The sequence below is a fragment of the Eutrigla gurnardus genome (assembly GCF_963514095.1).
Source record: "Eutrigla gurnardus genome assembly, chromosome: 7".
Taxonomy (NCBI): Eukaryota; Metazoa; Chordata; class Actinopteri; order Perciformes; family Triglidae; genus Eutrigla; species Eutrigla gurnardus.
This window is the reverse complement of record NC_139921.1, coordinates 29,012,511-29,073,458: the sequence shown is the minus strand read 5'-3', so window position 1 is coordinate 29,073,458 and position 60,948 is coordinate 29,012,511. Positions and strand designations below refer to the sequence as shown.

Genomic DNA, 60,948 nt, shown 5'->3' with positions numbered 1-60,948 from the left:
CATCAATCTTTAATCGACTATTTTCTCGATTAATATTTCATTATACATGCAGGTGAAATATGTCAAAGTAATCTTTTTTAATACTGCAAATGTATGCTATATTTAATTTAATCACAAATGATTAATCTGTGGCTATTTTTTTTCACATTTATGAATGAAATGCACAAAGTGTTCCGTCTTGATGGCGATGGTTGTTGTCGAAACGTTTGATGTGCGTTATTTCCGACAGCAAGTGAACGCAGCGCCGGTGAGTCCAGCTGAACGGGTGGAGGAAGTGAGGAAACCGGCTGACCTCGGTCCCATTGGAGCAGCGAGCACCGAGCCGCGTCATCATCCCGGAAGGGACGTCTCTGCGGGGATTTGTGGAGCTTCAAAGGGACAAGAGTTGAGCACGAGCCCAGATATTAAAGGGAGTAAAGAAAGTAGAAGACAACAAAACCTTCCTTTCAGTGACATTTTGAATAAAACGTTTTAAAATTGGGACTTTTATAAGTGCTTGTTTAGGTGTAAAGTGTCCTTGAGTGTTTAGAAAGCAGCCTGTAAATAAAATGCATCATTTATTTTTCCTGATAAAATTATATTCACCATTTTGATATCAAATATAAATGTCTTTGCAGCAAAAAGAAGAAGTGTGAAATCACCTTTAAAACTAGTTATATGTAGTGGATAAAAACTTTGAGGCGGTTTGCACTAAAGGTCAATGTTCTTGGATGAATCGGATATTTAATTTCACACTACGTTATGCAAGAATATCACAGATTGGCCTTGTGTAGCCTGTTAAAGTGGGGGGATATAATACGGATTTAAATAATCCTTCAATTCCTACATTTTTGAAACACAGCAATAGCAGCTTGTGTATATTCTCTTTAAAGATTAATCTTGAAGTTAACAAGCCCTCAGACTTAAATATTTAAGTCCACAAATATTCAGTGTAGTATTAGAGGAGAAATGAAACCTTATATTCACACTTCAGACGCTGGAGGTGAAGAATTTTGCTTTTAAACACCTAACTCGACCATCACAGCTGCTCCCGTGCATGCCTGTAGATCCTGACCTGCAGGTTCCTCATCCAGAAGTCTCCACGGTGAAACCTGCTCGTCTCTATGGCAACGCAAAGTAGTCAGTAGAGTCCTTTGTGACCAACGGTGACCCATCACACAGGCAACAAAGTGTGGTGGATAGCAAAACATTCATTCTTTATTTATTGACTGGAAAAATACAGGGACCAAAAAAAAAAAATGAGAAGAAAAATGTGCAGTCAAATGATCCCCGAACACCCATGATTAAAATCCCCCAAAGCGACTTCATTTCATCAAATGAAAACATCTCAAAATCACAGAGTTAATGTGCAGCGAGTAAAGCGCTATGTTAAGTCATGCCACGAAGCAGAGGAGGGTTGTGGGGGGGCGGGGCGGGAGGTGGATGGGGGGTAAGTAAAGGAGGGAGAGGCCATTTAGATGGTTCGGGGCATCGGGAGGCAAAGCCACAGCAAGAAAAGCATCATCAGATCGCATCAATGTCAATGTCGTCCTCTTCTTTTTCAGGCTTGTCCGGTTTCACAGTCTCGACTTTGAGCTCGCGGGCGGAGGGAGAGTACACCACCTGAACACAGAGAGCCAGCAGCTTTAACACCAACTACACAACAAATGGTACATTTACTTCAATTTAAACAAAAATCTAGAATGTTTTTTTAGGCATAAACGCCTTTATTAGCAGTGGACAGATAGGAAACATAGGAGAGAGAGGGGGGGGGGGGTGACATGCAGGAAAGGACGTGTCAAACCGCTCCATCGAAGGAACATTTAGAAAATGCATGAGTCAGAGGAGATGAGAGAACTTTGAGGCTCATTTTTATAATAAAATAATTCTGTTTTAGTCTAAAGGGTGCAGAACTCTGAAAGGGAGTGGTTTCAGAGAGAGGTTTCATATTTGCATATAGACAATATTTACCAAGAAAACACATGACACAAGTTGAGCAGCTACGGACATTATTTGTTTTAAAGTGCTGTACGTACAAGTTAGATTTAATGTGTGATAAAAACACCGTTACCTCCACGTTCTCGTCATCTTCCTCCACCTCTTCCTCGCTGCCCTCGCTCTCCTCCTCCGCCTCCTTCAGCCATTTCACAAACGGAGCAGCCTTGGCGTGGATCTCTTTGGCGAGCTCCTTAGAGACGTACTTCTTAGAAACCTGGGGGGAGATATAAACACACAGTCAATCACTTTGGTAACGGCAACGGCATTTAATTCATTAATATAAATAATCCCAACACGCCCCCGCTGCTGCTGCTGCTGCTGCTGCCGCCGCGTGGGACTCATTTAATCCACATTATTAGAGGTGATGATGACGCAACGTGTTTTCATCTCCTGCCTTCCATCAACAGCTTTACTACTTAATTACAGGCAACGCCCCAAGCTAAATTATATAATCATATGACAATAAGCAAGTTATTACGGGGCAATTTAATTATATCAGATGAAATCTAGTTGAGGTGAGTAATGCCGACATGATGAATATTTCAACAATATTTTATTAATTCTAGGATGTTTTCTTGAAAGACAATATTTGATATTTTCCCATGTGGGTCATCGCTGCTACAACTATAAACTACGTTTTTAATGATTTTCTGGCCCAAATAATATCCATCTTCAGCAATTCATCAGTTATTTGTTTCCTACCGACCGTTGTGTCCCTTTAACACTTCATAAAAAGATCAACGTGTGACTTCCACACCCACCTTCTCTGCCCAGGCGAATATGACGTCCTCCTCCAGCAGGTCTGCGTCGTAAAGGTCTTTGAGGATGATGGGGACTCGAGCCAGCAGCTGACTCTGATGCAGCTTCACGACGCACTCGAAACCTCCCATCAGATACTTCTGGGCCTTCTTGTTGTTGTGGCAGAACTGAGGGGAAAGTTTACAACCAGAAAATATAAGTCTCGAGCCAAAACACCCGACAAGGTCACATCTGATGGTAAACGCGCACGGCGTTGGACTTACTCGCAGGAAGTGGCGTTTGTACTTCTTAATCTGGTCACGGATGTTTTCGTTGAAGAGCAGCTCGCTGAGGATGAGGGGGCCCATGGCCTTGACGTCCAGGCGCTCCGCCTCCGCCAGGATCTCCTTATCAGCTCCGTCGATGGATCCACTCTCCTTCTGATGCTGCGAATGGAAACCAGTGAGGTTAAAGGACGGGTGGAGACAAGTCACGATTTAAAGTGTTTCTGTGAACAACGCATATTAGTCTTATAAATAAAGTTATTCCGACTTATTTACCTTTTAAACTTACTCCCATTTCAGCTCATAAATGTAACACTACTTTCTCTTTGACTACACGTTGGCCTCCAGAGGAAATGTGTCAACGACATTAACAACCCGGTTCAATCGCTACAGCTACATTCATAGACTTGGAGAGGAAGCGTTTGTTGTGAATACATTAAGAGTCGAATTACTTTCACAAAGTTGTAGAACAGGTTGACCCGCTCCTCCAGCGGTTTCTCCAGGTCCTCGCTGAGCGTCAGGTTCTTGGCGTGGTCGCTGATCTCCTCCATTCGCCTCCTCTGCGCCTCCTGAGTCGTCTCCTCCGCCCAGTCCTCATCGTCGTCGTCCCCGTCCTGACGACAAAAGGGAGGCGGACAAAATGAGCCAGTTTTTAAACTGAAGGATCCGTGTTTCGACACCTGGCTCCACGGACTAAAATTAATCCTAATGGTTAAAAGGCTTTGGACGGTTTCAGCAGCTCAGATGTTGAGATGTTTAAACACAAGCAGCCGTATGAGAACTTTGCCTAGATTTTATTTTAAATAATATGATTGATCAAAAGAATAAAATAATTTTCTCAATATGACACTCCTTTTCACCTCGTAGACGATAAACAAACCCACTGGCATGAGTTTCAGTGTTTATTTAAACCATATTAACCTCGTGAAACGCAGCCCGCCAGTGTTTTTTAATGAGGTGGAAATATTTGTACACTTTTAACAGCAGATGTGTCCGCTGTCATCACCAGTCATATCTACACAAGCAATGTGTTTATTATTAAAACGTGATTAAGCAGTGTTTCCACAGATCTCACCTAAAAAAAACACATGCACAATAAAATAAATAAAAAAACATGACTCTCGACTTTGAAGTGGACCGATGGATGATCCGACTCGTCGACTTTGAGAGTGCAGCCCTAAAAAGGTACAGGGCCAACGTTGGTGAAATCTCACAAGTACTCAAGTCTTTAAAAAGCCACTCTAGATGTGTTTTAAGTTTCTTAAAATAACGATCTCAGAAAGCTGACCTCTGGATGGAGCCGTAAACAGCCGATTGTCTCACAACTGCAAACATCTGTTGTCCACCTTGGACTTCGAGCTTTATTGAAACTGAATCCGCACACTAAAGTCTAAACGGGAACTTTTTGACTTTGTTGATCTTTGTTTGGGCAACGAGGACAGCGTCGGCTGCTCATGGGGGCGTTGAACTCGGTGAGCACTGACAGTTAACATTTTCTTAAAGTTCCAGCGCTGAGCAAACAACACAGCGTCCGACCGGTACTGTGTGTTTGCTGTTGAGAAACTGGCCACACAGCGGTCAGACTCTGAGCTCGTAGAGAGACTCATTAGACTAGAAACCCACCACAGCCTGAGGAGCGTCAAAGTTTTCTTGGCTAGCCTCTCCGCTGCCAGAGCCGTTCTCCTTGTCCTTCTTGCGGTTCTTCTTCTCCTTCTCTTTCTTGACAGATCCACCCTCAGTGCTCTCTGTTATCGGACAAGCAAAATGGTTACAATCAAAATCTGCACTAATTTAAGTTCCTATTATGTTCAACTCGAAAGCGAGCTGGAAAAAAAGAAGAGGCAAATCTGACCTGGTGGGTTTTTGAGGATGAACGTGCAGAGTTTGTGTCTGGTGTCTAGCATGCCGCGGTATCCACAGGCCTTACAGGAATTGCCAATGGTTTGTTTCTTGGGATTGACATGCTGTAAGAAAGACAAATTAAATTGTATTATTTTAAATATATATTTTTAAATGCGCTTAAAACTGAATGTACGTTACAGATGCGGTGGAATATTTACCAGATCAGTTTCAGGGTTGTCACACTCGGGACACAGCACAAATTTTCTGATGAACCCATCAAGCATGTCCTGCAACTTGTTCGCCTCATGGGATCCGTTGACGATGTAACGGTCATTTTTGCTATCAAACTGGGTCTGAGCACCGAGTTCACAACCAAAAAACTTGGTTGGGTCTGCGGAGAGGAGACAATTAAAAAAAATACATTAAAAATAAAATATGACTGGTTAGCCTGTTCTTGTTCTAACACTGGATTTATGTAAATTATATATATTTTTTATACCCCCAGAAAAAGATTTTATTCATTAATGAATAAAAAAAATATCATGGTAAAGCAGTTTAAATGCAATGTTTGTATGTTGATTTTATTCCATTATTTTAATATTTATTTTGGGCTTTTGGCCGCTCCCCAAATCCTGTTCCCCATTCCTTAAACACTTTGAAAGTAGAGTAGAGCTAGCTGAGTCAATACCATTTCATCAAACTCAAGATAACACGCAGCTAAATTTCACATTTCGTAACACGAACATCCTGCCTCAGACAAGAGACAAACTATATTTTGTGGACAGACCAGTAAGAGAAACTTCGTTCTGTAGCTTGTAATCCCTGAACATTGTGGATGTTAGCAGTTTAAGGGCTAAACTAGATGATCTGGCATTTGGTTGATCTTAAGGTACAAATGGACTTTTCCTTGGGGTTAAAACGAGCCAGATAGAGGGGAAAAAACAGGAGGAGACCGTCGCGTGTTACGTACATGTTGGAGGCCTGTTCAGTGCCTTTGCAACATCAACCATGTTGACAATGACCGTCTTGATTCCATTCCCTTTGCCTTCAACCTGGATGAGACAATAAGACACAAATGTTCCTTCTGGTGTTCTCTCCACTAATCCCAACGTCAAATATTTACAATTCAAACAAATGCAACCTTAATAATAAATAAATAAATGTATCAGTTACCTTGGCAATCAGACGGGGCATCTTGTAGCGATAGAACTGGTCTGACACGCTGCGGTTGACGTTGACAGACATTTTGGCTGGATGTTAGCACTATCAGTAAGATAAAAGGATCTTGGTTGGGGATTTTTCGGGATCTTCTGTCTGGAAAAGAGGGGATGACATAAACGACTGCAAGCGCGCTCTGTCTCTGACATGAAAAACGCTGTGCCGCTGTGGCCGCAAGCTCCTTGCTTGAAGGCGAGATTTCCACCACACAGGTTCCAACGGCTGCGCAACAGCTCTGAAAAGAGGAGAGCAACAAACATCAATGTCTGTTTAATTAAAAATTAATAAATGATAACAGTGACTTCGCTCGAGTGTTCAAACCAACTAGACTGAAAAGAGAATATTAGAACTAAACTGTATTGTTTCGTCAGAGTTAGATAAATGTTAAATGATTCTTTGCCAGTTCAACGTTGTAAATTTGTTTAAAAAAAAAAGGTGCTGAATTCATTATTATTTGTATAATAAATGTTTAGTGATTGTTTTCTGTAATTTTACTCCTATTAAATGTAAGTACCATATGCAATGGTGTTGCATACAACACTGTATTTAAGAAAAAGGCACATTTGCAAGATGGCAAACTAAATATTTGTGGTTTTAACCTATTATAACCCTGATCATATGTTTTTTTCCCCCAATCAAAGTGGGTATGCACTCTTGATAGCTCACAATCCACACAGTAAAGCCTGATTCCTGTGGTGCATGACGAGCCCTGAGTGACAGCCACTGTTCAGCCAGAGCAGGCCGAGTTACGACACAGGCATGTCAGTGCAGAAGGACGGGCAACAGAGTCCAGAGTCTCTCCAGACAGCTGGTTTATTACAAATATTATCTTATACGAGTTTTGACCATTCATACCTGCAGATCAACGCGATCATTTACATCCAGCACATTTCCATGTGATCCAACAGCTAGCAAATACAGATTAATCTAAAGAAAAATAAAAACCCAGGCAGTAAACTGGATGCTTTTGTGGACATATACACATTGTTTTGTGAAAGCCCTTTGTCTCACATGAGGGCCTCTGGCTTTAGTCACATAAGGCCTTCTCTTGTTATTAGGTCAAAAAACAGGAGGCCTAGCAGCTTTGCCAAACAACTCTCCCCCTGCTGATGGTTTCTAACCAGCTGCTAGTCTGCGGCTTCCCTCGGCCGCGTCAGGGGGAACCGACATTAAATGACTCACTACCGGGTTTTGACAGTGACACGCCGGGGTCCGGGAGCAGAGGTTACGAGGGCAGAGGTCGAGGCTATTTCAGAAGGAGGCTAGGTTAGCTTAGCTTAGCTGTCTTGCTTGGTGCATAGTGCGTCATACAGCCACTGCACACGAGTGAGGGGACTGGGAGACGCCATTTTGATACAGTGGCACAGAAAAACGTCATAACACATTAATAACGCTACGACATATACATACGCGTATAAACCACATGTCACACAACACGCCAGACATTTCAAACGGGGCACAAATAATTCCAGCAACTCACCGTTTTCGCAAAACAAAGACATAAACACAACGCTGATCGTCCAAGAGCCGCAGTGAACGGTGGTCGATGGCTGGCGCTGGTGTTGTGTCGACTGCAGCAGCGGGTTTTTCGTTAATGGTTTCCCTCGAAGATGCACAGTTTAACACCCGAGAGCGTCCAAACAGTGCAGGCGCCAGGCTCAGAATGGGGTTTTATCCGGAATGTCCTCGGGGCTTTTAGGGGACCTTTTTTGGGGGAGGGAGGGAGGGAGGGGGAGAAGAGGCGTATTGTTATCCACACACACATACATACACTCACTGCGGAATAAAAAACGCTAACGTTAGCATCATCAGGTGTTGCGGGGTGGGTAGCTCAGTCGTCACGAACAGCGCAGCTATTCCAGGAACTAAACACATTCTCAATAATGGCTCTGTAACGTCGAGTAGGAACGCGACGTTTTGCTCGAGCTTTAGCTAGCTGGCTAAAAGTTTTACATTACACATCACACACATTAAATTAACACAAATATTACGTTAAAAATATATACATAATCACACTCGAGATCATAATTATAGATTTCTACGTTTAAACGCAGCGTCACCGTCAGTCCGTTATTATACAAAACAGGCGCTCACGTCAACTCCAGGAAATAGCCAGAGCCCCCCATGCTAAAGCGAAGCCAACTGACGTCCAACGGCTAACTGGCGCTGGGCGTTCGGGTGAAGATAATACACGGTCGACTCTTTTTTTTCTTACAGTTAACGTCGGTGTTAAGATAGCTAAAATGTCCTCCGCGGAATCACAATCGTCAGGTGAAATCCACGTCACGATAACTCAGAAGAGAAATGTGACGGGGCAAAAAAAAAAATCGCACCTTACCTCTCGAATGTTCTGCGAAACACTACTACTCGCGTCGCTTTTACTGACGGACGTCAAGCTAACAGACGCGGCAGTTGGCTACATCCGGTTGTAGCATTGCTTTTCAAATGTCCGTACTTAAGGCGTACGTGTTTCTTCTGGGCATGTAACTATCTATCTACTATACAATTTGTTAGCTACTTGTGTTTTACTCGTGTATTGATATTGTGTGATATTTTATACTTCTACTCTACATTTTGAAAACAATATTGTACTTTTTGTGCACTGCATTTATTTTACAACATTAGTTACATAAGTTACTATTTTTCAGAACAGATTAAAAATAATTCACGAATTCATCTTTTTATCCTGTGACCTTTACATTAAATTTCCCCAAGTTTATTCTGAAAGGATAAAGCGGAAGTATTGTATCTAGCGTGACGCACATTCTGGCATACTCTTCTCTGATTGGCTGACGGCTTGACGCTGTACGTGCGTAGGCGCTTCCTCAACTTGACTAGCCGAACCAAGCAAAATAGAAGATGGTGAGTATGAAATGGCGAAAAGGCCACAATTTCCCACATTTGCTGCTCTTTTTTTCCTCGCGCGATGTTTTCCCAGACCAGTCGTCGACACAAGGAGGACGGACACGATGGTTTGAAGCGCGTACACACAGTCTCAAATTCATTTTTTTAAGGGAAGCTTCATTCCGAGATGGATCAACGATCACATGACAGCTGAGCAGTTTAGTCAACCCCCCAAAAAATGTCACTACAACAAGCTGCAGGCGCCCTTAAAGTCACTCTTTTCATGTGCATGGTGGTCTTCCAGCTTGCCACGTTTGTTCACCAGCCATTCTTGTGGCCTGTTTGATTGTTATGACGGCCTTTTTTTACTCTCCCCCCTTGTATGCTAGCTGAGCTAACAGGCTAACAGCTACTTTATCATTTGGGGACTTTCCTTTGCGGCAGTAATGACGTTCATAACTCCGTTATTAACTCGAACTGTAATTAATTTCTGACGTATGCCTGTTTTTACATAATTACAACCATACGTCACGCATTCTGTAATTAATTTATTCTTTCCGTCTATTTGTCCTACGGTTGTACAATAGTTTGGATGAAGAAACCGATTTAAACATCAACTTTAGGTGCAGTTTACACCTGTTTAGTTGGTTTATTATAACAAGAGGATAGGTTTGTGGAGTAAAAAAAGTAAAGTATTTAGCGGAGTAGACGGAAAATACAAATACTCTGGTAAAGTACAAGCACCTCTAGTTCATGTACATTATATCATACTGATTATATATTATTTTAATGATTTGTACTCACTCCACATGTACTTGATCATCGCCACTAACCATCTACCATTAACAGTCGATTCAACCACGTTTTTCTTTTCATATTTGTTTTTTTAATGATTAATATCTGTCTACTTAATCCATTCACTTTTTAATTTCTAATTTCAGTTTTCCCCCTCTTTTCTCTGTCTCTTTTTTCTTCTTTATATTTTGCACCTTTTGATCACGCCTCATGTCGTTCTCTCCACGCACCCCCCCGCCTTTCTCCCTATCTCACCCCCTGTCCTCCTCCCCCCACCCCTCATTGCCTGTCTCCAATCAACCAGGCTGGTCACCGGGTAAGTGTCACCCTTCGCTTCGTGTGGGCTTTCCCCCAGTTTGCTGCTCGTTCTTCTGCCCGCCACACTAACATGGGGTTTGGGCTTACACAGCTGTGAAGGTCTGCTGTTTCTACCCCGGCAGGCTATGATGCTTTTATTACGCCCACTCTCTGCTGTTCACCTGAACAATAATCACTTCTACGCCCCCAAAGTAGTCGAGAAATAAGTAAGAAATCAAGCTCCTGAATTAAGTTTCGTGGAAAGCCAGTGTGACGCAGATGGGCTTTAAGGTCATGTTGCTGACGCTGTTTAACAACTTAAAATTACTACTTACTAGTGTGACTCATCTATTTCCAGACAGGAAAGGTCTCCAACACTGGAAGTGTTTTATGAATTATTTGGTGAGGGAAAACCAACCAGTACCAAAACAGAGTTCACTGTTTTGGTTTAAGAGGGAAAGAGTGTGGTTATTTATGTGTTTCATGTTAAGTATGGACTTGTTGACTCCTTGTGCTTTGTGAAAACATAATTAGCTCACTCTCATGTCTGTTATTGGGTGTCTGAAATCCAGCTGTGCTGATTCAATCTGCATTTTTTTTCCCATCATGGGCTTTTTCTTTTAGATCATAGAAAAATTCCAGTTTGAATTCAGACACTTAATACCTCAGCTTGTTACTCACGTTCATCGCTTATTTACAAGTTTGAGCTTTATGAATTCAGCATGTTTATCCATCGTACTGAATCAATCTGAAGCAGCGTGTTGTTTGGATTCAATAACATAAAAAAACTGGACATTATTTTGCTGGTTTCAAACAAGATACAACTTGATAACTAACCGAAGAGTGCGGTGGTTTCCGGTGGATCCCGACCTGTGGCATCCTGCAGAGCTCTGTCCTCAGCCCACTTCCTTTTATTTCTAATGTTCAGATGTTACATCTCACACAGCATGACCTAACCTGTCTGTCTGCGTGTGTGTGTGATGTCATCAGTTGGTCCTGGTTTTAGGTGACCTGCACATTCCCCACCGGTGCAACACCCTGCCAGCCAAGTTCAAGAAGCTGTTGGTCCCGGGGAAGATCCAGCACATCCTCTGCACAGGGAACCTCTGCACCAAGGAGAGCTATGACTACCTGAAGACGCTCGCCGGGGACGTCCACATAGTCCGAGGGGACTTCGACGAGGTCAGTGTTCGTTTGTTGGAAACAACGAAAGAAAACGCAGCCATGTTCCTCACACCTCAAAATACTAGATGGAACCAGTTTCTTTCACCGTTTTCAGTTTCTCAAATATGGAAGTTTCCTGCGTTTCTCGGTTTTATATCATTGAGCTCAATATCTTTGCAGTAACCTTTTGAGAAACCTTATATTCTGACATCGTATAGACCAAACTATGAATCGATTTACGTAGAAAACAATCGGCAGATTAATCGATTATAAAAAATAATCATTAATTGCAGCCCTAGAAATAAATCAGTATGATGCAAATTTGAGATTTCAGCTTCTTGTTAAGCGGACTGGCCTACGTGTTGTTAACAATGTGAGTCGGGGGGCATGACGTTGTTCTTCAAAGTCCAGCAGAATTTTTTATTTTAGCAAATTTTGCAAATTAGTTTTAAACTCAGGATACAGATCGGTAAAAATACATTATTTATGTGGCTGATTAATTGCAAGAGGGAAGTTAAATTAATCTCTTGCTAGTTATAAAGACTATAATAAATTGCATGTCAGGAAATTGTAATTGCTCCCTTCTCATAAATTAAGTTTTACTTTGAAATCACCAGAGCTGATTTCACTGTTGAACCTGAATACATCACAGTTTTCAGGGTAGATCACTAAGAACAAGTATTTTTTTTCTCAGAATCTAAACTACCCGGAGCAGAAGGTGGTGACGGTGGGCCAGTTTAAAATCGGCCTCATCCACGGCCACCAGGTGATCCCCTGGGGCGACATGGCCAGCCTGGCGCTGCTCCAGAGGCAGCTGGATGTCGACATCCTCATCTCCGGGCACACGCACAAGTTTGAGGCGTTCGAGAACGAAAATAAGTTCTACATCAACCCGGGTTCGGCCACGGGAGCCTACAGCGCACTGGAAAGGTAGAGGAGCCGTTCGCCCTCCAATCTTCATTTTGCACTGATTATAAAAGAGCAGATTTCAGAATACTTCTACACGGTTTTACTTGAGTAAAAGATCTGAATACAGTCGTAGCGTTTAACAAGTTCGACAGCAACATTTTCTAGCCTTTAAACCCGTCTGTCTTCTCTCCTTTACAGCAACATCATCCCCTCTTTTGTATTAATGGACATCCAGGCGTCTACGGTGGTGACGTACGTTTATCAGCTGATCGGCGACGACGTCAAGGTGGAGAGAATTGAGTACAAGAAATCTTAAAAGGAGGGGCGAGGAAGATGATGGAGGAGGGAGAGTTGAGTTAGCGTGGCTCAGTGTGTCGTTTCATTCCTTCCCACCGGGGGGCAGCAGCTCCCCCTGCGGTCACCACAATGCTAATGCTGTAACAAACTGTTCAGTAACTTAACTCTAAAAAGAAATATGTATTATATTGTTTATAAGTCATCAGCATTTGCTTGTGTCCAAGCTGTCATCTGGTAACCGTAGAGAATGCAATAATGTCACATGTGTTTGTTATCAAAAGAAATATCTGGTGCCATTTTTTTCCTTATTCTTTTTCTTTTTTTTGTTGTTCGCCCTCGTCATTTCCTGTAACCAACAGGCCTTTAGCTTCATGTAGTCGGCCTTTTTTTCATTTCATTTTTCTCCCCCACACAATAAAGATCTAGTTTCACTCCATCGGTTGTTTGGTCTTTAATGTATTCTGATAGATAATGTGGTGGATGAAGAAGAGGAGTGTATATGAACTATTATCTGTCCTCGTGGTTCAATTTAGAGATTAAAATGTGTTTCTGGAGGTCTCTGAATGTTCTCCCAGCTCATCGTTAATAAATATGTGAACACCCCCTCACCATCTCTTTCCAAAACCATGAGTTTAAATCTGCTTCTGTAACGGCCTCCTCCCCCTTTCTACCATCGTAACCACAGAGGAAATGTCTGACGAGACGAGCTCATTCTCAGTGTTTAGAGATGAGGCCGATTCTGAGTCACGATGGTTTGTTATTTTTTTTAAAGTTGGCTCCCAGAAGATAAAAGCTTTGGGTAAAGTAACGCTGGTATACATGTGATGTGATGTCATCGCTCATATTTCATCAGAACTGAACACGTGATTTCCTGGAAAATTAAGCCTCCATGAAAGTTTCCTCCCGCTGCCACTGGGAGACGACAAACGGTTTGAGATTCCAGACTTCAAGTGTTCGTCGTTCATCCTCCTCCTCCTCCTGCTCCTCTTCCTCCGGCAGCCTGATCCTGTCTCCTAGCAACAAAGACATTCAGCCAACTAAACATTGTATAAAACATCTGTTTGATGAGACAAAACGCTGAAATATCTAGTACAATAAGATAAATATACTAAAATATGATAAACCTGTCAATGAAATGACTCTACAATTTGAAAAAAGAACATTTAATTTATTTGAAGCATTGATGTGTTGTCATTACTGAGGGGGGGGAAATGCTGAGTCACTCCTTGGACTTTTTCTCCTCATCTTTGGAGATTTTGTCTGTTTTGATGCCGATGTGTTGGGAAGCCTGCGACGTCAGTGGAAGCAGAGAAGTGTTACACAAAGATTTCCATGTTTCTTTAAGAAAAAAAAGGTGCGATATCTGAATTATTAATGTCAGAAAATTAAAATATGTTAAAGTGTAAACATAAGCCGTTTTAGAGTAGTGACGTATGTGTAATCTCCTTTAAAATCTTGTTTTTTTGCGTAGGAATGTGTGTCCCCTACCTGGGTTGTCTATTTGGGATCTTTGGAAGAAAGGATTTCCCAGGATTCCTTGCACCGGCGCTCATCTTCTCCATGCGTTTCACCCGGGAAGAAAGTTCTGTTTGACCCTCATCCGAGGTAACGGAGGTCACGGCAAGGTCGTCTCTTTCACGGCTGAAACCTAAACATCAAAAAAAAAAAAAAAAAAAATGTGTTTTGTTTTGCAAAATGCAGACAAACGGTACAGCAGAACCTAGATTCTAATAAAAGCAGAAGAAGAAATATAAATTAATTCTTCATCAGTTAATAAAAATAAGAACAGTGAGTGCAGAGAAAGATGAAAACAAGCATCTCTGTTGGTTTAAGTTCTACGTTGTCGGACGGAGAGAACAAGGAGGTTCTGGGTGGAGACTTTTGAGTGAATTCTGGGAGACAGATAAGGAACCAGAACCACAGATACCGAGCTGCTGTGTGTGTTAGCTAAGATAAGAGAGGGAATACAGGCTACTTCATAGTTCAGGGGTTAAAATAAAGACGTCATTAATACCCCTCCCTCACCTGCTCGTGTACACCCGTGCAGCACGTTCATGTAGTGGCGTGTGATGAGGTCATGGACATGCGCAGCGCTGTAGGATGCTGCGACGCCGTACAGATACTCCTTCTGAGCTGGTGTGAGTGCTGCATGCTGAGAGAGAGAGAGAGAGAGAGAGAGTATCTGCAGTGTTAACCTCAGTAGAGCTGTGTTAACTAGAGCTCAGCCTCCCTGTTTTAACCTCCGTTCATGTTGAAACGTTGTTTATGTGACTCCACCTTGTGAAAATCACCACGTTGTTTATTTGATCTAAAATGACTGTATCACTCTCATCAAATCCATTAGAATCCCATTGGCCAAACGTGCTCTGGCTCTGATTGGACCGTAACCAGGAAGCTTGTATGAGATACGATCCACAATTAAATGTAGAGACTTCCCAACACTCCCAGTATGTAGAATTTTGAACTGGAATTTGAGCTTGAAGGAGGATTTTAACAACGACTAAACAAACAATCTCACAATATTTCAAAAAATATAGCGATTTTGGTAAACATGGTAGAGGTTTATGTAAACTAGGTGGCCGATGTAACACTGGTGTACGGTCCTTTCACTGGAGAAAATAGAGCTTTACCTTCAGGAACGTGGTCGTGGTTTTGGGGACTCGTGTGCTCGTCAGATGTTGGAGTTCGGATCCGTCGACGTTCACACCGCCATCTTTTAAACAGCAGACATGGTGACAGGTGTTTGAGAGTGTTTGCTGAGTGCAACAATGAATGAATCCTATCAGATTGTCTCACAGTATCTGATGCTTTTCCCAAATATACAATTAGATGTTTAAGTTTAGAGTCGTTGCTGGTGAAGTTATCAGCGTTTTTTGTGTATTTTAGTCCACGTGAGCTGAAGGCTTGTATGTGGGTTGAGTTTCAGACTCAGCTTGTAATTAGGAAACCGCTCAGGTGTGACTCAGGTTCAGATTTCCCCTGAACTGATCCTCCTCACGTGTCCCCGTTCAGAAAACCTGATTCTCCTGTTTCAAAGTGGATACTTGAGATTACATCTCTGTTTGTTTAACGAGGAGATCTGACCCGAGGGGACGACCGGGAAACAGACACAAGACGGAGGATCTAACCGGCTGAATAAAAAGCTGAGGCGTTATTAGAGGTTTTTTTAGGATTTAAACTTACCCATAATGGATTCATGCATCGCAGCACTCCTGCAACAGACACAGTAACACACTCAAACACAGAATAAAAAAGAGAATATGTTGTCCTAACCCTAACCCATGCACTGAAATTAAAACGGCTACTTTACTTTGGCAGAGCCTCGTCCCGATGGATCCGGTGCACCGTCTGGCTTTCTGCAAACGTCACTTGTTTTTTCATGTCAGGAGGACACACAAAGACACAACCAGTTAAAGAGGATCTGCTGAGGTCGGTCCGCATAGTTAAAGTAAAGAGGTCGTCTGATCTCACTCTGGACTTTAAAGGCCAGTGGGTGTGTCCTTTCCCATAAAGCTCCTGTTTATTTGTCACACCAAAACAGAGAAAATAAACTATTGCAGTAAAATGTCCTGAACTAACCATAAAAAATACTTTTATATAGAGTCTGCCTTTGCATTTGCAGGTTGTTTTTTCTTTTTTTGCATGCAGTGACACACGTGCAAATCAGGTTTTTATTTTTATTTACTTATCTGCTTTATTCTGTGTTTCGCTCAAATGTGGATTTGGTTTCCGGAAATTCAAATTTCGGTTTGTTGGGATTTAAGGGAACATCCAGCTCTCAGATAATGTCACAGATGATAGACATCCACTCTGTTTCATGTCGGAGAGAAGGGGGATTTCCCAGATAAATTGTGGCGTTCTCTCTCCCAGAAAGCTTTGTGTTCTCTGAAGGGGGGGGGGGACATACCCACACACGTTCAAGGATGAACTTATTCTAATTTGATGGTCTGATGATCTATCTATCTATCTATCTATCTATCTATCTATCTATCTATCTATCTATCTATCTATCTATCTATCTATCTATCTATCTATCTATCTATCTAATGAATAGGATTCTGGTCTGATGAAGTCATGGATAAGGATTCATGTTTAATACATTATGAAACTGGAAATGTTCCAGTTTCACATTTGAACATTTGCTGTATTTCGTTTTCCAATAATCTTCCAGTGAGAGAACGTGCACACACAGTGAAGTGAAGTGAAGGTTTTTCCGATTACAAACACCTCATGACTCAGCAGAATGGCTCGCTCGTTTGATATCTAACAGAATAACTTCAGGCGCAGGTAAACAATGCCTCCCACTCACTTGCTATTACCTCATTCCAGGTCAAGTAAGTCATGTACATCATACGTGTATAACTATACAAAATCTAAGTTAAAACAACAACAAATATGTGTAGAAGAAGAATAAGTAGTGGTGGTGGTATCAGCTGCAGCACTGACTGATTGTGTTCTCCTCCTCTCCACTGATGGGCAGGAACCATTCAGTTAAAACTGAAAACGAAAGTATGGTGTTGATGAAGGGAAACCCCTTTCATCTCCCTCCACGGAGCTGCATATAAAAGCAGCAGCAGGCAGCAACAGCCATCACTTCACAACGTGAAACAGCTCAAACATGAAGAAGAATTCAGGACTAGCAGGAAAGAAGAATCCTTGGTTCAGCAATCGGAAAAAACTTTTACTGGAGGAGAACAACAATGACACACAAGGCGGTGAGACTCATTTATGATTCATCGCTTTTGCTTTGATTGCATAGTCAGAGGTGTGAAAAGTACAGAGGTGTTGTACTCAAGTAGAAGTACACACACTTGTGTTCAAAAAGTACTGAGGAAATTTCTACTGGCTGTTTTTTTGTTGCAAGGTCATAAAATAATAATCGATAATTCACCTTAATGCATTACAACTAAAGTAACGGAGTAGAAAGTACAGATATTTGTTTTAAAATGTAGGGAGGAAAAGTAAAAATAAACATTCATGTAAAGTACAAGATACCTGATAATAAGTACTTAAGTATCGGCTTCTTTTTATTTAGACTTTAACTATTATCTTCCATATCTAAGATCATGTGTCTTGTTATTTGAAATGAGGCCAAGTTGAATATATTGTAAATACTGTTGCTTATACGTGTGAGTGTGTGTGTGTGTGTGTGTGTGTGTGTGTGTGTGTGCGTGTGTGTGTGTGTGTGTGTGTGTGTGTGTGTGTGTGTGTGTGTGTGTGCGTGTGTGCGTGTGTGTGTGTGTGTGTGTGTGTGTGTGTGTGTGTGTGTGTGTGTGTGTGTGTGTGAAATATTGCCTTTTTTACATCATGGCCAGGGGACTACAGATGAAAACTAGCCTTCTGGCTAACTCTGGCTTTTTTAACCATGTGTAACCATGTGTTTTATGAAATTGCACTGTCCCCTTTCCAATAAACTAATTCTAATTCTAATATGTAAAAATAAGTCTATTAAAGCACGATTTAAAAAAAAAAAGACAAAACATTTATATTATATAAAATCTGTAAACAAAAAAGTCCTGAATTGGAGCAGTAGATACTGCAGTTGAAATCAAGCTTAGCATGTCGGGGGATTCCCATCAGCGTTGAGGCGTGTCGAGCTCGGAGCTACACACTGCAGGTGTGCGTTGCGTCACTCGTTCATGCAGACTTGTAATTGTTCTCTATTTTATTGAATCTCTTCCTCATCAGACTGAGAGCCAAAAAAAAGTGGAGCAGCCAACAACTCGATCGATGAACTACAGCTAAACAACACAAAACTGCAATTCTTTTTTAAAATTATGACAAAAACATTTGACAAAAGGGAAATATATTGCGCCATTGTTTTGATGCTGTTTTGATTTGCTTATTCCAAAAACAAAAAAAAATGTTTTTGTGTCAACAAAACGGCCAAAATGTAAAAATCCTTTGCATATAATTTTGAAAAGGTTGCTTGGCTACGCTTTTGTGCAGTTAAAATGTGCAAAAAATCAGCTCTTCATGTGTTTTTAACAATCTTGTAAATGAACTAAAGCGGTTAAAATGAATTGTAATGAAGTCAAAAGTGCAATACTGCCCTCTAGTGGCGTGGAAGTCAAACGCAAACTCCCCCAGTGCGTTAAAGGAGTCATCACCTGGTTTTATACGTATCCAGCCCCCCTTGGATCGCTTTGGATCAATTCGTAAAACTTATTAGAAAAAAAAAAAAAAAATTTAATCAAACATTGAGCTTGTTCTGACCCTTTTTCCTACCGCGATTTTATCACGCGAGATTACGCGCGAGGTTTTGACTGGTCCGGATGTGCATTGTATAATATGTAATGAGGCGCGCGTTGATTCGCCGCAGGAAGGACAGAGCCGGGGGGGGCTTGCCTGCATGCAGACTCCAAAACATAATGGCGGCGCTTCGGCGATTTCAGGTAGCGGACGGGGCGGGGTTGGGTGGTGAAAGAGGGGTGGGCTTATGCAAGTAGCCGCCACGGTGACGTCACCGAAGGCGCAGAATCAAAATCTCGTGCTTTAGGAATGCACACCCTTGTGTGCTATTCCTGTTCGGAAAAAGAGCAGAAGCGAAAAAACGGCGCCACTTTCAAATTCCAGCCTTTCAGGCAAGTTTCAACTGAGGTCAAACACAGATATGCATGTTTTAACAAGAGAAATTGCGATTTCCAGGTGATGACTCCTTTAAACACTCATAAAGCAGCGAGCGTCAGCAGAATTGTGACACATGTGCATAATATTACTTTTCATTTTAAGGTGAGCTTTACGGTGATTTAACCTAAAGAGGTGACATTGACTTGTTTCGTAGGGTACGACCTGGCCAGTACCAGGTGTGACGACGACCTTTCTGCTCAGAACACGGTGAACACCGATGAGGAACGACGCCTGCGGAGCATCGGACCATTCTCTCACCAGGAACTGGCTGAACTTCTGGGCGTGGCCCCCGATGCCGACACTGCCGAGGACGGATCTAGTTGCTCACCGAAGCAGCGAGATGCTCGCCTCATGCAAAGACATGTGACTCAGATCTTCCCCGAGCCGCCGGTCGACATGGACCAGGAGCTCCATCGCCACCTGATCAACGTGCAGGAAACAGTGTGCAAGGAGCTCGTGAGGCTCAGTCCCCTGCTGCAACCAATGGGGTTGATCGAATTGTACCACCGTCAGATGTTTGATCACCTCGATGGTCTACTGAGGAACATCAACTCCTCCAAGAGTTCCTTCATGCTGATAGATTGGGTCCTAAATACATATCTGAGGTATCTATCTCCACTTTTCACCTACTGTGTCTTTTATCTGCAGAGCGTACCGGCCCTTTAATTGAAGCAGTCGAATGCCCCTTGCTGATTGGCTCTTGGTGTAAAATAACGCCAAACACTTTTGTGGTCTCAAAAGTTGTATTGTGCAGGTTATATGAGGACATTATCTTATAATTAGCATTAATGGATGTCAAATTGCTTGCTAGAAGCTGGCTAGCTTTGTTAAGATCGGGTTGGTACAAAATACCTATGCTAATGTCACACCACAATTAGTTAGCTCCGTTAGCTTCGTTTCATCAAAGTCATAAATTACGTTAAAATAAGAATGATGAATTTAAGTTAATCGGAATTAAACCCAAATGCAAAGATGCAGATTTGACTGATACAAACAGGATAAAAAAGGTATCAGACCCCGTTACTGCATTAGGTTAGGGTTACCCTTCCTGTGTCTCTTTCAAATTAAAAGTCCTTAAATCAAGTTTTTTAACAATCCAATTCGAACTGGACTCACTTTCTGAATAATAGAATATGAGAAACTGACTTGAAACTGTATCTCATATTCTCTGACGCTGGCGTTTGCGTTACTTTTCCCAGTCACGACTTCCTCGCTCATCCCGACCTTCAAGAAATGGATCCCTTAAAGAAAGTCGACCTCCTGCTGTACACGGAGTGGGTCGAGAAAGCAGCGGTCAAACTGCTCGAACATGTGCGGGTAAGAATGCTAACCTCAATCGCTAACAAATCCACATTGTTTTCTTTTTCAGACATTGGGCCGTGCGTTAATCCAGAATTCTATTTATTTTGACGTTGACACTTTTTGATGTATTTCTGTCTCTTTGATCCACAGAAGGAGGTCAGAGGCTTTCTGGAGAAAATCCTGCAGATTGAGAAAGATGATGAACTATATGTAGACACTCTTCAGGTAATTGTCTTGATGTCTTAATGTCTTAAAATGTCTGCCTGTTAATTTCTTGTATAATAATATTGTTTTTTATTGCTGTTTCTCTTTAAGTGCATTGATGCCATGCACGACGTAGCGCAAAAAATCAGCCCCAGACTGTCTGAGCGCGTGCGGGAGGTTTGTTTCCAAGAGTTGCTGTGGTTTCTGAGGAGGTGAGAATACATTATTTTGATTTACGCACAGACTTCATGAACATATGCTTATAATAGATAAATGACCTCCGTACGTTGTTGTTGAGATAGCATTGGTTCTTTGGTTTGCAGGTACTCCGATAAGCAGACTCAACTGCTTCAGAAAAAAGTGGACACGCAAGAAACGACGCATTTCTTCAAGACCTTGAACAACTGCAAACACCTCAAGTGAGTTTTATTAACTCAGTTGGATTCAAACTCGTTATTGTTCGTTATCATTCAAAAAAACATTGAGTGGGCGACTTTGATGTTTATGATATTTCCTCTCAGGCAGTACGTCCAGAATGAAGCTGAAGACGTGAAAAAATACCATCTCAAGGAAGTCCTGAAGGATGCCGAGGTAACACTTGAAAACATGGAGGCTTTTACTCTGAAACTTCTGATGGAAATCGTAGCTGACGTCACAGAGGTAGCTGTTCAACACGATCGCAGATATTCTTTTCTTTCTTACATTTCAAATAGTGGAAACTAATATTACTGTTTTCTTAAATCACAGAAACACCTGAAGGAATACTTTAAATCGGACAACAAGGAATTCTTCCTCTTGATCGATGAAGTGAAGCATCATTTCTCCGAGCTGTCATGCTATCAGGATATACAAACGGTACGTTAAAAATCTGAATTTTAACCATCTTGAACCCTTTTTTCCCATTTAAATCTTTATTGGTAAAAGATTTGCAGCATGAAACAGTGATAGTGACAGTGAAAGTCAAAAAATGTATTTCTCCAATTTATATGGAAATTAGTTTGGTATGATGACCATTTTTTAAAAATGTTCCTATAATTTTTGCTTCTCTTACACTTAATATGTGCTGGTTTTTAATTAAGAAGATTTTTTCAATTATTATTTGCCATTGGTCTTCTACCAAACAAGACCAATTGCTAATGATGACAAACAATTCCTTGTAATATCTTTCGTTCTTTTTTTGTAAAGATTTGTTTAACTTTAAGATGCAGAATTTGCAGTGTAAATGCATATTTTCATAAAATTTCCATTTGTATACCTAAAATTCACAGTATTTAACCAATTATCTTCCCACACTTCCTTCAGAACATGCAGAAAAGTTAATGTATATGGTTTCTGAGTAAATAAAAAAAAATGCAGCATTTTTCCAGTGTCTCAACACGTTTGCGTGGCTTTGCTCTTGTCCTTCTTCTTGATTAAAACTAAACATTGTCGGTGTTTTGTTGTCTTTGTATCCATCAGAGGGTGATGGATGAGGCCTACAAGCTCATAGCTCACATTTACTTCAAACGTCTGATCCAAAGGAAGCAGAGCAAACTGAGGAGCCACTGGACATCCATCGAGGAAATGGTCACCGGAGATGCCGAGCTGCTTCATGCAACCATCTCAGACCTGGTGAGATCGGCGGTCTGCTTGTTCTCTCTTCTCGTTGATGCAGTTGATTCGTTAGCGGCCTGCTTTGAATCTAAACCCCCAACCCGTGTGTTTTGTGTTGTGTGTTGTGTGTTGTGTCAGGCTCCCGGCGTCGGGCAGTGGAACCTCATGCTGCTGAAAGTCGTAGAGCTGCTGGAGTGCGAATCCACCGATACAATGAAGATGACCGTCGGAAGCATGCAGCAGGAATGTTACGGTTGGAGGTAAATCATTCAGATGTTCATGACACACATCCGTGAACAATATTTCCAGTAATGTTGCTTTGGCTGAGTATGTTTAGAAGAACCGACCGATAATCGGAAACCCAAAGACTTCAAATCTGTTCTTTTAAATCCGTAAATAATTAAAAGCAGTGGGATTGTACTGTAGCAATTTGTCTATACGATGGAACCAGAATTAAAATCCATTATTGTATTGTTGGAATCCCCTCTGATAATGCCAACAAGCATGTGATAATGTGCAAACACACCATCTAGTGGCCAGTAAGGGAACTGCACCTCAGTAACTTCCTGATATTCTGTCTTCAGCGAGGACCTGGAGCTCCTGCCTGCACTGCTGCGATGGAAGGGTCTCTCCGGAAGGGAGGTTACGGAGGTGCTGAGTGTCCTGGAGGACCTCCCCGGCTATCAACGCAGACCCAGATCCGGATCTTGGCACTGTTGTCTGTGTCTGGGGTCATTTCTCGAATCTAAAGATAGAGACGAAGATGAAGCGAAGCTGACGTCTTACAGAAGGTTTCCTGTGTCAGTGTGAAAAACAGGAAAGTCAACAAATGCTGTATTTCAATGCAAGAAGAACACTAATATGCTATCTTATAACTGATAAAGATGCACTGTCGCTCCGTTATTAGGTTCGTATTTTTATACAATTTCTTAAATTATTTATTTATTTGTATGTGTCGATATTTAACTAAACTTCCCATTTTTCACTGCAATCAATCCCACGATATCAAACTTTACTGTAAACGGCAAACAGTCTTCTGATTAGTTACTTCACTGTGTTGGTTTACGGGTTTTAATTTCCTTTTTATTCGCCGTACAAAGTCATTTGTTTTGCTTCACTGTATCAGCTTATAGATCTGGTTTTAAAAACAACAAAACCATTTTCATTCTTCTGTCAAACAAAAGTGATGAATAAAATGATTCAATAAAAATGTGTTTTTCTAAATCTAATGTTGGTTGTGTTGTTCTTCATACCATGCAGACTAACATCAACGTACCAAAAATGGGACTTGGTGGGGAAAATGTTGCCATCAACACAGACACCACTGAACAAAAAAACAGATCCCAGACCAGTGGTTCTTAATCTGGTTATTGGGACCTCTTATCTCTTATAATCTTTTTATCACTTTTCTCTTTGGATACAGTATTCCCGTCAAACCTTCCTTAAACCGATCAAAACTCATGTCCCCATGGCCTTATTCAAATTGGGACCTTGTATTTACTTATCTGGTTTATTCTGTGTTTCAAATTCATGTTTGTAGCTTGCAATCATTCAAATTTGGATTTGGTTTCCTGAAATTCAAATTCAAGTTTAATTATGGTTATGATGAGTCAGCAGTTTGATGAAGAGTAATTACTTTGGTGTTATCTTAACTTTTTACTTTTACTTTGTCTTTCAAACTAATACTAATCGCCTAAAATTAATACTTATGATCAAATGACAATCCCACCGGCCACAGCTGTATGTTATTATTAGGGTGCTAACACAATAAAATAACAGTAATTGTATCATGTATTTATATAGCCAATACAATGTATACAATCTGAACAGCATATGACACCTTCTATCAACGTTACCATTGTGAGCATGCTAACATTAGCATTAAGCTCAAAGACCCACTGTTCCTAAGCACAGCCTCACAGAGAAGCTAGCATGGCTGTAGACTCTTCATCTTATTATATTTGAGCTAAGATTAGCATTTAGCTAAAGAACACAGCCTCACAGGGAAGCTAGCATGGCTGTAGACTCTTCATCTTATTATATTTGAGCTAAGATTAGCATTTAGCTAAAGAACACAGCCTCACAGAGAAGCTAGCATGGCTGTAGACTCTTCATCTTATTATATTTGAGCTAAGATTAGCATTTAGCTAAAGAACACAGCCTCACAGGGAAGCTAGCATCGCTGTAGACTCTTCATCTTATTATATTTGAGCTAAGATTAGCATTTAGCTAAGGAACACAGCCTCACAGGGAAGCTAGCATCGCTGTAGACTCTTCATCTTATTACATTTTAACATCACAATTTGCTATATCTATCTACTACAGTATTTTGATTTTTGCAGTATAATATTTACATATAGCCTATAGATATGTGAGCATGCTAATGCTAGCATTTAGCTCAACTGTTCCTAAGCACAGCCTCACAGAGAAGCTAGCATGGCTGTAGACTCTTCATCTTATTATATTTGAGCTAAGATTAGCATTTAGCTAAAGAACACAGCCTCACAGAGAAGCTAGCATGGCTGTAGACTCTTCATCTTATTATATTTGAGCTAAGATTAGCATTTAGCTAAAGAACACAGCCTCACAGAGAAGCTAGCATGGCTGTAGACTCTTCATCTTATTATATTTGAGCTAAGATTAGCATTTAGCTAAAGAACACAGCCTCACAGGGAAGCTAGCATCGCTGTAGACTCTTCATCTTATTATATTTGAGCTAAGATTAGCATTTAGCTAAGGAACACAGCCTCACAGGGAAGCTAGCATCGCTGTAGACTCTTCATCTTATTACATTTTAACATCACAATTTGCTATATCTATCTACTACAGTATTTTGATTTTTGCAGTATAATATTTACATATAGCCTATAGATATGTGAGCATGCTAATGCTAGCATTTAGCTCAACTGTTCCTAAGCACAGCCTCACAGAGAAGCTAGCATGACTGTAGACTCTTCATCTTGTTACATTTTAGCTGACGTTAACATTTACTGAGTCATGGAGAAGGACTTGATATTGTGAAACTGGAAATGTCCCAGTTTCACATTTGAATTTGCTCCGGATGTCTTTCGTTTTCCAATAATCTACCAGTGAGAGAAAGTACACACACACACACACACACACACACACACACACACACACACACACACACACACACACACACACACACACACACACACACACACACACACACACACATGTTGCAAGTGAAGGTGCATAGAAGAATACACGGAGTCGGGCTGTGTCTCATAGTCATCTGTATTGAACGAGTTAGCGCATAACAGGACTGACGCGTGACGACTGCCCGAGTCCATACACACACAAGCCCACTAGAGGGAGCTATCTATCTATCTATCTATCTATCTATCTATCTATCTATCTATCTATCTATCTATCTATCTATCTATCTATCTATCTATCTATCTATCTATCTATCTATCTATCTATCTATCTATCTATCTATCTAATGAATAGGATTCTGGTCTGATGAAGTCATGGATAAGGATTCATGTTTAATACATTATGAAACTGGAAATGTTCCAGTTTCACATTTGAACATTTGCTGTATTTCGTTTTCCAATAATCTTCCAGTGAGAGAACGTGCACACACAGTGAAGTGAAGTGAAGGTTTTTCCGATTACAAACACCTCATGACTCAGCAGAATGGCTCGCTCGTTTGATATCTAACAGAATAACTTCAGGCGCAGGTAAACAATGCCTCCCACTCACTTGCTATTACCTCATTCCAGGTCAAGTAAGTCATGTACGTCATACGTGTATAACTATACAAAATCTAAGTTAAAACAACAACAAATATGTGTAGAAGAAGAATAAGTAGTGGTGGTGGTATCAGCTGCAGCACTGACTGATTGTGTTCTCCTCCTCTCCACTGATGGGCAGGAACCATTCAGTTAAAACTGAAAACGAAAGTATGGTGTTGATGAAGGGAAACCCCTTTCATCTCCCTCCACGGAGCTGCATATAAAAGCAGCAGCAGGCAGCAACAGCTATCACTTCACAACGTGAAACAGCTCAAACATGAAGAAGAATTCAGGACTAGCAGGAAAGAAGAATCCTTGGTTCAGCAATCGGAAAAAACTTTTACTGGAGGAGAACAACAATGACACACAAGGCGGTGAGACTCATTTATGATTCATCGCTTTTGCTTTGATTGCATAGTCAGAGGTGTGAAAAGTACAGAGGTGTTGTACTCAAGTAGAAGTACACACACTTGTGTTCAAAAAGTACTGAGGAAATTTCTACTGGCTGTTTTTTTTTGTTGCAAGGTCATAAAATAATAATCGATAATTCACCTTAATGCATTACAACTAAAGTAACGGAGTAGAAAGTACAGATATTTGTTTTAAAATGTAGGGAGGAAAAGTAAAAATAAACATTCATGTAAAGTACAAGATGCCTGATAATAAGTACTTAAGTATCGGCTTCTTTTTATGTAGACTTTAACTATTATCTTCCATATCTAAGATCATGTGTCTTGTTATTTGAAATGAGGCCAAGTTGAATATATTGTAAATACTGTTGCTTATACGTGTGTGTGTGTGTGTGTGTGTGTGTGTGTGTGTGTGTGTGTGTGTGTGTGTGTGTGTGTGTGTGCGTGCGTGTGTGTGTGTGTGTGTGTGTGTGTGTGTGTGTGTGTGTGTGTGAAATATTGCCTTTTTTACATCATGGCCAGGGGACTACAGATGAAAACTAGCCTTCTGGCTAACTCTGGCTTTTTTAACCATGTGTAACCATGTGTTTTATGAAATTGCACTGTCCCCTTTTCAATAAACTAATTCTAATTCTAATATGTAAAAATAAGTTTATTAAAGCACGATTTAAAAAAAAAAGGACAAAACAATTATATTATATAAAATCTGTAAACAACAAAGTCATGAATTGGAGCAGTAGATACTGCAGTTGAAATCAAGCTTAGCATGTCGGGGGATTCCCATCAGCGTTAAACAAACAGAGCTGAATAACCTTGAGGCGTGTCGAGCTCGGAGCTACACACTGCAGGTGTGCGTTGCGTCACTCGTTCATGCAGACTTGTAATTGTTCTCTATTTTATTTAATCTCTTCCTCATCAGACTGAGAGCCAAAAAAAAGTGGAGCAGCCAACAACTCGATCGATGAACTATAGCTAAACAACCATAACTGCAATTCTTTTTTAAAATTATGACAAAAACATTTGACAAAAGGGAAATATATTGCGCCATTGTTTTGATGCTGTTTTGATTTGCTTATTCCAAAAACAAAAAAAAATGTTTTTGTGTCAACAAAACGGCCAAAATGTAAAAATCCTTTGCATATAATTTTGAAAAGGTTGCTTGGCTACGCTTTTGTGCAGTTAAAATGTGCAAAAAATCAGCTCTTCATGTGTTTTTAACAATCTTGTAAATGAACTAAAGCGGTTAAAATGAATTGTAATGAAGTCAAAAGTGCAATACTGCCCTCTAGTGGCGTGGAAGTCAAACGCAAACTCCCCCACTGCGTTAAACACTCATAAAGCAGCGAGCGTCAGCAGAATTGTGACACATGTGCATAATATTACTTTTCATTTTAAGGTGAGCTTTACGGTGATTTAACCTAAAGAGGTGACATTGACTTGTTTCGTAGGGTACGACCTGGCCAGTACCAGGTGTGACGACGACCTTTCTGCTCAGAACACGGTGAACACCGATGAGGAACGACGCCTGCGGAGCATCGGACCGTTCTCTCACCAGGAACTGGCTGAACTTCTGGGCGTGGCCCCCGATGCCGACACTGCCGAGGACGGATCTCGTAGCTCACCGAAGCAGCGAGATGCTCGCCTCATGCAAAGACATGTGACTCAGATCTTCCCCGAGCCGCCGACCGACATGGACCAGGAGCTCCATCGCCACCTGTTCAACGTGCAGGAAACAGTGTGCAAGGAGCTCGTGAGGCTTGGTCCCCTGCTGCAACCAATGGGGTTGATCGAATTGTACCACCGTCAGATGTTTGATCACCTCGATGGTCTACTGAGGAACATCAACTCCTCCAAGAGTTCCTTCATGCTGATAGATTGGGTCCTAAATACATATCTGAGGTATCTATCTCCACTTTTCACCTACTGTGTCTTTTATCTGCAGAGTGTACCGGCCCTTTAATTGAAGCAGTCGAATGCCCCTTGCTGATTGGCTCTTGGTGTAAAATAACGCCAAACACTTTTGTGGTCTCAAAAGTTGTATTGTGCAGGTTATATGAGGACATTATCTTATAATTAGCATTAATGGATGTCAAATTGCTTGCTAGAAGCTGGCTAGCTTTGTTAAGATCGGGTTGGTACAAAATATCTATGCTAATGTCACACCACAATTAGTTAGCTTCGTTAGCTTCGTTTCATCAAAGTAATAAATTACGTTAAAATAAGAATGATGAATTGAAGTTAATCGGAATTAAACCCAAATGCAAAGATGCAGATTTGACTGATACAAACAGGATAAAAAAGGTATCAGACCCCGTTACTGCATTAGGTTAGGGTTACCCTTCCTGTATCTCTTTCAAATTAAAAGTCCTTAAATCAAGTTTTTTAACAATCCAATTTGAACTGGAGTAATAGAATATGAGAAACTGACTTGAAACTGTATCTCATATTCTCTGACGCTGGCGTTTGCGTTACTTTTCCCAGTCACGACTTCCTCACTCATCCCACCCTTCAAGAAATGGATCCTTTAAAGAAAGTCGACCTCCTGCTGTACACAGAGTGGGTCGAGAAAGCAGCGGTCAAACTGCTCGAACATGTGCGGGTAAGAATGCTAACCTCAACCGCTAACAAATCCACATTGTTTTCTTTTTCAGACATTTGGCCGTGCGTTAATCCAGAATTCTATTTATTTTGACGTTGACACTTTTTGATGTATTTCTGTCTCTTTGATCCACAGAAGGAGGTCGGAGGCTTTCTGGACAAAATCCTGCAGATTGAGAAAGACGATGAACTATATGTAGACACTCTTCAGGTAATTGTCATGATGTCTTAATGTCTTAAAATGTCTGCCTGTTAATTTCTTGTATAATAATACTGTTTTTTATTGCTGTTTCTCTTTAAGTGCATTGATGCCATGCACAAAGTAGCGCAACAAATCAGCCCCAAACTGTCTGAGCGCGTGCGGGAGGTTTGTTTCCGAGAGTTGCTGTGGTTTCTGAGGAGGTGAGAAGAATACATTATTTTGATTTACGCACAGACTTCATGAACATATGCTTATAATAGATAAATGACCTCCGTACGTTGTTGTTGAGATATCATTGGTTCTTTGGTTTGCAGGTACTCTGATGAGCAGACTCAACTGCTTCAGAAAAAAGTGGACACGCAAGAAACGATGCCTTTCTTCAAGACCTTGAACAACTGCAAACACCTCAAGTGAGTTTTATTAACTCAGTTGGATTCAAACTCGTTATTGTTCGTTATCATTCAAAAAAACATTGAGTGGGCGACTTTGATGTTTATGATATTTCCTCTCAGGCAGTACGTCCAGAATGAAGCTGAAGACGTGAAAAAATACCATCTCAAGGAAGTCCTGAAGGATGCCGAGGCAACACTTGAAAACATGGAGGCTTTTACTCTGAAACTCCTGATGAAAATCGTAGCTGACGTCACAGAGGTAGCTGTTCAACACGATCGCAGATATTCTTTTCTTTCTTAGATTTTAAATAGTGGGAACTAATATTACTGTTTTCTTAAATCACAGAAACACCTGAAGGAATACTTTAAATCGGACAACAAGGAATTCTTCCTCTTGATCAACGAAGTGAAGCATAATTTCTCCGAGCTGTCATGCTATCAGGATATACAAACGGTACGTTAAAAATCTGAATTTTAACCATCTTGAACCTTTTTTTCCCATTTAAATCTTTATTGGTAAAAGATTTGCAGCATGAAACAGTGATAGTGACAGTGACAGTCAAAAAATGTATTACTCCGATTTATTTACATTTTCCAATAAATGTTGCTTCTCTTACTCTTAATATGTGAATATATCATATATCTATATATCTTAATATATAGAAGATTTTTTTCAATTATTATTTGCCATTGGTCTTTTATCAAATGAGACCAATGGCTAATGATGACAAACAATTCGTTGTAATAGCTTTCGTCCTTTCTATTAACCATATTTTTTTTGTAAAGATTTGTTTAACTTTAAGATGCAGAATTTGCAGTGTAAATGCATATTTTCATAAAATTTCCATTTGTATACCTAAAATTCACAGTATTTAACCAATTATCTTCCCACACTTCCTTCAGAACATGCAGAAAAGTTAATGTATATGGTTTCTGAGTAAATAAAAAAAAATGCAGCATTTTTCCAGTGTCTCAATACGTTTGCGTGGCTTTGCTCTTGTTCTTCTTCTTGATTAAAACTAAACATTGTCGGTGTTTTGTCGTCTTTGTGTCCATCAGAGCGTGATGGATGAGGCCTACAAGCTCATCGCTCACATTTACTTCAAACGTCTGATCCAAAGGAAGCAGAGCAAACTGAGGAGACACTGGACATCCATCGAGGAAATGGTCACCGGAGATGCCGAGCTGCTTCATGAAACCATCTCAGACCTGGTGAGATCGGCGGTCTGCTTGTTCTCGCTTCTCTTTGATGCCGTTGATTCGTTAGCGGCCTGCTTTGAATCTAAACCCCCAACCCGTGTGTTTTGTGTTGTGTGTTGTGTGTTGTGTCAGGCTCCCGGCGTCGGGCAGTGGAACCTCATGCTGCTGAAAGTCGTAGAGCTGCTGGAGTGCGAATCCACCGATACGATGAAGATGACCGTCGGAAGCATGCAGCAGGAATGTTACGGTTGGAGGTAAATCATTCAGATGTTCATGACGCACATCCGTGAACAATATTTCCAGTAATGTTGCTTTGGCTGAGTATGTTTAGAAGAACCGACCGATAATCGGAAACCCAAAGACTTCAAATCTGTTCTTTTAAATCCGTAAATAATTAAAAGCAGTGGGATTGTACTGTAGCAATTTGTCTATACGATGGAACCAGAATTAAAATCCATTGTTGTATTGTTGGAATCCCCTCTGATAATGCCAACAAGCATGTGGTAATGTGCAAACACACCATCTAGTGGCCCGTAAGGGAACTGCACCTCAGTAACTTCCTGATATTCTGTCTTCAGCGAGGACCTGGAGCTCCTGCCTGCACTGCTGCGATGGAAGGGTCTCTCCGGAAGGGAGGTTACGGAGGTGCTGAGTGTCCTGGAGGACCTCCCCGGCTATCAACGCAGACCCAGATCCGGATCTTGGCACTGTTGTCTGTGTCTGGGGTCATTTCTCAAATCTAAAGATAGAGACGAAGATGAAGCGAAGCTGACGTCTTACAGAAGGTTTCCTGTGTCAGTGTGAAAAACAGGAAAGTCAACAAATGCTGTATTTCAATGCAAGAAGAACACTAATATGCTATCTTATAACTGATAAAGATGCACTGTCGCTCCGTTATTAGGTTCGTATTTTTATACAATTTCTTAAATTATTTATTTATTTGTACGTGTCGATATTTAACGAAACTTCCCATTTTTCACTGCAATCAATCCCACGATATCAAACTTTACTGTAAACGGCAAACAGTCTTCTGATTAGTTACTTCACTGTGTTGGTTTACGGGTTTTAATTTCCTTTTTATTCGCCGTACAAAGTCATTTGTTTTGCTTCACTGTATCAGCTTATAGATCTGGTTTTAAAAACAACAAAACCATTTTCATTCTTCTGTCAAACAAAAGTGATGAATAAAATGATTCAATAAAAATGTGTTTTTCTAAATCTAATGTTGGTTGTGTTGTTCTTCATACCATGGAGACTAACATCAACGTACCAAAAATGGGACTTGGTGGGGAAAATGTTGCCATCAACACAGACACCACTGAACAAAATAACAGATCCCAGACCAGTGGTTCTTAATCTGGTTATTGGGACCTCTTATCTCTTATAATCTTTTTATCACTTTTCTCTTTGGATACAGTATTCCCGTCAAACCTTCCTTAAACCGATCAAAACTCATGTCCCCATGGCCTTATTCAAATTGGGACCTTGTATTTACTTATCTGGTTTATTCTGTGTTTCAAATTCATGTTTGTAGCTTGCAATCATTCAAATTTGGATTTGGTTTCCTGAAATTCAAATAGTTTTTTTTTACGTAACATAAATGCTTCCATGTTCATTAAAGTCAATTTCTGATGTTGGACTAAGTTTATTATGGTTATGATGAGTCAGCAGTTTGATGAAGAGTAATTACTTTGGTGTTATCTTAACTTTTTACTTTTACTTTGTCTTTCAAACTAATACTAATCGCCTAAAATTAATACTTACGACCAAATGACAATCCCACCGGCCACAGCTGTATGTTATTATTAGGGTGCTAACACAATAAAATAACAGTAATTGTATGTATTTATATAGCCAATACAATGTATACAATCTGTACAGCATATGACACCTTCTATCAACGTTACCATTGTGAGCATGCTAACATTAGCATTAAGCTCAAAGACCCACTGTCCCTAAGCACAGCCTCACAGAGAAGCTAGCATGACTGTTGCCTCTTCATCTTATTACATTTGAGCTAACATTAGCGTTTAGCTAAGGAACACAGCCTCACAGGGAAGCTAGCACCGTTGTAGACTCTTCATCTTATTACATTTTAACATCACAATTTGCTATATCTATCTATACAGTATTTTGATTTTTGCAGTATAATATTTACATATAGCCTATAGATATGTGAGCATGCTAATGCTAGCATTTAGCTCAACTGTTCCTAAGCACAGCCTCACAGAGAAGCTAGCATGACTGTAGACTCTTCATCTTGTTACATTTTAGCTGACGTTAATATTTACTGAGTCATGGAGAAGGACTTGATATTGTGAAACTGGAAATGTCCCAGTTTCACATTTGAATTTGCTCCGGATGTCTTTCGTTTTCCAATAATCTACCAGTGAGAGAAAGTACACACACACACACACACACACACACACACACACACACACACACACACACACACACACACACACATGTTGCAAGTGAAGGTGCATAGAAGAATACACGGAGTCGGGCTGTGTCTCATAGTCATCTGTATTGAACGAGTTAGCGCATAACAGGACTGACGCGTGACGACTGCCCGAGTCCATACACACACAAGCCCGCTAGAGGGAGCTGTCGGCTACCCTACAACATCTCCCTTCCTTTAGTATAACACAATACCAAACAATAACATGGATAGTATCAGTCTTTAGAACATTAGTGCTCATATCCACATATCAAAATACTGCAATAGAAATAGTGTATCAAGACGAGACAGTAAGTCAATAGGAACCAGGACCTTTGCAGAACTATAACCACAAAATAGCAGTATCAAAGCATGCACAAAACAACCGCATAAGAACATTCGAAGTGACCATCTTTTTTTTTTTTTTTTTTTGAAACAATAATCCACTGTCCCGCATGTGTGTGTGTGTGTGTGTGTGTGTGTGTGCGTGTGCCTGCGTGTGTGTGTGCGAGCGCGTGTCAGTCTCAGCTCAGTGTATGACCTAAAGGTCAAGTCTGTCCGGAGGCTTAATATGCCTCCCGCTCCGGGAGAAGGCCCGGCCCTGTAACGCACGGCATGGTGTGGACACAGCCCGTGAAGGAGATGGCGGTGACCTCGGGGCTGATAACCTTGGAGACGTCGCAGGGCTGCTGACGACTTCCTCTGCATTGCCCCCGCCTGCATGGCCCCCGTCAGCTGCCCCCGCGTCCACAGGCTGCTCAGGTGGCCGTTCTTCGTGAGCTGCTGGCTGTGGAGGGGAAACCTCTGCTGGTCGGAGATCGATCCTGTTGCGACGATACGCGGTTCCCTCCACGTTGACGAGATAGGACCGCGGTCCCACCTGCTGCAAGCATACACCTGTCCTCCATCGGCCCGTCCTGTCGCCCGGGAGTGGTTTCATCCTGATGGGCTGGCCGACGTTCAGCTCCGGCAGATCCCTCGCAGATCTGTCGTAAGTCAGCTTCGCTGCCTGACGCTTCACTCTCAGCTTGTCTGTAACCCCAGTGGTGACCTGAGGCTCTAGCAGCTGGTCGGCCACAGGGAGAAGAGTTCTCAGCCTCCGTGACATCAGTCGCTGTGCTGGGCTGCAGTGCATGCCCTCAGTGGGCGTGTTCCTCCAGTGCAGAAAAGCGTTCCAGGGGTCCTCGTCGGCACGGTCTGCTTTTCTGCATAAGCTCTTCGCAATCTTCACTGCAGACTCTGCCTTGCCATTAGCCTTTGGGTGTCTCGGGGAGGACATGACATGTTCGAAGCCCCACTCCCTCGCAAACGCCCGAAACTCTCCACAGTCAAACTGACCTCCACAGTCTGAAATGACCCGGTCAGGGATGCCGTACCTTGCAAACTGCGCCTTGCACCTTCTGATGGCCGTACCAGCTGACAGGTCTGGAAGTAGATCAATCTCCCAGAAGTCAGAATAATGATCCACCATGAGCAGGAAATCCTGCCTTGCGTAGCTGAAAAGGTCCATGCTCACCAGCTGCCAGGGACGTGTGGGGAGCGGGTGTGACATCATAGTCTCCTTCTGTTGCTCGTGTGCATACTCATTACACACTGAACACTGTTGTACATAGTCTTTGATTTCACCCTGCATGTTTGGCCAGTAGAGAGTATCGCGGGCCTGTCTGAAACAAGCCTCACCCCCCACGTGGTTGTAGTGGATCCGTCTCAGCATCTCGAGGCGCATAGATTTCGGAATGATGACTCGCTGGCTCCGAAAAAGCACACCGTCCTGTGAGCTTATTTCATCTCTGATGGCCCAGTAATCTCTGATGGCCATGGGGCTCTCCTCTTTGTGTTCTGGCCATCCGCCCAGCACGACCGACTTGAGTGTTTGAAGACACACATCCTCCTCTGTGTGTTTCCGTATCTGTGCGAGGCGTTGGCAAGTGACGTTGAGGTAGTCTGCTTGCTGAATGGCTGCTGCGTCACACTGCTCCTGCTGCATGCTGCAGACCATTTCACGTCTGTACTGAATGTCCATTCTCTGTGGCGGGGTGGGGGCCCTGCTGAGCGCGTCACTTATGTACATTTCAGGGCCTGGCTTGTACACCACTGTGAGGCAGTAGTTCTGCAGTGTAAGGAGCATGCTCTGCAGGCGCTTTGGTGCACTGAGAAGGGGCTTAGAGAAGATTGACACTAGCGGGCGGTGGTCGGTCTCTGCAGTCACATCGCCCCTCCCATATAGGTAGTAGTGGTAGCGTTGACAAGCGAATACGATGCTCAGGCACTCCTTCTCGATCTGTGCATAGTTTTGCTCCGTCTGGTTTAGCGCTCGGGAGGCGAACGCAACCGGCTGCCCCCCCTGAAGCAGGCAGCAGCCCAACCCGGTCTGACTGGAGTCACTCTGTATGGTGACTGGCTTGCTGACATCATAATAACGTAGTACTGGCACCGCAGTGACCAGCGTCTTGATCTCCTTCATAGCAGCATCATGTTTGGGCAACCAGTGCCACGGCACCTCTTTGTCCAGCAGCCTTCTCAGCGGTTCACACACCTCTGACAAGCGGGGCATGAACCTTGATAAGTAGTTAACGAAGCCGACACACCGCTGAACGCCTTTTGCATCCGTGGGGTTTGGCATGTCGAGGACCGCCCTGACCTTCTCGGGGTCAGCTTTGAGGCCCTCCGCCGACAGTACGTGGCCGTGGAAACGGACCTCCCTCACACGAAACTGCAGCTTCTTTATGCTCAGCCTCAGCTTCACTTCCCTGCATCTGTCCATGAGAGCAATGAGGTTTGCGTCGTGGTCTTGTACAGCCTCCTCCTCTGTGTCCCCACAGCCGACCACAAGGATGTCATCCGCTATAGGCTCAATCCCTTTCAAAACCGGCCAGCAGCTCATGTTGTTTCCTCTGGTATAGCTCCGGTGCGACTGACACACCGAAAGGGAGCTTCAGCCATCGCTTTCTACCCCACGGCGTCCAGAACGTTGTCATCAGGCTGCTCTCCTCATCCAGGCGACACTGCAGGAATGCGTCGCGCGCATCCACCAGGGTGAAGACGCGTGCCTTTGGCAGCTTGTATAGCACGTCATCTAAAGTGGGCATGAGGTAATGGGACCTCTTCAGGGCTCGGTTAAGGGGCTTAGGGTCGATGCAAAGCCTCAATTTGTCTGGCTTCTTCACTATGACTAGATTGCTTATCCAGTCCGTGGGCTGAGTGACTGTGGTTAAGTGTCCATCCTTTTCATACTGGTCCAGCTGCGCCTTAACAGCCGCCTTGAGGGCCACCGGGACATTCCTTGGTGCGCACTGTACGGGCACAACAGTGCTGTCCAACACAAAGTGAATATCACCCGGCAGTGACTCGACTGGGCTGGTGAACACGTCATTGTAAGCTTTAATAAGACAGTCTCTGGTCAGCTCACCTGCCTTGCAGTGCTCCACTTTGTTCAGCTCTTCGGGAATGGTGAAACGCATCAGGCCAAGTCTCTCGCATGTCTCCCCTGAAAGCAAGGGCTTCTGGCTGGTGCACACGACCTCAAAATCCAGTCTGTGTGTCTTGTCCCTGATGACACACCGTGTGCTGTACACGCCCATTGAGCTCATCCACTCACTGTTGTAAAGCCTCAGTCTGGTGAGACTTTTCTGAAGAGGAGCTCTAGGTGCCAGTCTCATCTTGTCTTTCATGCTCATCACATTGCAGGTGGCTCCAGAGTCAAGCTGGCACCTCTGGACCCCTCTGTGGAGTGGCAGGTTTACAAACCACTTTTTCCTTTGAGTGTTCACAGCCCCCAAGCTCTCCGCCGTGTACACATCTCTCTCATCGCGGTCGCGGTCTTCCGGGTCCCCCAGCGGCGGGTCATCCACAGCGTTCAACTGACGTCCTTGCTGGCCTCCTTTCATGCATACTTTGGCAAAGTGATTAGCAGTGCCGCACAAGCGACATGTCTTTCCGAATGCGGGGCACAGGTCTCGCCCCCGTCTGTGTGGTGTGCCACAGTACTTGCATCCACCTGTGCCTCTCTGTGGCTGTGCAGATGTGCTGGCGGACTCGGATGGCCTGCCGGTAGGCCTCCGTCCTGGTCGCTGTCCATATGCTACATTGATGCTCTCCCCAGGCACAGAGCTGCTAAGTGACATGGATTTTAACTTATTGTCCAACACCTCCACTGCACGGCCAATGTCAATAGCCCCCTCCAACTTAAGGTCCTTTTCTCTTAGCATGCGTCGTCTGGCGCCCTCATCAGTTATTCCCAGAACAAGCCTGTCCCTTATGAGCTCATCTCTTAAAGCTCCATATTCACATGTGGCAGCTTTCTCTCTCAGTCTTGTGACAAAAGCATCCACTGACTCTCCATCCTCTTGTTTAAGGTTTCCAAAAACATACCTCTCAAAGATCACATTCTTGCTGGGTGTGAAGTATTGCGCCAGTTTGTCGAGTATCGCACCCGCGTCTTTCTGCTCTTCCTCTGTGAGTCCCAGGTTGTGCTTGTAAACATGGTGGCAATCCTTCCCCATTAGCCTCCTGAGCGTTTCTGCCTGCACCGGCTTCTCTGCCTTGTCGATCCCGGTCGCAAGCAGATAATCCTCAAACTCTGAACGAAAGCTATCCCAGTGGCAGTGAAGATCCCCAGTCATCTTCATGGGCTCCGGTGGCCATCTTCTTGTTTGAAGCCATCTTCCCGCTAACAGGCTAACTGAAACTTCTAACTATGTCTAGCAAAACAAATAAACGCACGCTGTTCCATTGACAGGCAACGTAGCACGCACTCTGGGTTCCAAAACCACTTCTGACACCATGTTGCAAGTGAAGGTGCATAGAAGAATACACGGAGTCGGGCTGTGTCTCATAGTAATATGTATTGAACGAGTTAGCGGGAACAGGACTGACGCTTGACGACTGCCCGAGTCCATACACACACAAGCCCACTAGAGGGAGCTGTCGGCTACCCTACAACAACAACACACACACACACACACACACACACACACACACACACACACACACACACACACACGCACACACACACACACACACACACACAGTGAATGGTTTTCTGATTGCAAACACCACATGACTCAGCAGAATGGCACGCCCGTTCGATATCTAACAGAATTACTGCAGGCACAGCTAAACAATGACTCACTCATGTGCTATTACCTCATTCCAGGTCAACAGCAAGAAGGCAAGTCATGTACATCATACATGTATAACTATAAAAAAATCTAAGTTTAAACAACAACAAATAAGCCTTAATGCTGTGGTGTACAAGATAAGATGCTGTTGTCCTTTTTTGACATCTTTATTCAAACGTGTGTTTATTCAGACACTGTGTGTCTCCTCATGACAAAGAAAGAAATATTATTATTATTATTATTATTATTATTATTATTATTATTATTATTATTATTATTTCTATGTGGTGGTGGTGTCGGCTGCAGCACTAACTGTTATTGTGCTCTCCTCTTCTCCACACCGATGGGCGTGATCCATCCATCAAAATGATAAAACGAAAGTAACCACAGCCGTCTCCCTCTGCGGAGGGAATCAGAGCTGCAGATAAAAGCAGCGCCGAGCAGCAACGCCATCACTTCGCGAGTCGCAGCGTGAGATCGGTCAAAGATGAAGAAGGATAAGGGATTAGCAGGAAAGAAAAAACCTTGGATCCACCTCCCCAGAAGACCTTTAATGGGGGGAAACAGCAATGATGGTGAGATAATTCACCTGAAATGCATTAAAACTAAAGTATCGAGTCTGTTTATGAAAATGTGAGGAGTAGAAAGTATAGATATTTGTTTTAAAATGTAGGGAGGAAAAGAGTAAAAAAATAAATACTCCTGAAAATATACCTGAAAATACTAGTATTTGTTTCTGCATCAGCCTCTTTTTATTTATACTTTCATTATTATCTTCTATATCTAATATTGTCTGTCTTGTAATTGGAGCTTGAAATGAGGTAAATTGAATATATTGTAAATTTTGAAAATATTCTGAAAAATAGTGAGAAATCAAAATGACAGAAAGTTGAGTTCAACCAACAAACAAAAGGAAAAGCAACAAATTTGTTTTCTTCTTTTTTTTTCTTTTTTTTTTTACAAAAAACAACTAACTAAAAAACTGGTAAACCCCAATAACGGTCCATCCTGCACATGAATGCTTTGTTATCTCAGCGTACATCATGGTGAGCATTCGATCAAAAAAATACGAATTTTGTTTGGATGGGTTAGCTCGGTAATAAATAAACGTACTTCCACCAATGGGTTTAACACTCGTACAGGAGCGAGCGTCAGCAGACATACGTTCGTAATATAGTTTTTTATTTTAAGGTGAGATTTACTGCGCTTTAACCTAAAAAGGTGACCTTTGACTTGTTTCGTAGGAAAGAACCGGGCCGGTACCACGGATGAGGTTGACCTCTCTGCTCAGAACACTGTGAACACCGGTGAGGAACGACGCCTTCGCAGTGAGGAACCGATCTCTCACCAGGGTCCGATCTCTCGCCAGGGTCCGATCTCTCGCCAGGGTCCGATCTTTCGCCAGGGTCCGATGTCTCACCAGGAACTGGCTGAACTTCTGGGCGTGGCCCCCGATGCCGACACTGCCGAGGACGGATCTAGTTGCTCACCGAAGCAGCGAGATGTTCGCCTCATGCAAAGACACGTGACTCAGAGCTTCCCCGAGCCGCCGACCGACATGGACCAGGAGCTCCATCACCACCTGATCAACGTGCAGGAAACAGTGTGCAAGGAGCTCGTGAGGCTCGGTCCCCGGGTGCAACCAATGAGGTTGATCGAATTATACCACCGTCAGATGTTTGATCACCTCGATGGTCTACTGAAGAACATCAACTCCTCCAAGAGTTCCTTCATGCTGATGGATTGGGTCCTAAATACATATCTGAGGTATCTATCTCCACTTTTCACCTACTGTGTCTTTATCTGCAGAGCGTACCGGCCCTTTAATTGAAGCATGCTTCGTGTTGACTCAAACGGCCCCTGCTGATTGGCTTGTGGTTTTAAAATAACGCCCACTTTTCTACTCCTCTAGTTCTCAATGAACAACTGGTTCTGGTTCTGGCTGTTAGTAATCATCGTGTCACTTTTGTGGTATCAGTAGTTATCTTGTGCAGGTTATGTGAGGACATTATCTTATAATTAGCATTAATGGATGTCAAATTGCTTGCTAGAAGCTGGCTAGCTTTGTTAAGATTGGGTTGGTACAAAATACCTAATGCTAATGCCAAACCACAATTAGTTAGCTTCGTTAGCTTCGTTTCATCAAAGTCATCAATAACGCTAAAATAACTGAAGAAAAAAGATATTTGACTGATACAAACAGGATAAAAAAGCTATCAGACCCTTTTACTGCATTAGGTTAGGGTTACCCTTCCTGTATCTCTTTCAAATTAAAAGTCCTGAAGTTAACAATCCAATTTGAACTGGACTCACTTTCTGAATAATAGAATATGAGAAACTGACTTGAAACTGTATCTCATATTCTCTGACGCTGGCGTTTGCGTTACTTTTCCCAGTCACGGCTTCCTCGCTCATCCCGACCTTCAAGAAATGGATCCCTTAAAGGAAGTCGACCTCCTGCTGTACACAGAGTGGGTCGAGAAAGCAACGGTCAAACTGCTCAAACACGTGCAGGTAAGAATGCTAACCTCAATCGCTAACAAATCCACATTGTTTTCTTTTTTAGACATTGGGCCGTGCGTTAATCCAGAATTCTATTTATTTTGACGTTGACACTTTTTTTAATGTATTTCTGTCTCTTTGATCCACAGAAGGAGGTCCGAGGCTTTCTGAAGGAAATCCTGCAGATTGAGAAAGACGATGAACTATATGTAGACACTCTTCAGGTAATTGTCTTGATGTCGTAATGTCTTAAAATGTCTGCCTGTTAATTTCTTGTATAATAATATTGTTTTTTATTGCTGTTTCTCTTTAAGTGCATTAATGCCATGCACAAAGTAGCGCAACAAATCAGCCCCAAACTGTCTGAGCGCGTGCGGGAGGTTTGTTTCCGAGAGTTGCTGTGGTTTCTGAGGAGGTGAGAAGAATACATTATTTTGATTTACACACAGACTTCATGAACATATGCTTATAATAGATAAATGACCTCCGTACGTTGTTGTTGAGATAGCATTGGTTCTTTGGTTTGCAGCTACTCCGATAAGCAGACTCAACTGCTTCAGAAAAAAGTGGACACGCAAGAAACGATGCCTTTCTTCAAGACCTTGAACAACTGCAAACACCTCAAGTGAGTTTTATTAACTCAGTTGCATTCAAACTTGTTATTGTTCGTTATCATTCAAAAAAACTTTGGGTGGGCGACTTTGATGTTTATGATATTTCCTCTCAGGCAGTACGTCCAGAATGAAGCTGAAGACGTGAAAAAATACCATCTCAAGGAAGTCATGAAGGATGCCGAGCTAACACTTGAAAACATGGAGGCTTCTACTCTGAAACTCCTGATGAAAATTGTAGCTGACGTCACAGAGGTAGCTGTTCAACACGATCGCAGATATTCTTTTCTTTCTTAGATTTTAAATAGGGGGAACTAATATTACCGTTTTGTTAAATCACAGAAACACCTGAAGGAATACTTTAAATCGGACAACAAGGAATTCTTCCTCTTGATCGATGAAGTGAAGCGCCATTTCTCCGAGCTGTCATGCTATCAGGATATACAAACGGTACGTTAAAAATCTGAATTTTAACCATCTTGAACCCTTTTTTCCATTTAAATCTTTATTGGTAAAAGATAGTGACAGTGAAAGTCAAAAAATGTATTCCTCCAATTTATTTGGAAATTAGTTTGGTATGATGACCATTTATTAAAAATGTTCCTATAATTTTTGCTTCTCTTACCCTTAATATGTGCTGGTTTTTAATTAAGAAGATTTTTTCAATTATTATTTGCCATTGGTCTTTTACCAAACAAGACCAATTGCTAATGATGACAAACAATTCCTTGTAATATCTTTCGTCCTTTTTTTGTAAAGATTTGTTTAACTTTAAGATGCAGAATTTGCAGTGTAAATGCATATTTTCATAAAATTTCCATTTGTATACCTAAAATTCACAGTATTTAACCAATTATCTTCCCACACTTCCTTCAGAATAATTCCAGTGATAAAGCACCAAACATCTCTTGTCATAGGATTTGTTTTTAGCACTATATAAGTATAGCTATGACAATACTACATGCAGAAAAGTTAATGTATATGGTTTCTGAGTAAATAAAAAAAATGCATTTTTTGCAGCATTTTTCCAGTGTCTCAATACGTTTGCGTGGCTTTGCTCTTGTTCTTCTTCTTTATTAAAGCTAAACAGTGTCTGCGTTTTGTCGTCTTTGTGTCCATCAGAGCGTGATGGATGAGGCCTACAAGCTCATCGCTCACATTTACTACAAACGTCTGATTCAAAGCAGCCACAGAAAACTGAGGAGTCACTGGATATCCAACATCGAGGAAACGGTCGCCGGAGATGCCGAGCTGCTTCATGCAACCATCTCAGACCTGGTGAGATCGGCGGTCTGCTTGTTCTCGCTTCTCGTTGATGCCGTTGATTCGTTAGCGGCCTGCTTTGAATCTAAACCCCCGACCCGTGTGTTGTGTGTTGTGTGTTGTGTGTTGCGTGTTGTGTGTTGTGTGTTGTGTGTTGTGTGTTGCGTGTTGTGTCAGGCTCCCGGCGTCGTGCAGTGGAACCTCATGCTGCTGAAAGTCGTAGAGCTGCTGGAGTGCGAATCCACCGATACGATGAAGATGACCGTCGGAAGCATGCAGCAGGAATGTTACGGTTGGAGGTAAATCCACTGTTGTATTGTTGGAATCCCCTCTGATAATGCCAACAAGCATTTGAGATCATGTGCAAACACACCATCTAGTGGCCAGTAAGGGAACTGCTCCCAGTAACCCTTCCTGATATTCTGTCTTCAGCGAGGACCTGGAGCTCCTGCCTGCACTGCTGAGATGGAAGGGTCTCTCCGTTTGGAAGGTTACGGAGGTGCTGGGTGTCCTGGAGGACCTCCCCGGCTATCAACCCAGACCCACATACAGATCTTGGCACTGTTGTCTTTCACTGAGGTCATTTATCTAATCTAAAGATAGAGACGAAGATGAAGAGGAGACGATGTGTAACAGAAGATGTTGTGTGTCAGTGTGAAAAACAAGTAGGTCAACACATGCTGTATTTCAATGCATGGGAGGTTCAATGCATTGGTTTTATTGTCGTATTTGACGTATTCTAGTTAAGAGATTTACGTTTATTCATGTACTTTCATTTGCTTTGTGTGCTGAAAAGTACTAAATGTCGAAGAAACTGAACCGGACTGATAAAGTCGCTCCGTTGTTAGGTCAGTATTTTTATGATATCAAACTTTACTGTAAAAAGCAAACAGTCTTCTGTTTTAGTGTTGTCACTGTGTTGGTCTACTGGTTTTAATTCCCTCTTTATTCACCGTACAAAATCATATTTTCTGCTTCACTGTATTAATGCCGTTGCATTTTGTACTGTATTCTTCTTGTTTAGAAGCTTATAGATCTAAAAACAACAAAAACACTTTCATTTTTCTGTCAAACCAAAGCAAGGAATGCAATGATTCACTACATTTGTGTGTTTTCTTTTTATCTAATGTCGGTTGTGTTGTTCTTCATACCATCACTAGATGGAGACTAACATCAACGTACCAAAAATGGGACAACAGATCCCAGACCAGTTCTCAATCTGGTTGTTGGGACCTATTATGAGGTCACAAGATGAGTCAGAGTAATCTTTTTTCACTTTTTGGATACTGAATCCCCATCAAGCCTTACTTAAACTTGGACCTGGACCCTCTCAAGCACTCTTTGCTTTATTTTGAAGGGTCACAAACCAAGTTCATGTTAAAGTTATTTCCAGAACCAGAACGTAAACATACTTGTGTGTATTTTGATGAAAATATTACCACTTAGTCGTATCTCAAAAACTGACATCCGTAGAAAAGCCTGGTCTTGTTTTGACTTTTGCAACACAAGATAAATGAATCCCCCATTTTTGTAAGGAAGCCTGGAGGGTCAAAAGAGATTCCCCTCCTCTTTGTTTGGGAGGAACGAGGGAAACGTGGTGGAGATCTGCAGAGCTGCAGTCATAATCCAATGTTTTGGAGTTTCACAACCAAGTAAAATCCATAAAAATTAACGACTAATAAGAAACATCCATGACTAGTGCTGATGAATTCCCACCCGTGACTCAACGGTTTGCTCAGAGACACTTTGGCAGCAGCCTTGCTACAAAAAACATAGTATCAGAGGCTCACAGCAGAAAGTCCACGGTGGATTTCCAGCAAGCAACATTATTAATGAGCTCATCCTCCCCCCCCCCCCGCCTCGCTCTCCCAGCGGACTTGTATCTCCGATGCCCGTCTTCCTGACCAGCATCCTCTTACACCGAAAACACAAACGCTCACTTTCAGGAAGGAAAAAGACTACTCCTGACAGTTACTGACAGTTACTTGCTTATATCCTGCCTGGGAAGAGCTGCAGTTCCTACTAATATAATAATAAACGGGCTCAGCGTGTGCCGTACTTATTCCCACACAAGAGGCTTAATAATTTCCTGGGATTGTTGATAGCGTGACATTGTTGATGAAGATCACACGCTCTGATCTTGGACGTTCCTGTGGAAAAGTTTCTCCTCAAAGATGCTTTAACAGGAATTTTATTGTTTGGCCCGGGATTGAATACCTCTGGAATGACTATGAAAGCTGGTACACATGTTCATGCTCCCCTCAGGATGAATTACAATCTCCTAGGTGACTTTTTATGCAGCACCACTAAAATCTCTCAACATTTGTGGGTTTGAGTGGAATCTTTCAGTCTTTGCAGGATAAAGTTGGGTACAAACATTCATGATTCCCCATCAGGAAACTTTATATCTAGAAAGTCCCATTTGGACAAGATCCAGGTTGAGTCCTTTTTGTTTAAAATGTCTTCAAATTACGAATAACAGAGGCCGCCGACCTCCAGAAACACTCCTCCCCTCCCAGTTTCCCCAGATGTGTGACTCCAGCTCCTTCCACCAAACCTCATATATATAGACAGGTGATCCAATCAGTTGAATTCACCACAGGTGGACTCCAATCAAGGTGAGGAAACATCTCAAGAGAAACGGGACGCACCTGAGCTGACTTTCAAGCGTTGCATCAAAGGGTCTGAATACGTACGTCAACGTGAAATTATCTTTAAAAACATAGTATTTTGTGCTCTGTGAGGTGGATTTTGCTGTTGATGTAAATATACAACAGAAGTGAAAATGTACTGAATATAAACACCTTAAAAACACACACAGGTTTCACCAACTTTAGTAAGAAACATAACTTACATTCAACATTTTCGCTAGTGACATTCTGAACAGATGATGAATAAAAATGCAAATCTATAAAAAAATAAAACCTCTCCCTTTTATTGCACATGTAATGCAAAATGTACACAATATGGAAATAAAATATAAAAACTTATTTCATAAAACATTTTTTGGCAGTAAAAATATTTCTAAGCGCTAACGTGAACATTCGTACAGTAATAACACACACGTCGTTTTACAGCCTGCGTGACATTGGATTGATTGAACACTATAACGCACAATACTGCACAGCCCCACTTTTAAAATGAGGGAGAACTCGAAGGCGACTCACCGCCTCACTTGACCTGAACGTTGGAGAAAAACGGCCGCTCGACGCCGCTGGTGCTTTGCTGCTCCCTCGTGTCCGACAGAATGTCGGTGATGGTTTTCTTGTCGGCCTTCGAGAGGTTGCTCTTGAGCTTGAGCAGAGCCAAAACGTGTTTTTCACTGCAGGGGCGAAAAAAGGAAAACAGTCAGTTATTACTACAGAGACGCAAACAGAGACCAAGCAGCCTTTCTAGAAATGCTGAAATGCAGGTCTAGTAATGCATTTCTAGACCTTTTTTCATCACCATGTCACGTGACATGGTGATCAAAAAAGGTCTAGAAACGCTGTTGAGTTAGTGCATGAGGCTTTTTTTAGCTGAAGAAACAAGAAACTTGAGTTCACACTTTCACTTGTTGTCTGTCGGGTTTGTTTATTCTTGCTGCAGAGTCATGTATGCCGTTCTGTCCTTATAAGGTCCAGAAACACGCCGTGTATTCGAGGTTACCTGAGGTCGGGGTACTCCGTTCCCAGCGAGGCCACTTGCATCTGGATGGCAGGGAGGTCTTGGAGTTTTAGCACTTCTGCAATCTTGGTGAGGATTTCTTTCAGCCAATGCTCCTCCGACCCCTGTGGAGACGGAGTATGTGTTATATTTGATCATTTGAACACTAATGAACACTCTGAATACTTGTTCCAAGAACTTGCTTCTCACCATTCTGACGAATAGGTCATGCAAACTTTCAGCGTTGTCCCTGACGACGGCATAGGCCTTCAGCTGCTGCTCCTTGTCCTTCAGCTTGACCTGGCCCTTCAGGAGTCTCTTCACGTATTCGGCCGACACCTCCCGGTGGAACTGGCTCACCAGCTTCTGAAATTAATCACAACAAATGGTTTCAGCTTAAAAACGCAGTTACTTTTAACATGAAGCAAATTTTGGGGAATTTCTACACATACTTTAGTGCATTTGAGGTGTTTGATGCGTTCTTGGGTTTACCTGGTGGCAGGATTCAATAGAACCCTGAAGATCCTCAAGCTCCTTTTCGATGCTGACCAGCAGCTTCTCGAACAGGGGCTTGTTCAGCCAGTCACTGGTTCCCAGTTTGCGGTACTGCGGCTGTGGGAGGTGCAAACATTGACGCGTTAGACCAGTAACACTGTGGCAAAGAATTTGCAATAAAAAAAAGTGTTTTGGTTCTTTTCAAAGGCATACATTTTTTATAAACTTCTTACAAATATATATTTCAATTTGTAAAACAATGGGCCAAAACAGAGGAATTTTTAGGGACTATTTTCAGTGGTGGATTAATCCACATTTGGCGCTCAAGTGAATATTTGGGGCAGCAGCATGTAAATAAATGAGTCTGATATCATGTATCATCAATACGGGCAACGATGGAGCTCTACAGAGGAAGAAGACTCATCAGAAAATGACCTGTTAGCAAATTAATTTTAAAAAATCTGTAAATAAACTCACCTTGAGGACATCGTGCACAGGTTTTAACAAATACGCGTGTGCAGATTGCTTCATGTCCGTCAGAACACGCACACAGGTTTCCTGCACGTCGACCGGGAACAGACGCCTCCTCTTGTCGAGGACGTCACTGCAGAAAGACCACAGAGCTCCCGTTAGCTCACAGAGGACATTTTATTGGCGATCTCAACGTCCGTCTCAAAGTCGCAAACGTACCTGAACTGCTCGATGCAGCCGAGGTTCGCCTTGACGAACGGCCTGCTGTTCCGTTTGTTTTGCCTTATGACGTTGTTTTGGAAGATCTTAAACCTGAAGGAGTTTGGATTCGAATTAAACCATGAATAACTGTTATTTCTACGGCCTTAAAACATAAAACCACGTAGGAGAGAAAAATCACCAGTCTTGTCACCTTTGCATTAAATCGCTCAGTTGGCACGTGATGATCTGGGCCTTGTGCAGATCCCCCACCACCTTGTGAGCGGCGGTCACCATGCCGTTGATCAGCTGGAGACAGACAGAGGATGCCAATCAATGACTGCACATAAGAATACACACCCACTTCCGACCTCGCTAGACTTCCCCATGAAGAGGTTAATCTTTTGCTCAATTAGTTTTTATCTCCAGTTTGGTTTTAGTTAATGAGCAAAATATTGTGTGAGGACAATGAGCCAGATAGGTCTCCCGAGGATCGTATCTGGCTCTTGTCGCTCCCTTTAACACTGAAACTGTACCTGGATGATGTCATAGGCCACCGGACTGATGAAGTAACCGTCCTCCTTCGTCGGCTCCTCCCCTTCATCCCACTTTTGCTTTGCTTCCTCCAGGACACGGCCGACGAATGTCGTCAGCTCTTCCTGAACGCACAACAACATGCTGCCCGTTACTCATGATGTACACTTTATGCACACTTTACGTACACTTTACGTACACCTTACGTACACTTTACGTACACTTTACGTACACTTTACGTACACTTTACGTCTTGTAAGAGATACACATATAATTCTGCCTAATATACTCAAACTCTAAGGTTGCAAGAGCGACCAACAAACCTAAAGATAATTTAGCTACGCCTTTCTCTTTCTTGTGGGGTGGCACCACAAAAAAGGTCAGGTCAATACAATTAAAAGGGATTATTCTCTGGGGAGCATGAACAAACTCAGTGACCTTCCCTTTATTAGATTTCCTGTTTACAAATGAAAAATATGGTGATTGAGATTAAGTCAAGAGGCCCACCCTTCAAAAGCGTTAGGATTCATCCAGTTGGGATCATGAATATCTACGAGATCTAAATGAAAGTTGGGTAAATGTTTGAGAGAAGCTACCAAAGACGATATGCAGCCCAGTTTACCTGCTGTTTGTCCAAGTATTGATCCTCCAGAGATTTCATTATCTCTTTAGGCAACAGCTTTCCCAACGCGTCGGCGTCGATGTCGCCGGCCAACTCCGGCTTTTGAAGCACTCTGACACAGAGAGCAAGATTTAACTTCAGATTATGATTCCATGTGAATTCAGCAAAATATTCTTCTAACATTCTTCTACTTCAGCAGGACAGGCGGCGACATGTCGTTGGAGGAGACATGTGACTAACTGGTTTGTGTTTCGAGCTCGACTGCAGCGTCCCGCTAGTCTGGTTTTCACCATACTAAGGTCAATCTTTTAAGATTGAACATTAGTCTGGGGAAGCTGCGCTTTGTTTCTACTGCTCAAGAGGCGGGATCAATGGGCATCGTTCAAATGACTCCGTACGCAATTGGATAGTCCTACAACCAATCAGAGCGTGCCAGGAGAGAATGGCCGTTTCTGATTGGAGCCAAAGATTCTGGCAATGTAACAGCGAAAGTAAGCCTGAGGGTGTCCAGCCTAAACTGCCGAGCGAAATCCAAATTTCCCGGAAGTTCAGGCAGGGTTCACCCAGCCTAGCGTCCCGCTACATTTGCAGGGATTTCCCGCACGGTTACACAACTTTAGGGCGCAGCTGCTTCGTCCGTCCATTGATTTCCACATAATAAAATCCTGATTTAGATGTTGATTGCAAACAGTGATGGCCAAACTTCACTTTGTCTCCACCAGGCATTCAACACAAGAGATAAAGTCTTTAGCTCTTAAAACAAATCAGCGTCTAATCGACAAAACATTGATTTTCTTTGCGTAGTTTTGAATGGGTTTTTGTGAAGTTCTGAAGTTATTCACGAAAAAAGCATGAAATGTTCTTTGCATTGCATGTATAGTATAAAAAGGCGATAAACAGTATTGCAAAAAAAAGGAGGAGGAGCCAAAGAGACAAAGAGTTCATCTTCTGGAAAGCATGCAAGAGATCTGTTTGAAGCGGACTAGCAGTATCAAATAGATGAAGATGGCTAAAAATTGGTCCAATAGTTGTTGAGAAACTTTGGTCTGTTTTGGTCCAACGTGTTTGACGGAAGACGACCAGGACAAAAGATACACCAACGTCACAACACAAGTACTTACTGTGGATAGTACTCGTTGACCCATCGCAGGAGGAAAGTGCAGTCCTTGTCGCCCAAACCGAAGTCTGTGATCTTTGTGAGTCGGGCGCTGAGCGTTTGGTGGTACAACCTGGCGTAGAAGTTACAGATATCCATCTCGGGCGGGTAGCAACCCTTCACCACGCTCACCACGTACAGCAGGTCCTCTATCAGCTGCCGGCCCATGCTGTGGATGTCCGCCTGGATGGAGGACTGGTCCAAGTGGTCGGCGGGGGGCGTCTGGGGATGTTCTAGACGATCTTCCACCAAGGTGCGAAGCGTCGTGTCGTGAAGCGACTTCCAGCCGCTGTCGGACCTCCAATTTGGCGGCGTCCCATCCCTCTGTGTCCACAGTCGATCCTGGTCCTCCTCCTGGTTCACGGCCGCCACGGCGGACTTCAGAACCTTGGAGTTGCCCTCTCCCTGGAACAGAGACTGTTGTAGGGTCTGCAGGACGAGGCCTTTGAGGGTATCGCGGTCTTCCTCCAGCTTCCTCACTTCTTCCTTGTGACGCGCCAGCGCCTCCGACTCCTTTATCTCGCCAAACAGACGTTCCTCTTGCTGAATCAGCAGCCGGTCGGCTTCGCACAAGCAATTCGCCTCCAGCATCTGCTCATATGTAAGGATCACTGTGGGAGGAAAGGCCTCTTTTTTAGAAATGTCGCCTCTGATGAAATGAAGCATCTAAACATCCTGTAATGGCTCAAAGGAATACAGACGACCTTCAGTAGTAGAATTTGATAAGGAAGACAATATTTTTATTGCAGCACTTGAATTTAAATCTTCCTTTCACTTTGATACATCTCATTATTTCAGAATTAAATCAGCTTTTGTTACCATTTTGAACACTTTTTACTGCCAACCCCTCTTGGGGATTCTCATCGACGGGTGACTGGTGTCCATCGGTCTTGGAGGCGTTGTCGACCCTGGTCTGAGGTTTGGGGTTCCTCCTGAAGTTGAACCACTTGTGATCCGGGCGGAAGTTCACCTTGAAGCCGTCCGTCTCGGTTCGCATCGTTATCTGAGAGGAGGTCCGACAGTCCGAGAAACTCTCTGATGGATCAAAACAGAGACAAACGAAACATCAAATATTTGTTAAATACATTTTTTAAAGAGTATTGGAAAGCTAAAGTATAATGTTAGCATGTTGCCTAGCCAGATGTGTTAGCTATTAGCAAGCTACACATTAACGTTACATAATTATCACATTTGAATTACGCTTTTCCCCGATAGCCTGCTTTAAAAAACTTTAAAATAACTATAACATGGTATTTTCTTATATTTTATAAGTTAAACAAAGATTTATCAATGTTCTTTCTGTGTTATTTTCAAAATACGAGCATAATAAACACATGAGTTTTTTGAGCATGCTATCAAAGAGTGGTTGATGTTTTTTTTCCAATTAATAAATAAAACCACAAAATAACAGCGAGTGCAAATTAACAGTCTAGTGTCCATTAGAACCATAAAAATTAATCACTATTCAAAAAGAGCGTATTAATAAAAGCAAAAATATCTTAACAATCATATATTTAATTAAAAATATAAAGTGTACATAAAATACGACATGAAAAAAAAACAGAATGTGCAAATCCATACTGAATAAAAATACAAACTTTCAATAATAAAATTCACTTTTCAGATTTTCATATAAATATATACACATGGTAAACCTAACTTTAAAAGACGGAGGAACTAAGCAAAGGGGAACTGGTTCAGCTGGTTCTACACATCATATCTAACGGCTATTGTGAAGTGGAGAAAGTTCCTTGGAAACTTTCTTAACAATGAATATCTGTTTAGTATTTGAACCAGAACCTCCAGCAGCTGATACTCACCCCGATCCGGCTGCTCTGTTAACAGGGAGCAGCTGCTGGACTCTTTTGTAGAGCAGCAACAGGCTCCGCCTTCCTTTTCTGGTATGTGTGACCATTTGTGACTACACACTGGCGGAAAGTCCACACACACACACACACACACACACACACACACACACACACACACACACACACACACACACACACTTTTTTCCAAACAGCCTACCAATGAGGCAATGTGTGAAACATGCCAACAACGATGTCGTGGATTGCTATGTGCATGTTATACAGACATTCATTGTCCCCGGTGGATAAATGCTATACAGACTTTGGGGACCCCCTCGCTTTCTCTCTAGCGCCACCGACAGGTCAAATATTCAATCCAGTACCATCAAAAACGGTCCTCTCAGAGATCAATATCCATCTAACTATTTCATATATGTATCATTCTATTTCATTTGATTATATTCTAATAAAAATATTTGGGTTCCATCTAAATTGTGCATTTGTAAAATGACAAATAAATGAAAACCTGTACTTAGCAATACGTTTATTCATTATTTTTTGAACGGTGTAGTTTTTAGAAAGTTTCTAGATCCTCAGCTTTTTCATTGAAATGTTTTGCTAATGAATTAAAAGCTGAAATATTTAATTCACGTCTGCTGAAAGTATGAGGAGATTTTATTCTATTTTCTATTTCAAGTCTCATAGATCCTCCAGATTTTATTGGATGAGGAGTCATTTGGGTTAATTTGATTATGTTGGTTATTGTGCTCACTGCGAGGGTTCAAAGAGAGAGGTTACCATATTGCAGATTGAGAATATATATAATCTTCGTCTCCTCAGCTGGGCGACATCGCTTTACTTCTACTTTTATTCTGTGTCTTTAGGTCGTCTCGGACAACGTTAGATACCTATTCTAAAAAAAAAATTAAAAAAAATGTAATTAAATGAATAATGTATTACTTTGCTTTGTCATTTTGTCACATATATGCAGTGATGTTCATTGTGTAACATATAAGTTGATATCCAATGTCTCTATTTGACGATATACTACATCTATGTGTTTAACTTTTAATTCATTTTTATTTTATTTATATAATTAGATTCTATTGTCTATTTACCTTATCTCTGCTAATGTGTTTGTTGTATTTGTGTATCTGACCATATTCTGCTGTCAAAAGCACTTTGTAAACTGTTGTTTTTAAAGGTGCTATATAATCATTATTATTATTATTTTTATCATCATCATCATCATCATCATCATTATTATTATTTAAGGACGCAACAGGTAATCAGGGCCCGTCATGATAAGCGTGCCCTAGGGCCCATCGTAACCAGCTCATGCCCCTGGATACCTTCAACAGGTACCAGGTCTTCTTACCTTCTGCTCTGCAGGATCGGCGGGGAAAACAGCAGCAAAGAGTCCAACACATCGCCCCTGAAGGCAACACGACTCACACAGCGTCTCTGCAGAGGGTTCGGTTCAGCACTGAGCAGGTGAGAGTTTACATTTGAAGTCGGGATGTTGGTTAGAAAGTCATGCAAGGAGAAAGAGCAACAAAAGACCTTCTATGCAGCAGATTCACATTTCCTGTGAGGGCTCACGTACGATGTGAGAGGAAACACACGTGTGGTTTCAAGTGACACTAGTTCACGTTATAATGTTTGCCACACTGTGGATGAAGTGTTGTTTTAAAGACAAAGCCGATCTCTGATTCATAAGAACAGGAACAGCGTTCATCGCCGTACACACAGTATATTTCATATAAAACCACCTTCACCCTCAATTTCTATGAAAGGGTTTTCACTTCCGTAGAAAACTCCGCTCTGGTCAGGAGGTTTTATTTTTAATCACGTTAAAGTGAAACAAAACCTGATTTATAAATAAACACTGTCCAGCAACTTCACACGCACACTAGAGGCGAGCTTACTTGTGTTCAAAGTATAATAAGTGTAATATTTATGATATACACGACGATATGAGATGCAATCAATTGATCAAAATGACTGTTATATCTGGAGTCAGGATGTGGTTAGCCTAGCTTAGCATAAAGACTGGGAGTAGAGGGAAACAGCTAGCCTCGGCTCCATCACACAAACATCAGTGATTCATTTTTCACTCCATAAATCTGAGTCACAAACAAAACTAAACAGTTTGATTTTTTTCTTGCTGTTCTGGAGCTTTCGGTTGTATCACATGATCCTCACATGTAGATGCTCACGTTAGCGTGCTAGCATGTTTGTGAGGTACAAAGATGATTAAGCAGGTGAGCATGCAAATATATACGAGATCCTCAATAGTTATCAATCATATTATCTATCTGGCGATAGAGAAAAAGCCAGGAGGGTTCATCCTCTGGGGAGCATGAAGGGCGATCCGTCTGATGAGCCGTTAAGTTATCGAGTATTGCTTTCTCAACCAAAGATAGTTAAAATATGCAGATTATAATCTGCATAAAGGTTTATTTGTATGAAAACACACGTGTCGGATCACATGGGATGAACACTTATGAGAAAACAAGAATAACAAAGAAGAGGAAGTGCTTTGACTTTTCTTTTAATGAGGTTTCTTGAAATTCTTTCCGCGATGGCACAAGGACCCCCTCGGTCACCTCGGTTGTCTCGGCAACCGTTGCAGACATCTCAGACTTGCATCAGCATTCAAAGCAAATGTGAAAGTGTGAGAGACGACAACAGCAACCGCAGATAGCAGAGTCAAAAGATGGGTTTCAGAAAAGAGACGCTTTATGGGAAATATGATGTTAACCAAGACTTAAAGTGTAAGGTTATCATCACTAGCTGTTTATCTTGTTTAGCTGTCCACTCAAACCACGTTCCCTCCATCACAGTCTCCTCCAGAAACACTGAACAGTCCTCAACAGCAGAGAAGAAGCAAAGTCTTCCCACCCGTTTCCTGCTCTGAAGGAAACATCGCAACTCTTCATCGTGGGCAGCGAGACCAAACTCTTCACAAACACATTTCTCAAGTCAGCAACCGAAGAAACGATCCCTGAAAGTACAGTCTTGATTTGTTCTGGATGTTTCTCAGGGTCTCATGTCTGGAGACGACCACTTTTACTGCTGGTGGACTATCAAATGACCCAAACAGCAGCTCGTAGTCAAGATAGAAGTCGGAGAAACTTGGTCCTTCACTTGTAACATGTTGGGATGAGAAAATAAACGTGCGTCTTTGTGAATCCTGCACTAAACGTCCACTAACAAGTGTCTTCACTTACTTTGCCTGATTCGAGGTCTTCGTGGCCGTCATTCCGTCGGAATGTTTTTTTCGTGTTGCATCATGGGAAATGTAGGACTCAGCATTATTTAATGGGACTTGAACCATTCTGGGGGGTAAATCTATCTCTTCTAACTTCTGGAAGTATGAAACTCAATCAGAGAAATATATGGAGAAAGGAAGGAAGCTGCTTTGTCTCTTGTTGGTAAGTCAGAAACTAATTGTAGATTTGGGTTTAGGCATTGTGTGTGTAAAGCTAGTGGTAACATTTAGTCTAGTATTGATAGCTTGTTGTTGAACTTCTTGTGAAGCTGTCTATGGTAAGTGAGCAATCAGCTTGTTTGAGCCAGCTCACCTGTAGTGAATAGACTTGATTAGAGGGAAGGAGGAGCCACAGTCAGTACTTGCGGTAAATTGAGCACTTAAAAGGCTGTCACTACAGCGTCAGCTGCAGCGTCGGGCCATCAGAACGAAGACAGCTGAACAAAGACACAGGGAGTCTATCTGTGGGAGTCCACCGAGGAAGCCCATTGAGGTAGGTATAACATCTCAACCCCCCCCCCCCCCCCCCTCGCAGCCATGTGTCTTATCCCAGTCAGGACATCGCACTGGAGAAGATTTTACCGAAGTCCCTTCATTCGAGGCTGTAACCCACCAATCTCCACCGGTAAGGAACTTGAAGTACTAGGGGGGCTGTGGAACTGCCAGTCTGCAGTCAAGAAGGCGGACACCATCTCAGCCTATGCCTCCCTGCAGTCTCTCCACTTCCTGGCCCTCACAGAGACCTGGATCACCCCAGAAAACACTGCCACTCCAGCTGCCCTTTCAACTGCCTACTCATTTTCACACTCCCCAAGACGAACAGGGCGAGGAGGAGGAACTGGGCTCCTCATCTCACCCACATGGTCCTACCAGGTCCTTCCTCTCGACCACCTACCCCAATCTACGCTTGAATTTCACGCCGTCGCTGTCACCATTCCTTTCAAACTCAACATCATAGTGATCTATCGCCCACCCGGTCCTCTTGGTGACTTTTTGGATGAGATGGATGCCCTCCTGAGCTGCTCCCCTGATGATGGCACACCGCTCGTCGTCCTCGGTGACTTCAACATCCACTCGGGAAAGCTGCACTCATCTGAATTCATCGACTTCTTTTCCGCATTTGACCTTACGCTCTCCCCCTCTCCACCAACTCACCGGGCCGGGAACCAACTTGACCTTGTCTTCACAAGATCCTGTGGCATCTCGGCAATCTCTGTTACCCCGCTCACCGTGTCCGACCACCACTTTGTGACTTTCTCCCTCCCCATGAAGCCCACCACATCCCTCCCCTCTACGCCTCGAATGGTCACCAGCCGCCGCAACCTGAAATCCCTCACTCCCTCCGCTCTCTCCTCAACTGTTATCTCCTCGCTCCCATCCTCGGAACAGTTCTCCTTAATGCCTACTGAGGAAGCCTCCTCTATCCTGATGTCCTCACTCGCCTCTTCTTTGGACACTCTCTGTCCCCCAATCGCACGACCGGCGCGATCGTCTCCCCCCCCTCCCTGGCTGTCTGAACCTCTGCGAACCAACAGATCATTGTTGCGAGCGTCAGAGAGAAAATGGAAGAAATCGGGACAGCACGAGGACCTTGCTCACTACCACCTCCTCCTCTCTGACTTCACCTCAACTGTTTCGGCAGCTAAATCTGCCTTCTACCTGGCAAAGATCAACTCTTCTGCCTCCAACCCCAGGAAACTCTTCTCCATGTTCTCTTCCCTCCTCACCCCTCCTACCCCTCCGCCCCCTTCCTTCCTTACTGCCGATGACTTTGCAACTTACTTTACCAAGAAAGTAAATGACATCAGCTCATCATTCACGCCTATTCCCTCCCAGAAGACATCTCCCCCAACTCTCAACTCGGATGGTCTTACCAGCTTTAGCCCCCTCACCTCTGAAGACGTTCACGCACTTGTTACATCTAACCGTGCCACCACCTGCTCCCTTGACCCGATTCCCTCCTCTCTTCTCCAGGACATCTCACACGACATCTTGCCATTCCTCACCACCCTGATCAACTCCTCCCTCACCTCAGGTGTCATTCCAGCGGATTTTAAGACCGCTATCGTGAAGCCTCTCCTGAAAAAACCCACCCTTGACGCTACTGACATCCAAAGCTACAGACCTGTATCTCTTCTTTCATTCCTCTCTAAAACCTTGGAACGTGCTGCCTACAACCAACTGTCATCCTATCTCTTGCGGAAGAACCTCCTAGACCCTAACCAATCAGGATTCAGGACTGCCCACTCCACTGAGACGGCCCTCCTCACTGTGACCGAGTCCCTGCGAGACGCCAAAACATCATCCAACTCCTCCGTTCTCATTCTCCTTGACCTATCTGCTGCATTCGACACAGTCAACCACCAAATTCTCCTCTCCACTCTGGCTGAACTTGGCATAACCGACTCTGCTCTCACCTGGTTTACATCATACCTGACAAACCGCACCTTTCAGGTCACATGGAATGGCTCTATGTCCAAACCCTGCTCTCTGGACACGGGTGTCCCTCAAGGCTCAGTATTAGGACCGCTTCTGTTCTCACTATACACCAGATCACTAGGTTCTGTTATCACATCGCATGGATTCTCCTACCATTGCTACGCAGATGACACCCAGCTGTTCCTCTCTTTTCCCCCGTCCTCTGAGGCTCACATTGCAACTCGCATCTCGGACTGTCTGGCTGACATCTCTGTCTGGACAACTGCACATCACCTCAAGCTTAACCTGAATAAAACCGAACTCCTCTTCATCCCAGGGAAAGACTGCCCTCGCATGGACCTGTCGGTCACTGTTGAGGGCATCACAGTATTTCCTTCCTCAACTGCGAGGAACCTGGGTGTAATCCTCGATGACCAACTATCCTGCACCCCCAACATCACTGCTGTGGCCCGATCCTGCAGATTTGCCCTCTACAATATCCGCAGGATTCGGACCTTCCTCACAAAGGATGCAACGCAGCTCTTGGTCCAAGCACTGGTCATCTCCCGCCTTGACTACTGCAACTCTCTCCTGGCCGGACTCCCGGCCTATGCGATTAAACCATTGCAGCGTATCCAGAACGCTGCAGCACGCCTTATCTTCAATCTACCCAAATTCTCCCACGTGACCCCCCTCCTCCGTGACCTCCACTGGCTCCCTGTTGCAGCACGCATCCAATTCAAGACGATGACACTGGCCTTCAGGGCCATCAATGGAACGGCACCTGCCTACCTTCAAACACTGGTCAAACCTCATGCCCCGAAGCGAGCACTCCGCTCCTCTACTTCAGCTGGCCGGCTGGTACCACCATCGCTGAAATCAAACAAATGTCGCTCAGCAAAGTCCAGACTCTTCTCTGTTCTGGCGCCTCAGTGGTGGAACGAACTCCCGACTAATGTCAGGACAGCAGAGTCATTTGCCATCTTCCGAAAAAGGCTCAAGACTCACCTGTTCAGACTTCACCTCGACTCTACATAGCATGACCCACTAACACCCTCCCTCGACCCCCCCCCCCCCCCCCCCCGCAAAAAAAAAAAAAAAAAAAAAAAAAAAAAAAAAAAAAAACTCGGATCGTAGCACTGTTACTCTTGAAGTACTACTTTACTCAGATGAGGACCTAGCACTTGTTCTATTTTTAGCTCTTACTGCATCGGCAATGATACGTCGTGGTTTCTTTGTTTCCTTCTTTTGACAAATGTACTTATTGTAAGTCGCTTTGGACAAAAGCGTCTGCTAAATGACCTAAATGTAAATGTAAATGTAAATATCCCTTTAGTCGTCTGTTGGAGACTCTGATGGAGGAAACGTGGTCTGAGTGGAGACTATTATGCTGTTAAAATTATCTGCTGCTTCAAGGCTTCATTTGAAGTTTTGGCGGTGAGGACGGGTCGACCTCTTCCACTTTGAAACCGACGTGTCGGCTTCGTGAGTTAACGAGATTCACACGGACCAAAGATGAAATCCTGGAGGGAGTCGGATTCACGGGTCAGGTTTACGGAGGAGGATCGGGAAGTGATGATCGACTCCTTTGTTCACCGTGCCGAACATGACATCATCACCATACCAAACGTGATTGTTGCCTCTTTTTACTGGAACACACTCTCTCTGCTCATGTCCATAATTACACAACGTCTGGACTGATAATATATCATTTTTATATTCATTTTTATTGCCCTTTGTGGTATTTTAGAGGAGCTCTGGGTTTTTAAAGGTCATTATATTTAAAAATTGATCCACGGATTAGCAAGGTGGATTAATTAGGTCAGTTTTCTGCATCTGTGATGATGCTGACGTCAGATATCTGACAGAGGACCCACATTTATCTCATGAAAACTCTTGTATTTGGGTCTGAAGTCAGTTTTCGGCGCTCACACGTGAAACAAACCAATCAAATTAAGCTCCAACGCCCTTTAATCTAATCCTTCCTCACGTCAACGTTTCACAATCTCTGACGGATGAAATTCTATCAGAGTTAGTCGGTGAAGAAGTTCCCAGAGATTCACAATCCTGCATTTCCTCCCGATGCTGGAAACCTTCCTGAAACACTCCGTGTGTTTGTGAAGTGGTAACATGTGTGTGACGTCTCTACATTTGGCAGCAACATTAGAGGAACACGAGTAAACGCCTCCTTCAGACACGATATCAAGTTATTTATGTAAATTAAGACTTTGTTAAAACCCACAAAACAAACGAGTTAATCCGTCTCTCGACGCTTTAACGACTTCTCAGCGCGTCTCTGAATATAAATCTGGAAAAACCAAATATAAGGTTTTAACATTTAGTCAATGCAGCTTTTAATCAAACAAACCAGGAGGAAATTGTGCAATTTGTTGTCGGGGCCTATTTTCAGTGGCGGATTAATCCACAGCCGGTGCTCTAGCAAGTATTTGAGCGTGTGTGAGTTTGTGTTTATGAAGAAGGAGCATGTCGGTGCAACAGCAGCTCATTGATGTGTTTTTAATGATCACACACACACACACACACACACACACACACACACACACACACACACACACATGGAACAGGTTAGTTAGAAATTCAATGGGCCAAGTGTCTGAGGGGGAATCACCTTGGAGATTCAGCACAGTTTCACAGTGAAGGAAGTAAAAGTAATGAAAACAGGAGCTGGACCGCAAACAGAACAGAATATCTGCATGGAGAAGTGACGGTTTTCTTGTTGGCATTTATTGTATGAACTGTGTGTTTGAAATGCAGAGAAGGTCAGGAATGATGAAGATGCTAGTTGTCTGGCAGCAGGAAGCCGAGGCAGGAGAACGGCAGTGTGGAGAAGCAGTCTGTGTTGACGGTGACCTGCATGTCACCGAATAAAACTCGGCCCTTGTCGTCGCGGGCGACGCAGCCGCCCAGCTTCTTCTTCAGCTGCGTGAACCGCTGGAGGATCAGCTGGTGTTCGCGGCCTCTCATCAGACCTCTGAAGTACAGGACGGCCACCAGGTGCTTCCTGCTGCAGGTGGAGGAGGAGAAAACAACATCTGGTTATCTGGTTGCTTAGGAACCCACTTTGATGCTATTGGCTGTTTAGCTCTACACACTAAACCAAAAAACCAAACCAGTGAAACATTTTACGTCTCTGAAAACAGCAAAACTCTTCAAACTCTTTGTGACGCTGTGATTGGAGGAGGAGCGTCTTTGTGACGCTATGATTGGAGGAGGAGCATCTTTGTGACGCTATGATTGGAGGAGGAGCATCTTTGTGACGCTGTGATTGGAGGAAGAGCGTCTTTGTAAATCTGATTGGAGGAGGAGCATCTTTGTGACGCTGTGATTGGAGGAGGAGCGTCTTCGTGATGCTGTGATTGGAGGAGGAGCGTCTTTGTGACGCTGTGATTGGAGGAGGAGCGTCTTCGTGACGCTGTGATTGGAGGAGGAGCGTCCTCATGATGCTGTTATTGGAGGAGCAGCATCTTCGTGATGCTCTGATTGGAGGAGGAGCGTCTTCGTGATGCTATGATTGGAGGAGGAGCGTCCTCATGATGCTGTTATTGGAGGAGCAGCATCTTCGTGATGCTCTGATTGGAGGAGGAGCGTCTTCGTGATGCTATGATTGGAGGAGGAGCGTCCTCATGATGCTGTTATTGGAGGAGCAGCATCTTCGTGACGCTCTGATTGGAGGAGGAGCATCTTTGTGACGCTATGATTGGAGGAGGAGCATCTTT

The 60,948-nt window shown here is 42.8% G+C and overlaps 8 protein-coding genes across 12 annotated transcripts in view; 4 read left to right on the top strand and 4 right to left on the bottom strand.

Moving 5' to 3' along the window:
* Positions 1-1,174: 1,174 nt before the first annotated feature.
* On the bottom strand, positions 1,175-8,467 carry eif5 (eukaryotic translation initiation factor 5). The gene is made up of 12 exons (XM_084013931.1): positions 8,398-8,467; positions 7,540-7,763; positions 6,015-6,294; positions 5,812-5,893; positions 5,060-5,232; positions 4,852-4,963; positions 4,623-4,744; positions 3,452-3,613; positions 3,000-3,161; positions 2,739-2,903; positions 2,051-2,191; positions 1,175-1,602 (listed from the first exon to the last, which is right to left on the bottom strand). The coding sequence occupies exons 3-12, from the start codon at positions 6,084-6,086 to the stop codon at positions 1,504-1,506; spliced, it is 1,290 nt and encodes a 429-aa protein (XP_083870057.1). The 5' UTR covers positions 6,087-6,294; positions 7,540-7,763; positions 8,398-8,467; the 3' UTR covers positions 1,175-1,503.
* Positions 8,468-8,846: 379 nt separating this feature from the next.
* On the top strand, positions 8,847-12,801 carry vps29 (VPS29 retromer complex component). The gene is made up of 4 exons (XM_084013939.1): positions 8,847-8,921; positions 10,986-11,177; positions 11,854-12,089; positions 12,267-12,801. Exons 1-4 carry the CDS (start codon positions 8,919-8,921, stop codon positions 12,382-12,384), a joined length of 549 nt encoding a protein of 182 aa, XP_083870065.1. The 5' UTR covers positions 8,847-8,918; the 3' UTR covers positions 12,385-12,801.
* A 565-nt stretch (positions 12,802-13,366) lies between these two features.
* Positions 13,367-15,770, bottom strand: fam216a (family with sequence similarity 216 member A). 3 transcript variants are annotated; one of them, XM_084013859.1, is made up of 6 exons: positions 15,676-15,768; positions 15,549-15,577; positions 14,996-15,078; positions 14,391-14,517; positions 13,854-14,013; positions 13,368-13,653 (listed from the first exon to the last, which is right to left on the bottom strand). In XM_084013859.1, the coding sequence occupies exons 1-6, from the start codon at positions 15,744-15,746 to the stop codon at positions 13,560-13,562; spliced, it is 564 nt and encodes a 187-aa protein (XP_083869985.1). In that variant the 5' UTR covers positions 15,747-15,768; the 3' UTR covers positions 13,368-13,559. The 3 variants fall into 3 exon arrangements, with proteins under 3 accessions (XP_083869987.1, XP_083869985.1, XP_083869986.1); XM_084013860.1 differs by having other exon boundaries at positions 13,590-13,703; XM_084013861.1 differs by lacking the exon at positions 14,996-15,078 and having other exon boundaries at positions 13,367-13,653; positions 15,676-15,770.
* A 1,202-nt stretch (positions 15,771-16,972) lies between these two features.
* LOC311015396 (exocyst complex component 3-like) lies at positions 16,973-23,291 on the top strand. Its single transcript, XM_084012617.1, has 11 exons — positions 16,973-17,080; positions 19,150-19,600; positions 20,195-20,312; positions 20,448-20,522; positions 20,613-20,713; positions 20,825-20,920; positions 21,023-21,161; positions 21,249-21,356; positions 21,960-22,112; positions 22,233-22,354; positions 22,679-23,291. Exons 1-11 carry the CDS (start codon positions 16,984-16,986, stop codon positions 22,902-22,904), a joined length of 1,686 nt encoding a protein of 561 aa, XP_083868743.1. The 5' UTR covers positions 16,973-16,983; the 3' UTR covers positions 22,905-23,291.
* A 2,830-nt stretch (positions 23,292-26,121) lies between these two features.
* On the top strand, positions 26,122-31,848 carry LOC311015397 (exocyst complex component 3-like). The gene is made up of 11 exons (XM_084012618.1): positions 26,122-26,229; positions 27,714-28,164; positions 28,747-28,864; positions 29,000-29,074; positions 29,165-29,265; positions 29,380-29,475; positions 29,578-29,716; positions 29,804-29,911; positions 30,517-30,669; positions 30,790-30,911; positions 31,236-31,848. The coding sequence occupies exons 1-11, from the start codon at positions 26,133-26,135 to the stop codon at positions 31,459-31,461; spliced, it is 1,686 nt and encodes a 561-aa protein (XP_083868744.1). The 5' UTR covers positions 26,122-26,132; the 3' UTR covers positions 31,462-31,848.
* A 6,834-nt stretch (positions 31,849-38,682) lies between these two features.
* On the top strand, positions 38,683-43,286 carry LOC311015398 (uncharacterized protein). Its single transcript, XM_084012619.1, has 11 exons — positions 38,683-38,792; positions 39,462-39,984; positions 40,614-40,731; positions 40,869-40,943; positions 41,034-41,134; positions 41,249-41,344; positions 41,447-41,585; positions 41,673-41,780; positions 42,453-42,608; positions 42,771-42,892; positions 43,026-43,286. Exons 1-11 carry the CDS (start codon positions 38,705-38,707, stop codon positions 43,183-43,185), a joined length of 1,686 nt encoding a protein of 561 aa, XP_083868745.1. The 5' UTR covers positions 38,683-38,704; the 3' UTR covers positions 43,186-43,286.
* Positions 43,287-45,411: 2,125 nt separating this feature from the next.
* Positions 45,412-53,037, bottom strand: tnfaip2b (tumor necrosis factor, alpha-induced protein 2b). 2 transcript variants are annotated; one of them, XM_084013777.1, is made up of 13 exons: positions 52,898-52,964; positions 51,535-51,642; positions 50,534-50,749; positions 49,680-50,325; positions 48,559-48,670; positions 47,939-48,061; positions 47,617-47,711; positions 47,424-47,516; positions 47,211-47,337; positions 46,731-46,850; positions 46,449-46,604; positions 46,242-46,363; positions 45,412-45,915 (listed from the first exon to the last, which is right to left on the bottom strand). In XM_084013777.1, the coding sequence occupies exons 1-13, from the start codon at positions 52,947-52,949 to the stop codon at positions 45,765-45,767; spliced, it is 2,121 nt and encodes a 706-aa protein (XP_083869903.1). In that variant the 5' UTR covers positions 52,950-52,964; the 3' UTR covers positions 45,412-45,764. The 2 variants fall into 2 exon arrangements, with proteins under 2 accessions (XP_083869903.1, XP_083869904.1); XM_084013778.1 differs by lacking the exon at positions 51,535-51,642 and having other exon boundaries at positions 52,898-53,037.
* A 6,891-nt stretch (positions 53,038-59,928) lies between these two features.
* Positions 59,929-60,948, bottom strand: part of exoc3l4 (exocyst complex component 3-like 4) — a 17,492-nt gene continuing 16,472 nt past the window's right edge. The window contains exon 14 of one of the 2 annotated variants that reach the window (XM_084012614.1): positions 59,929-60,233. In XM_084012614.1, coding sequence (XP_083868740.1) covers positions 60,011-60,233 — 223 coding nt within the window. In that variant the 3' untranslated portion in view covers positions 59,929-60,010. Of the gene's footprint in view, positions 60,237-60,948 lie in introns of both variants that reach the window. The other variant, XM_084012613.1, reaches the window with a different exon arrangement.

Coding starts and splice junctions, on each gene's coding strand:
- eif5 (XM_084013931.1), bottom strand. CDS start 6,086: ATGTCTGTCAACGTCAACCGCAGCGTGTCAGACCAGTTCTATCGCTAC. Junction 5,233..5,811: donor ACTGAACAGGCCTCCAACAT/GTACGTAACACG, acceptor TCCTCTCCGCAG/ACCCAACCAAGTTTTTTGGT. Junction 4,745..4,851: donor CATCCTCAAAAACCCACCAG/GTCAGATTTGCC, acceptor GTCCGATAACAG/AGAGCACTGAGGGTGGATCT.
- vps29 (XM_084013939.1), top strand. Junction 11,178..11,853: donor TCCGAGGGGACTTCGACGAG/GTCAGTGTTCGT, acceptor TTTTTTTCTCAG/AATCTAAACTACCCGGAGCA. Junction 12,090..12,266: donor GCCTACAGCGCACTGGAAAG/GTAGAGGAGCCG, acceptor TCTCCTTTACAG/CAACATCATCCCCTCTTTTG.
- fam216a (XM_084013859.1), bottom strand. CDS start 15,746: ATGAAAAAACAAGTGACGTTTGCAGAAAGCCAGACGGTGCACCGGATC. Junction 15,079..15,548: donor GATGCATGAATCCATTATGG/GTAAGTTTAAAT, acceptor GCTGTTTAAAAG/ATGGCGGTGTGAACGTCGAC. Junction 13,654..13,853: donor ATCCCAAATAGACAACCCAG/GTAGGGGACACA, acceptor CTGACGTCGCAG/GCTTCCCAACACATCGGCAT.
- LOC311015396 (XM_084012617.1), top strand. CDS start 16,984: ATGAAGAAGAATTCAGGACTAGCAGGAAAGAAGAATCCTTGGTTCAGC. Junction 20,313..20,447: donor AACTGCTCGAACATGTGCGG/GTAAGAATGCTA, acceptor TTTGATCCACAG/AAGGAGGTCAGAGGCTTTCT. Junction 21,357..21,959: donor GCTATCAGGATATACAAACG/GTACGTTAAAAA, acceptor TGTATCCATCAG/AGGGTGATGGATGAGGCCTA.
- LOC311015397 (XM_084012618.1), top strand. CDS start 26,133: ATGAAGAAGAATTCAGGACTAGCAGGAAAGAAGAATCCTTGGTTCAGC. Junction 28,865..28,999: donor AACTGCTCGAACATGTGCGG/GTAAGAATGCTA, acceptor TTTGATCCACAG/AAGGAGGTCGGAGGCTTTCT. Junction 30,912..31,235: donor CAGGAATGTTACGGTTGGAG/GTAAATCATTCA, acceptor TTCTGTCTTCAG/CGAGGACCTGGAGCTCCTGC.
- LOC311015398 (XM_084012619.1), top strand. CDS start 38,705: ATGAAGAAGGATAAGGGATTAGCAGGAAAGAAAAAACCTTGGATCCAC. Junction 38,793..39,461: donor GGGGGGAAACAGCAATGATG/GTGAGATAATTC, acceptor CTTGTTTCGTAG/GAAAGAACCGGGCCGGTACC. Junction 41,781..42,452: donor GCTATCAGGATATACAAACG/GTACGTTAAAAA, acceptor TGTGTCCATCAG/AGCGTGATGGATGAGGCCTA.
- tnfaip2b (XM_084013777.1), bottom strand. CDS start 52,949: ATGTGTTGGACTCTTTGCTGCTGTTTTCCCCGCCGATCCTGCAGAGCA. Junction 48,671..49,679: donor GTCAACGAGTACTATCCACA/GTAAGTACTTGT, acceptor TCTCTGTGTCAG/AGTGCTTCAAAAGCCGGAGT. Junction 47,338..47,423: donor GGCTGCATCGAGCAGTTCAG/GTACGTTTGCGA, acceptor GTCTTTCTGCAG/TGACGTCCTCGACAAGAGGA.